Genomic DNA, 72,089 nt, shown 5'->3' on the forward strand with positions numbered 1-72,089 from the left:
AGCTCTACAGGTGTTGATGACGACCTTCTAGATAGCACTCTCTTTACAATGGACACGACACCGGAATGGTATGGTGAATTGTTGTATTTGTTGTCCACTGGCCTCTATCCAGAGAATGCCTTTTCTTTGCAAAAGTCTTGCTCCTACTACCCCAAAGAAAATGGACAGGAAGAGAGCAATAACAAAGTTCTCATTGCCCTCCTTCGGAGCTTGCCTGCCATCTACATCCGACTTCTTGGGCTCAAGAAATCCTTTGCATTGTCTGGGCATATCGTACTTCCCTCAAGGAAACCACAAACCACACTCCCTTTCAACTGGATTTTGGCTTAGAAGAAATTGCACCTTTTGAATTCAACTCTGCCTCCTCTAGGGTGAGCAGCATTCTTGTCACAGATGGGATTGCCTTTGCCAACATGTCTCGTCTCTCCCTGTTGGAAGAGAGCAACATATTAGCTTCCTACGCTCTCCAGGCGAAGCAACTTGGTTGCAAAGCATGGCATGATCGTCATCTTTGAAAGCCTAAAATAGTGCAAGGCTCGTTGGTGTTGCTCTATTAGGCACGCTACCAAAAAAAGCAAAGAAGCTGGACCCACCTGGCAAGGGCCATAAAAGGTGCACAAAATTTTTCCACAAGGAGCGGTACAATTAGCCACTCTAGATGGAGTTCCCTTGCCACTTGTAAATGGCTCCAGGTAAAGTGCTATTATCTCTCCTAATAATCCATGTGTAGCTATTCTCTTTCCAGGGTGCTTTGAAGCTGCAACATCCCCATTCCCTCCATTCAATCTAAGAGTTTTCTCTTTTCCAATCTATCAGCTTATCACGTGTCAAATGGTGTCCCAAGGGTTCTTCCCATGGCCTTCATCCCTTATCAACTGTCACCCTGGTTCTCCCTTATAAATGTGTCTCTTGTGCCCCACAAATTCTCCCCTTGACTTATCTCTGCACAACTATCACAAATCTTTCTCTCTTAACAAATTCTTATATTTGGTTATTTAAGTCATTGTATTCATTTAGTTTCCCTAATGTGTTAATAAGGTCACTTGGTTTCATCATTTTTCATGACCCTTTTCTCATGCAAAAATTTTCTCCCTCACTTCTACCTTGGTGTCCTTTCTTTTTAGTGTCTCCTATATCCATGTCCACAAATTACTTCTAGTCGTTCATCTCCACGTTGAACCCTCTCCACTCTTCACCCTCTCATTGGATTAATTTGTCAGATCTTACATCAATCCCACCCTAGTACCATAATACCAGTGTTAACTATAATGAGGCCCAATGCACTTTGACCGTTGGAATTGTGAACTCTTGGTTGGAGTTTGACCTTGCCTTTGGGAGCACTCCAAAATTTACATAAGTTTTGGGTACTTACTGACAAAAGCTTGAGCTTTTTATCACCAGGAGAATTTGAATCGCCACTTATTTTCTTTGGTAGGGAAATTGTATTTTTCTTGGCTCGTGTTTTGACCTCTCTCTTGCCTTTCTCCCACACAACCCTTGCAACTACCTAGCACCCCTCGCCCCTCTGACACCTTTCTTGTCCCTCTCCACCCAACCCCTTGCCCCTACCCACCCACCTCTCGTCCCTACCCTATGTATCTCGCCCCTACCCACCCCTCCCAAGCCCTCGCCCCTTCCCACCCCTAGCTCCTACTGAAAGCCCTCATCCCCACCCTCTCTCCTCTCTCTCGCCCCTGCCCACCCCCTTATAACCCTTGCCCCTACCCTCCCCTTACACCTATCGCCCCTCTTCACCACACCCCTCGCCCCTACCCACCCCCTTATAACCCGCACCCCTCTCTCCTCTCTCTTGCCCCTACCCACCCCTTTCAACCTCACCCTACCCACCCCCTTACAACCCTTGCCCCTACCCACCCCTCATATTTTCCCCCTCTCCTCCCAAAGCTCGCCCCTATCCAACGCCCTTGCCCCTTCAATCCTCACCCCTCCCTCTAACCCCTTGCCCATATCCTCACAATCTCTCGCCTCTCATGCTACCTTGCTCTTGCCTCTACTTTTGCTTTGTCATGAACACCACTCTCACCTTCGTACACACCCTCTGGCCCTACTCATTGGCTCCATACAATTAGCCAACCAGTTGATTCTCTCTGCCTCCCACTCTACTCACGAGTTCCAGTGGATTCCATGCTTGATTTGGCTTATTGACTCCATACAATTAGCCAACCAATTGATTCTCTCCGCCTCCCACTCTACTCACGAGTTCCAGTGGATTCCATGCTTGATTCGGCTTGGTAGTGTCACCACAGTCACATCTATATAGTACAAGGTCTGTACAGAGCACACAATGGAATTTCTACGGGTTCATGTATGCTATTGTGGATTTTTACCTCTATTGAATGTAACCATTTGGCTTGGTAGTGTCACCATAGTCACATCTATACAATACATGGTCTATATAGAGCACACAATAGAAGTTCTACGGGTTCATGTATGATATTGTGGATTTTTAACTCTGTTGAATGTAAGCTTATGTGGGTGCAGTGAGCACACAGAGTAAGTCAGCAGTTACAAAGAATCAAGTTTGACATAGTACATAAGTATCAGTATGGCTGGTAGTAGCGAGCAATAACAAAGAAAGGCATCTTCCAATGATGAACATTATAGAACATCTCTAGAGGACTCGGATTTAGACTCTGGATCTGAATCAGAACCTTCTAAAGATCAGGACAAACATCCTAAAGGAGAAAAGAATGGCGATAACGAGGTGCTCAATTACAAGATTAGTAATCTTGCAACATAAAAAAGTCAAGCCAAATTCACTTTTAACTTTCCCCTGCAGCCGCCCATCCATCACTTTGAGCATGATCATCTACAGATGCTAGGTCTTACAACATTGACAGATGTAAATTTATTTATTGACGTTCTTGTGGATGTGGTCCATGAGATTCTGAAGCTTTTCTCAAAGGTACGGGGTCACAAGCTTACTACTACACGCATTGGTCATGCCTTGAGAAACACAAGCTTTCCATCCTTGAAACCAGCTATGCAAACATACTCCCAGCTAAGAGCGGATCCCACACTCAAGAAGAAAAAAAAGAAGAGGCAAAAGCGGTGAAGGACACAATAGAGTCACTATTTCCATTGTGAGTATTAGAGAGTCAGCAGACTAGGGTGATGCACCTTGCATGGCACTCCCTGTCTACTTCTGCTCTGCTATGGTATTTTAGATCACAGTCTTCATGTCCCAGTTGCAGCTTCTCCATGGTGTGCTCCTCTCCCTACTTCTCCCATCTTCACTCCTACCACAATGGCTATCTCCCACACCCTGCTTGCAGTTATTTCTACCCCTATACATGCTACCAACTCACCAATTGTGCCACTTGCGAGCCCTATACCACTAGTCACCTCTGCAAGATCTTCAGTGGTGGCAAACCTTGCTCTTCTTGCTCTCTAAGGAGATACTGCAAGAGTCTAGGAACGCTATTGCTATCATTGTTATGCAATGCATGTGGGAGGTATGGTCATCAAGCCAAGCATTATATAGTGTTTAAATGTGCGATGGAAAATAGACCAACTTTGGTGTGGACGGACACACCTCGAGTGCATGCATTGATGCCTACCCCACCTCTTAAACAACCATCACAACACATGGTCTCTAGGGCCCAAAATGTTGTTCAAACAACACCATTACCACCTCCAGTGTTAGGATCGCAATCCCCATATCCAAGAGTCACTCCTGTGAACCAAGTGGGTTGCAAGTCATCTAGTGCTTGTGTGGATTGCAAGGACGATACAGACCCTAATATTGCATATGGGATGGATGCACTTGAAGAGTGTCCACAATACTACATGGAGGACTACTCGGGAAAAGTCAAACCTATTTATCAATTAGCTGCTCTTGCAGCAAGAGGCAAAAATATTAATCTCACTGTCAAGAGACCACCTCTTCAATGCTACGAGTGTGGGTGTCCACATCATGTAGCTAAGTGTCCTATTAGACTACAAAAGAATGCCACACTAGTGCAAACCAATCAAGGGAGCACATCCACAATGCTAATACTCAAGTGTAATCGATGTGGCATAGATCATTTGATTACCCAATGTCCTAATAATCCAATTTCACCAAAGATCATGTCATTGAACTTAATTGAGATTACTGAGGTGCCATCACAAAGTACACATGTGGTACTAGTGAATGTACTCACACGATTGATGCTCAAAAGCCAAAATTATATTCTTAAGAAAGACACGCGGCATCAATTCCCCAATGCAAGAAGAAGAAGAAAACATGAAGGAAGAGATTCCAAAAAGCAATAAAGTCAAACCCCAGCATAGGGGTTGGTGATGACTCCGTGTATATGAATGACGTTGAAGATGAGTCTGATTCAAATGAGACCATGGAGACTAAAATGGCCACTAGGAAAGAGAAAAACAAGGAGGATCATCATGAGCCACAATGACTAGAACTCAAGCAACCCAAGAAGAAGATCAAAACTTACCCAAACCCTATAGAAAGAGAATGAGTGAGTCAAGAAATTAAGGAGTTTGGTAGAAGAGACCCAAAAGAAGCTAGAACTAGCACCTAGGCAGATCCAAATTACAGACATAGTGTTTCCTACACAAAATCAACCTCACAAGGACCATAGACCACTAGCCATACCTAGTGTCATCCAGCAAGAAAGTGACTTTAAGTAATTGGAAAGTGGACATACTCCCTTCTTGTTGGAGAGAATGTTCAAGGAGGGATTTCCTGACCCTATTGAAGAAATGGAGATTCCATCTTCCCCACGTCAAGAGACTGAAGCCCAAAAAGTGTCGTTAAATATTGCCAAATTGATGGATTTCATGGCTTCAGAATCTAGAACCACTATCATGTCTAAACTATATGGAGACCCTAAGCTATTATTAGCTCTTCGAGCTTTCCTCAATGGAGAACTAAAATTCGGGTTACCACAATTTGCACAAATATATAGGGCTAACGAAGTGCCAATAGAGGAGGAACATTAAGAGCCACAACCCAAACTAGATGAGAACTCTATTGTTGAAATACTTATTAACAAGCTGGAACAGTACTTCAAAGGCAATGAATCCAATGCTACCCTATCATTCACTACCAAAGGATTAACTGTGAAGGGAATCCTTGATGGGGGCACTAGGGTCAGGATTGTAACTAAAAATTGTTGGGAATCTGGGACCGTCCTTAAACCTCTCGGGATGCTAGAAGATCTCAAGATCAAGGTCCTTGGACACAAGGTAAGGCACACCTTTCATGAGGAAAAAAAATTGGTGCATGACTGGTCTAAAAACCATGTCTACTTACAGTTCCAAGACTTTGTCATTCAAGTTGATCTTGCAACTGGTTGAGCCCATCGTCTAGGAAATATATTTAGAATTGAACGTGAGTCACTTCCCTGAGTATTGACATTATGTTAGTGCCAGATAACTATGCTACATATGTCCATCGCGGGGCAACCTGTTAACATCTGCGACAACAGTTGTTATAAATGTGACATGATGCTTTGTTTGGTTCGGGAGTTCGAAGCCAAAGAAAAAATCACAAAACCACAAAGAGATAAAGGAAAAGGCAAGCTGGACAGAGATGACAGTGAAATGGATTTGACAAAGGAGATCGGCATGGCACATGTGGTGACAACCACATCAACCACTGCAGTAGATTTCTAGTCAAGAGGTAGATTCCGCCACCAACTTCAGCCAAAGAGAGGCATGTGAGTGGCCGAGAGGGGGAAGAAGTGCTCCGTATAATTAATTTGGACCCTTGTGTTGGAGTTTGAGTTATCGATGTTGAACCCGTGCGTTGGAATTCAAGGCACATGCATCTGGTAGGGAACCAATCAGACGTATCTAAAACACTATGGATGAGTGCACCAATACATTGTTGTTGGTCAAATTATGGACAAGATGTGTTTCAAAGTTCATTGTCTGCAAAGTTGTGGATGTGATGTGTTCATAGTTTACTAATGGGGATTCTTGGACGTAGTGTGGTCTACACTTCAATTTTCTAAAAGAAAATTGATGCTCAAGATGTCATTCTTCTAAGGAACAAAGTTGAGTGTAGCAAATCCGAGGTGTATATCCAGTAGACGGATCCTATGCTAGGGTGTCCATGGTAGCTTCTTCATCGACTTGGTCTCATTATTTATGTCCACTATGATCTGCAGAGAGGGTGAGAGTTTTGGCATCTCAAGTGAACTGCCCAATGTGATCCCATTATTTAGTTTGGATTTTAGATAATTATTTTACTTATTTGTCAAAGTCTAGGTATGGCAATTTACTGAGGTTGGTATATAAGCAACCCTTAGCTCCCATTGTATTGTACATCAGTTATTCATTGCCAAGGTTGATTGGTTCAGGAGACTCTCTCTCGTTCTCTCTCTCTTTCTCATGCTTTCTCCCCTTGGTCTTTACGATTTTGCATCATCGACTTTGACATGTTAGAGTTTTGGCATCTCAAGTGAACTGCACAATGTGATCCCATTATTTAGTTTGGCTTTTAGGTATTTATTTTACTTATTTGTCAAAGTTTGGGTAGTGCAATTACTGAGAAGTTGGTATATAAACAACCCTCAGCCCCATTGTATTGTACATCAATTATCCATTGCCAAGGTTGATTGGTTCAGGAGACTCTCTCTCATGCTCTCTCTATTTCTCGTGCTTTCTCCCCTTGGTCTCTATGCTTCCGCATCGTCAAATTTGACATGTTCTAGTTTGGCATCTCAAGTGAATTGCTCAATGTGATCCCATTATTTAGTTTGGCTTTTAGTTATTTATTTTACTTATTTTTCAAAGTCTGGGTAGGGTAATTTTCTAAGGTTGGTGTATATACAACCCTCAGTTCCACTGTATTGTACATCATATTCATTGCCAAGGTTGGTTGGTTTAGGAGACTCTATCTCTTTCTCTCTCCCTCTCTCTTGTGCTTTCTCTCCTTGGTCTCTATGCTTCTGCCTCGTCAATTTGGACATGGTATCAGAGATGTGCACTCCATGACCGTGGTGGAGAAAAACATTTTGCCATGGAGAAGGTCTGTAAAGAGAACCATGGTCCTTCACCTTGCAATGACACCATCCCCCTCATTTCTCTCCTAGCGGTGTTGCAAAATGATGTTTCTTGGAGCCTATCGAAGGCCTTGCTTTGGTACTAGTGTTTTGAAATGATATAGGAACTATTGCCATCTACTGTGCATTTGCTACCTTGCCATAGGTGCGGCTCCTTGAGTCAATAGCATTCTAAAATGCTGTTGTCGTGAGCGTTGGACAGGGATTTCATTATCGCTTGATCACATTTTATTCTGGTAATAACACTTGTGAACATGTTAACAACTTCTCATGTTCACAAAATTGCCGGTTTGGGGTGACATGGGAATCAGCCAAAACCCCACCGGGTTTTAGATTAGCCCGACGGGCCTGTCGGGTACCTATAGTACTCAACAATGTCCGTCGGCGTTGTCAGTAAGCCCAGTGCGTTACTTTTTCTTATATATTACCGGCCCCTGCGGACCCTTAGGGATATATTTCGTGACCATCTTCTCACCCACAGGTACTCTAGGGGGTATACGTTTAATAAACTATTCATATAACGTGCGTTCAAAGGGTATTAAAAAAACCCCATTACTTACATGCTTAAGATAATAAAATGACCTCTTTTTCTTCAAAAGCTTATGGGGTTTTCTCTAAAATAAATTAAAAAACCCCTTTTGTTAATATAATCTTGTTAAAATTTAAACATTTTGGCAATTAAAAAACCCATTCATTTGAACTCACATGGTAACTTACATGTCTAAGAGGTGAACCCCTTGAGTTGCTACAAACGGAGGCGCGGTAGCCCTGGCACATCCACGAACTCGTAATCGAAGCTATACGCGAATAGCAAGAGACGGAGAGCGGAAGAGGGTGAGGGAGAGCATGTGCAAGCGCACCTCCTAGAGCGGAGTGCTACACGAGCATGACGAGAGAGAAGAGAGGAGAGAAGAGAGAAGAATACACAAACACTGGGTGCAATCTCCCCCGTGCAAGAGTGAGCATGTCCCTCTTGCACGTATTTAATTTATAGAAAAGTTCATGCTCAAAAATGAGTTACATCTAGTTCACACTTGGGCATAAAATGGTCCTGGCTCATAAATAGCTCAATGTAACAATTAATAGCTGTCTACATCTCAACTTATAACTAAACCATAAATACTAAGGCTTGCCACAGAAAATCCAATGGTGGCAGTTTTATTCCGAATAACTGCTATCGCCTTGTTGTTGAGCATGTGCCAATCACTGATCTGCTCACACAACACCCAACAAGTGATCATATTCCACAATTCAAATCAACATTGCAATACTTCATCAAAATATCAAATATTTCACAAATATCATCAAAATATCAATTCCATTACATACCCCGGGGTTGAAAAGCAATTGTCCTCAATTGTTACCAAAACCAAACTAGCGACAGTGGTGGCCAGCCACTGGTAGAATGGTCAAGTAATTTGGTGTTGCCTAGATCGGCGGATCTACACCAATGGTTGTGCTGCCTAAATCGGCGGATCTGCATTTTGAATTCGTGTTGCCTAAATCGGCGAGTCTACACTAGTGCTGCCTAAATCGGCGGATCTGCACTTTTAAAATTCGTGTTGCCTAAATCGGCGAATCTACACTAGAAGAGAGGCACTGTCTAAATCGACGAATCTATGTCTCTAGGTGTGTGGTATGCAAGTATCAAGTGATGGTAGTGCGGACTTAGCGATTGTTCAGAAATCCATTGACACTCTTCCAAAGAATGGTTTTTGTATTTTACCAAATATCTTCTGTACTGGTTTCCTCTACGGGTAGTGGTCATGTCATGATCTAAAATTATTTTGGGAGTCAGAATTTCTTCATCGTCCTCAATGAAGGGGGGGTCAGCTGTGGTATGGGTGTCGGGAATAGGTCCCTTGTGTGGTCTCAACAAACTGACATGGAAGGAGTTGTGTATTTTCTAATGTGAGGGAATGCCCAAGCGGAACGCATTGTCATTTATTTTATGAAGAATTTGAATGGGCCATAAAATCTAGGGGCCAATTTCACTTTAGGATGTTTTTCTACACTTTTTAAGCGTCGTTTTTCTATTCTAAGCCAGACAAGGTCATTTTCTTTAAAAGGTGCAGGTCTTCGTTTCTTATTGGCTTGTGTAGTGTATCGTTCTTGTGCTTGTTTAATGCAAGCTGTGGCTTCTTGTAAAATGTGTGTGTGATCTCTTGCTAAAGTGTCAGCCGCAGGGGCATCAGTGCTAATAGTGGATACAGGGACAGGGAGTTTCTTGCCATAGACAATTTCAAAGGGTGCACGGTTTGTGGAGGAATGAGGGGTATTATTGTAAGCAAATTGAAGCATAGGGAGGTGTTGGTCCCATTTTGCAGTATTTTCAGTGGTATAAGATCGAAGAAGGTCCATAATAGTACTGTTTGTGGCTTCTGTTTGACCATTACTTTCAGGGTGAAATGCAGATGTGAAATCCATTTTAGAGCCTAAGGTTTTGGCTAGGGCAACCCAAAAATGATTGCAAAAGCGTCCATCACGGTCAGAGAGAATGACTTTGGGGAAGCCATGGTAGGGAAAGATGGTTTTGAGGAAAAGGTTTGCAGCCTGTGGTGCAGACAATGTCTTTTTGCAGGGTACAAAGTATGCTTGTTTGCTAAAACGGTCAACTATGGTCCTTATCATATCATTGTGTGAGGATGTGGTGGGAAGTCCTGTGATAAAATCCATGGAGATTTGTTCCCAAGGGCCAGCAGGGATAGGGAGAGGCATTAAAAGACCATAAGACTTACCATGATGACGTTTAACTCGTTGACATATCAAACATTCTGAAACAAATTTTGTGATATCGTGCTTCATTCCAGGCCAAAAAAAATGATCTTGACATGCAGCGACTGTGGATTGAACTCCTCGGTGACCCATATATGGTGGTGCATGCATTTCAGTCATTGCTAGTTCCTTGAAGGGTGTTGTGATGCATAGCTTTTGCTGAAAATAAAGATAACCATTTGCCAATGTGTAGTGTTCATAGGGAAAACCATTATTGTGAGTTATTTCAAACCAAGCACGTGAAAAATGTGGATCGTGAGCATATGTGTTAGGCATAGAATGAAAAAATTTCACGTCACTCACAGAAATGTGATTCAAATAAACATGCTTGATTTTATCGAAGACACATGAACGAGTAACAGAGAGTACATTTACTTCAGGTTTTCTACTTAATGCGTCTGCTACTACATTCTCTTTTCTTGGTTGGTATTGTATCATAGGATGAAAATTTTGAATGAAACCGGCCCATTGGATATGACGGTCAGAAATGGTGGATTGAGTCAGAAGATGTTTAATGGCCTGTTGGTCAGTCTTGATTAGAACTTCGGAGCCCATAAGATAGTGTTTCCACGTGTCCAGAGCGTGGACCACGGCTAGGAATTCTTTATCGTATGTGTTGTATTTGGTTTCAGATGGTTTGAGTTTTCGACTTTCGTAGGCAAGTGGGTGATCATTTTGCATTAAGACTACGCCTATGCCTGAGCCACTCGCGTCTGTGACAACTACAAAGAAGGGTTGTGTGAAGTCGGGTAATTGTAGGATGGGGGTATGTGTAAGGAGATACTTGAGAGTGTCAAATGATTTTTGTTGTGTGGGGCCCCAATTGAATGGTACTTTTTGACGAAGTAGAGTGGTCATTGGTGATGCAATGTGTGAGAAGTTTTTGACAAATTTTCGATAAAAGCCTGCTAAACCTAAAAAGGATTTTATGTCATGCACGGATTTGGGGGTAGGCCATGTTTTGATAGTGTCAATCTTTTGAGGGTCAACAGATATACCTTTTTCTGAGACTATGTGGCCTAAATAGTCAATGTGTGTTTGAAAAAATATACTTTTGTGTGGGTTTGCAAACAACTGGTGGTCACGCAATAACTCAAAGACAATATGCAGGTGATTTTTGTGTTCGTGCTCATCACGACTAAAAATCAAAATGTCATCAAAGAACACAATAACAAAGTCTTGATAATCAAGAAAAATTTTGTTCATCATCCTAGCAAATGTGGCAGGTGCATTTGTGAGACCAAACGGTAAGACAATAAACTCATAATGACCAGACTGGGTACGAAATGCAGTTTTAAAAATATCGTTAGGGTGCATACGGATTTGATGGTATCTTGATTTGAAGTCAATTTTGCTAAACAGTTTCGTTCCGCGTAAGCGATCTAGGAGGTCGTCTATACGTGGGATGGGATAGTGGTTTTTGACAGTAACCTTGTTTAATGCACGGTAGTCTATGCACATGCGAAAAGTTTTGTTTTTCTTTTGGACTAGGAGAACTGGGGCACCAAAAGGGGATGCACTAGGACGGATGAGACCCTTATCTAGGAGTTCGGTGATTTGTTTTTGGATTTCTTGTTGGTGCAAGGGACTATGTCTATATGGTGCTCTGTGTGGAGGTTGTGAGCCTGGAAAAATTTCAATTTTATGATCTAAGTCACCACGAGAGGGTGGGAGGTGAGGGGGGTAATCATCCACAAAGCAATCATTATACTGTGAGAGGAAATCATTATGTGTGTGAGAGAGAGATGATTGTGTGTGCTCCACTTCAGTAACAAATATCATGTATGCTTTGTCATCCTTTCGTAGTGCACGTTTTGCTTGTGTGTGTGATATCAAGGGAAACATAGCAAGTGATGCATCAGCAGAAAGTGAAATAGATTTGCCATGGAAAGTGAAATTCATTGTGTGTGTGCGATAGTCAATGTGTGGATTATGTTGGTGTCGAAAAGGCATGCCCAAAATGATATCGGTGGATTGCAATGGTGCAATTAAAAAATCACGCTCTTCTGTGTAATCACCAATGGTAAGTGTGAGAGATTTAATTTCACGTGTGCCATTGTACCTAGTACCTTGAAAAGCACATTTAACTTTGTATGCAGATGGTGTGGTGGTTAAATTCAATTTTCGTACCAATTTTTCAGAAATAAAATCGTGTGAACTACCATCATCGTGTAAAATAGACACACTTGAATTTTGAATTTTGCCTTTCTGACGGAGCAAAGCATGAATTGAAATTGGCGTACCTGGGACGTGAGGTGGTGTTGCGGCTGTCCAATCAGCCATGGCGTCATCTAGGTGTTCTGATTCATCTTCAATGTTGTGTATGCGAGCTGTGGATTGGCGAGGTCCGGGTGGACGATTGTTCGTGTAGTTGGCTTTAACATGGCCGTATTGGCAGCATTTGAAGCACCGAACACCATTACGACGTGCAAGGGGGTTGGGACGTGTGTTTGAAATTTGAGGTGCAGTGTGTGTGGGTGGAGTGGCAGAATTGTGTTGTGGGCGATGATTATTTTGGTGACTACGGGGAAAGGGGGGTGGACGGTTTTGTGTGTAATTATTTGTGCGAGGGTTTGAATTATACCTGTTGAAATTATTACCGTTGCGATTGCGGTTGCGGTTGCGGTTGTTGTTACTCCACTGATTGCGAGGTTGAAAATTGGGACGGTTAGGGTTACGCGTGTTGCGCACTTCATGGACGATAGAGTTGATTTCTTTCTTAGCATCATAGGCCAAGGATATAGCTTCATAAAGAGACGCCGGTTTAAGAGAATTGAGTTTTGACTGAATCCCATTGGGAAGACCGTCTTCATATTTGCGTTGGAGAGACTCTGCAGGCACTTCTTCTACCATACGGAGAAGTAGAAGACGTTCCTAGAAGCGGTCAGTATAACGAGAGATGGTGTCTTCTTGCATCCAGGAGAATTTGGCCCAAGCACGATGAGCGTCAAGACCAAACTGAGGGGGTAGGAAGGAATCTTTGACCGGCTGTTGAAAACTGTCCCAAGTTGACGGTTGTTCTGCCGTTTTGCGAAGCACGCTGTCGAGAAATTTGCGGTCTTGCCAGGAAAGCACCGGGCTTATGGCTGTGAGAGTTTGTGAGAGAACTCAACAAAAACTATATGAAGGAGTTAAACCATAGATGCCATGAAGACTAGGGCTTGGAAAGAAGTGCAATCAAAGAAGACTCACTCTTTCTCTCTTGCATTCACAGACACAAAGAAAGAACGCAAAAGAGAATGTCAAAACAATACGAAGATGAAAACATCAAGGCTATGGTCATATCGTATCATGGGTAATATGAAAGGGTTAATGGATGAATTAATGGCATTCAATCTTGGCTGACCAAATAGGCTACGAATTGTTCTTTGGAATTGTAGTTTTGTGCTTACCATAATATATATATTTTGTCTAGTGATTGGAATTAATTGTGTGTACAAATCCTCTTGGTTCATAGCAAGATAACTACGCTTACATCAAAAGAAAAATTATAGTCTATGAGAGGTAGTATGATGGGATCCGGTGATAGAAGTATTTCATTGAGCCTTTCAGGGCCAAAGAGAAACACTATACGTTGTTGAAAGTGTATTTTACGGCTAATCCATACGTTAATTCTAATAGATCGTACAGAGTGAAAGCGATAGAAATGATCATCATGTGGGTTATTCATTTAGGATAGTATGTGAGAAATGTAGATATGAGAGAAGTGAAGAGATGAGAAGTTTCCCTCCCAAGCCCTATTCTTGCCCGTAGGCAATAAGGATACTGCGGGGAGAGATGTACCTGTAGCAAAGAGAACCTAGAATTTGCAGAGAGGATGAATTACTAAGAATGAGAGAGATAGGTTTGCTTTAGGAGATGAGATTAGATACATATATATATGTTGGATTAGAGATGAAAAACAAAACAACAACAAATCAAGAAAACATAAATGTAGAACACATCTTACTTGACAAACCCTTTGGCACCATTATTGATGGGAGAGAGAAGAAGAGTGGATAATTTCACTTTGATTGATACACCAAGTGCAAGACCTTCTTTGATTAGAGTTGATCTTCCAAGGTTAGCTTGTTGCAAGAATGGCTAGTCTCCCTCTAGGAGAAAGTGTAGGCTTGGGCTTATGTTAATGGCTAAGTACAATTAGGCATTACTACTCACTCCCTCAAGAATTCCTCTCATCAATGGCTTGAATGCTTGAGTTCCTTCCAAGGAAGAAGAGGTCCCCTTTTATAGGTGAAGGGAACCCACAAGGGTTTACACAAGAAGAGAGGAGCCAGTGTGAACAGGAATTGGAAAAGTTGGAAATGAGCTGTCCCTGCATGATGTGGGCAGACTGGGGTCCAGTATTTTAATCATATCTCCTCAACCGTAGCTCCAAATAAAAAAGTAAAAATATGGGCAGAAACTTCAGCTCATTGGCTACGATTTTCATTTTAAAATCATTCTCCAATTCGGATTGGAACCTTGTGTAAAAAATTCATCAAAATAGGGTCCATTTATGGCAGCAAAAGTCTTCATGTGGTCTCCTTAGCCTTGACTTTCATTCAATTCCCAAGGACACCTCATGCCATATGAAAGCATGACATTTCTCCTTGACAAAGTTTTGTAACCATGCTTGCAATAATGCATTAAAATGAGTGTATCTTTGAAATCATGCCACCTAGTGTCCCACTAGGATTTGATTCCATCCTAGTAGCTATTTAAAAAGAAATATAAGAAAAGTATAAAAAATACATAGAATATATATATATTGGAGTTTACCCTAGATATAGGATCTAGCTAGGGTGTGAGATGATAATGAAATAGTAGAAATAAAGAATCAATGCTTTTTGCCCCAAGTTAAAGAGGCGGAGCTATTGACACTTTTCCCATAGTATTTTTTGATGGTAAAGTAAGAATACATTACCCTTGAGATAAATAATAAGATGAGATAGAAAGCTTATTTTTATACTTACATATGCATATGTACATTATAGGAAAGATAATTATGTATCTAAAAAATTACAAGATAACTCTTGTAGCATGCGTTCCCACTATGTACGTGTCACATCACGACATCCACCCCCTCTAAACCTGCACATCCTCCGGCATGTGCCAACCTCATGGTAACTTGTGAAAGCAGTTGTATCCTCTGTCATCCCATGACCTCCTCCAGGATCATATGGGTAACTCAAAAACTTATATTGTACTAAGCATTGAGATTCTCCGCATCTTTTAATTGCTCTCGGATCAGAAGGAATTGTTATATACATCTGTCTCCAAAACATCTGTAACAAATCTCCATTATGCGCAAAATCTTCATGACGTAGAGACATAAGTTCCTCATCCTCCTCTTCAAAAAACACTTCCAGACTTCCTGTAATATACTTGAAAGATTTTTGAAACTGCACTTCAACCTTCTGACCAACCTGTAAATCCATATGTACCTTTTTCGCATAGAAGTCTGAATCTGCATCTTCATTCTCAAAAGAATCCTCTAGATAGCCTTTCTCAACATCGAGAGAAACCTCAGAAATGTGCATGGTAAACCTCTCATCAATTATCTCACCTTTTACCAAATACCTCTAGCTTTATAGCATAAAACTTTGCATACCTCTCAAATATGGTGTCTAGTTCCCTTTCCAAATCATCCTGGTAGGTATGCTCCCGGTCACTTGTAACCGACTGCTCAAAAACCTCCTTGGAGTTAGTCTCTGACACAATATCTTCACCCCTTCTTCCTTTTTGACTCATCGCTAAATTATCTTCAACTGAATCATGTCTCCACTCATCTAGGGAGAACCCTTCTTCATTACATGACTCTGGTGTCAGCATAGAGCTAGCATCCTCTTCTTGCTTCAAGGCATCACCATGTATACCCTTCCTATCCATAGCAGATAGACGCTCACAAACCTGCTTGCAATTTATACCCTGTGACACAAGACCTAAATCCCTTTTATACCTCAGATATTGTTTGCATACCTGCAGGCAACCCTGTATAGTAGGCACTTTATGGCAAGCATCTTTATTTGCATCTTCACACAGATAAGAAATATCACCCCAATCACAGACCATATCCCAAGAGGTTTCTTGCTCTTCTGCTCTATCCTCTGATGTCACTTCAACCTGTATAGAATTCCCAAACACTTCTCTATCTTTGATTTGTGAATCTTGAAGATTCATAGCTTCATTTGTAGAACCCCAATCCTCATGCAGAGAATGTGCATCTGTCATTCCTTTTGTTGGCTCTTTCTTCTTTCCTATTGTAGACTCCTCCATGAGTACTTCAGGTGGAGATGCTCCTTGTGTTGAGGGTGTTTGAGAAGGCATTGAGTCGCTTCTTCCCCCACTTCTAGAAGCTCTTTTTGATGGTCCTTCATCAGCATTCTCATGTCTGCGCTTCTCTTCTACAATTGCCTCATTTTGTTGGCATTTTGTAATGTAGGCATGCACTGACAATGAGTCCACTGGATCATTCCATCCTGTTTCTAGACGTACGCAATCACCTGCTTCATGTAGAATCTCTTTTGTAAGCTTTCCCTTTTTAGCTAATTGCATGACATTTGGCCGAATTTGACCATGATGGTCACTCACTTCTTCATCACAAAAATGTTCAATTTTGACTCCATAAGTAGCTGTCTCAACTGAAGAGGTGGCATGCTTGGTTGCCATATCTTCAACTAAGGTTTGCATTCCCCCCTTCCCAAAGTTAGTTCTCAAGGGTAGACCTGCCTCTCTTAAGTGGATTTTACCATCCTTAAAAAAGACAACATCTTTTGACAAAGCATCACTAAAATCATCACAATCCCTTCTTACATGGTTTGTACTATCACACCAAATACATCTATTAACAAACCCTTCTTTGGGCTGTTGTCTTTGCCTAGGAAGTGGCCCTGATGGTTGGCCTTTTTCTTCAAGCTTTGCAAACTTCACCTTCAAGTCACGCATCCCCTTCACAAGCTCATCTAGCATGGACTCATCAAACTTAGGAGCGATAAAAGTAGGCTTTACCATTTTGTCAGAAGTTGAGGTGGAAGGACTTGTAGTGTTTACTACCATCTTGTCCCTTCTTCTTTGTCGTTTGGCAAGCAGTGAGACAGCACCTTCAACCTCATTCCAGTCGGTCTTTAGTCCTTGCTCAGCATCTTTATCTTCAAGAAGAAGCTCCAAATTTTCTTGAAACTCTTTACCTGCAGCTTGTAAGAAAAGATCTGTCTTCTCTGCATCTAGTGTGGCCCTTTCTGTCCTAGTGAGTTGTGCATAGCGCCGCTCAAATTCCCTAAGTAGCTCTGTTATTGATAGTCCTTGCTTTGGCTTGACTACCCATTCTAAGAATGTCCTTTTGGTCACTCTCTCAGAGTCCTCCATGAAATATTCCTCCTTTAAAGCTACTTTGAGTTCTTCCCAATTTCTCCCATGCCCATCTTTAATTGCCCTAACATGCTCCCTAATTTCTGGAGCAACAACTAGCTCAAAGCTTTGAATCATCTCACCTTCTGACACGCGATGCAGCTCCATCTCCTTCACATACTCGCGTAAGTACTTGGTTACATCTTTTCCATTGAACTGATCCATTCTGTTGACGACCGCTTGTATGGCCTTCGTTGCTGAAATCTCCCTTCTTTCAGTAGCATGTTGTTGTTGCATGAACATTGCAAATGCTTGAAACATTTGCATTGTTGCTGGGTCAAAATGCATACCCTGTTGCTCAACATGATCACCCATGGTTACCCACAAACTCTCACCCTAGCAGATTCGCGTCGGGTTCACCAAAAATATGTCGAGAAATTTGCGGTCTTGCCAGGAAAGCACCGGGCTTATGGCTGTGAGAGTTTGTGAGAGAACTCAACAAAAACTATATGAAGGAGTTAAACCATAGATGCCATGAAGACTAGGGCTTGGAAAGAAGTGCAATCAAAGAAGACTCACTCTTTCTCTCTTGCATTCACAGACACAAAGAAAGAACGCAAAAGAGAATGTCAAAACAATACGAAGATGAAAACATCAAGGCTATGGTCATATCGTATCATGGGTAATATGAAAGGGTTAATGGATGAATTAATGGCATTCAATCTTGGCTGACCAAATAGGCTACGAATTGTTCTTTGGAATTGTAGTTTTGTGCTTACCATAATATATATATTTTGTCTAGTGATTGGAATTAATTGTGTGTACAAATCCTCTTGGTTCATAGCAAGATAACTACGCTTACATCAAAAGAAAAATTATAGTCTATGAGAGGTAGTATGATGGGATCCGGTGATAGAAGTATTTCATTGAGCCTTTCAGGGCCAAAGAGAAACACTATACGTTGTTGAAAGTGTATTTTACGGCTAATCCATACGTTAATTCTAATAGATCGTACAGAGTGAAAGCGATAGAAATGATCATCATGTGGGTTATTCATTTAGGATAGTATGTGAGAAATGTAGATATGAGAGAAGTGAAGAGATGAGAAGTTTCCCTCCCAAGCCCTATTCTTGCCCGTAGGCAATAAGGATACTGCGGGGAGAGATGTACCTGTAGCAAAGAGAACCTAGAATTTGCAGAGAGGATGAATTACTAAGAATGAGAGAGATAGGTTTGCTTTAGGAGATGAGATTAGATACATATATATATGTTGGATTAGAGATGAAAAACAAAACAACAACAAATCAAGAAAACATAAATGTAGAACACATCTTACTTGACAAACCCTTTGGCACCATTATTGATGGGAGAGAGAAGAAGAGTGGATAATTCCACTTTGATTGATACACCAAGTGCAAGACCTTCTTTGATTAGAGTTGATCTTCCAAGGTTAGCTTGTTGCAAGAATGGCTAGTCTCCCTCTAGGAGAAAGTGTAGGCTTGGGCTTATGTTAATGGCTAAGTACAATTAGGCATTACTACTCACTCCCTCAAGAATTCCTCTCATCAATGGCTTGAATGCTTGAGTTTCTTCCAAGGAAGAAGAGGTCCCCTTTTATAGGTGAAGGGAACCCACAAGGGTTTACACAAGAAGAGAGGAGCCAGTGTGAACAGGAATTGGAAAAGTTGGAAATGAGCTGTCCCTGCATGATGTGGGCAGACTGGGGTCCAGTATTTTAATCATATCTCCTCAACCGTAGCTCCAAATAAAAAAGTAAAAATATGGGCAGAAACTTCAGCTCATTGGCTACGATTTTCATTTTAAAATCATTCTCCAATTCGGATTGGAACCTTGTGTAAAAAATTCATCAAAATAGGGTCCATTTATGGCAGCAAAAGTCTTCATGTGGTCTCCTTAGCCTTGACTTTCATTCAATTCCCAAGGACACCTCATGCCATATGAAAGCATGACATTTCTCCTTGACAAAGTTTTGTAACCATGCTTGCAATAATGCATTAAAATGAGTGTATCTTTGAAATCATGCCACCTAGTGTCCCACTAGGATTTGATTCCATCCTAGTAGCTATTTAAAAAGAAATATAAGAAAAGTATAAAAAATACATAGAATATATATATATTGGAGTTTACCCTAGATATAGGATCTAGCTAGGGTGTGAGATGATAATGAAATAGTAGAAATAAAGAATCAATGCTTTTTGCCCCAAGTTAAAGAGGCGGAGCTATTGACACTTTTCCCATAGTATTTTTTGATGGTAAAGTAAGAATACATTACCCTTGAGATAAATAATAAGATGAGATAGAAAGCTTATTTTTATACTTACATATGCATATGTACATTATAGGAAAGATAATTATGTATCTAAAAAATTACAAGATAACTCTTGTAGCATGCGTTCCCACTATGTACGTGTCACATCACGACATCCACCCCCTCTAAACCTGCACATCCTCCGGCATGTGCCAACCTCATGGTAACTTGTGAAAGCAGTTGTATCCTCTGTCATCCCATGACCTCCTCCAGGATCATATGGGTAACTCAAAAACTTATATTGTACTAAGCATTGAGATTCTCCGCATCTTTTAATTGCTCTCGGATCAGAAGGAATTGTTATATACATCTGTCTCCAAAACATCTGTAACAAATCTCCATTATGCGCAAAATCTTCATGACGTAGAGACATAAGTTCCTCATCCTCCTCTTCAAAAAACACTTCCAGACTTCCTGTAATATACTTGAAAGATTTTTGAAACTGCACTTCAACCTTCTGACCAACCTGTAAATCCATATGTACCTTTTTCGCATAGAAGTCTGAATCTGCATCTTCATTCTCAAAAGAATCCTCTAGATAGCCTTTCTCAACATCGAGAGAAACCTCAGAAATGTGCATGGTAAACCTCTCATCAATTATCTCACCTTTTACCAAATACCTCTCTAGCTTTATAGCATAAAACTTTGCATACCTCTCAAATATGGTGTCTAGTTCCCTTTCCAAATCATCCTGGTAGGTATGCTCCCGGTCACTTGTAACCGACTGCTCAAAAACCTCCTTGGAGTTAGTCTCTGACACAATATCTTCACCCCTTCTTCCTTTTTGACTCATCGCTAAATTATCTTCAACTGAATCATGTCTCCACTCATCTAGGGAGAACCCTTCTTCATTACATGACTCTGGTGTCAGCATAGAGCTAGCATCCTCTTCTTGCTTCAAGGCATCACCATGTATACCCTTCCTATCCATAGCAGATAGACGCTCACAAACCTGCTTGCAATTTATACCCTGTGACACAAGACCTAAATCCCTTTTATACCTCAGATATTGTTTGCATACCTGCAGGCAACCCTGTATAGTAGGCACTTTATGGCAAGCATCTTTATTTGCATCTTCACACAGATAAGAAATATCACCCCAATCACATACCATATCCCAAGAGGTTTCTTGCTCTTCTGCTCTATCCTCTGATGTCACTTCAACCTGTATAGAATTCCCAAACACTTCTCTATCTTTGATTTGTGAATCTTGAAGATTCATAGCTTCATTTGTAGAACCCCAATCCTCATGCAGAGAATGTGCATCTGTCATTCCTTTTGTTGGCTCTTTCTTCTTTCCTATTGTAGACTCCTCCATGAGTACTTCAGGTGGAGATGCTCCTTGTGTTGAGGGTGTTTGAGAAGGCATTGAGTCGCTTCTTCCCCCACTTCTAGAAGCTCTTTTTGATGGTCCTTCATCAGCATTCTCATGTCTGCGCTTCTCTTCTACAATTGCCTCATTTTGTTGGCATTTTGTAATGTAGGCATGCACTGACAATGAGTCCACTGGATCATTCCATCCTGTTTCTAGACGTACGCAATCACCTGCTTCATGTAGAATCTCTTTTGTAAGCTTTCCCTTTTTAGCTAATTGCATGACATTTGGCCGAATTTGACCATGATGGTCACTCACTTCTTCATCACAAAAATGTTCAATTTTGACTCCATAAGTAGCTGTCTCAACTGAAGAGGTGGCATGCTTGGTTGCCATATCTTCAACTAAGGTTTGCATTCCCCCCTTCCCAAAGTTAGTTCTCAAGGGTAGACCTGCCTCTCTTAAGTGGATTTTACCATCCTTAAAAAAGACAACATCTTTTGACAAAGCATCACTAAAATCATCACAATCCCTTCTTACATGGTTTGTACTATCACACCAAATACATCTATTAACAAACCCTTCTTTGGGCTGTTGTCTTTGCCTAGGAAGTGGCCCTGATGGTTGGCCTTTTTCTTCAAGCTTTGCAAACTTCACCTTCAAGTCACGCATCCCCTTCACAAGCTCATCTAGCATGGACTCATCAAACTTAGGAGCGATAAAAGTAGGCTTTACCATTTTGTCAGAAGTTGAGGTGGAAGGACTTGTAGTGTTTACTACCATCTTGTCCCTTCTTCTTTGTCGTTTGGCAAGCAGTGAGACAGCACCTTCAACCTCATTCCAGTCGGTCTTTAGTCCTTGCTCAGCATCTTTATCTTCAAGAAGAAGCTCCAAATTTTCTTGAAACTCTTTACCTGCAGCTTGTAAGAAAAGATCTGTCTTCTCTGCATCTAGTGTGGCCCTTTCTGTCCTAGTGAGTTGTGCATAGCGCCGCTCAAATTCCCTAAGTAGCTCTGTTATTGATAGTCCTTGCTTTGGCTTGACTACCCATTCTAAGAATGTCCTTTTGGTCACTCTCTCAGAGTCCTCCATGAAATATTCCTCCTTTAAAGCTACTTTGAGTTCTTCCCAATTTCTCCCATGCCCATCTTTAATTGCCCTAACATGCTCCCTAATTTCTGGAGCAACAACTAGCTCAAAGCTTTGAATCATCTCACCTTCTGACACGCGATGCAGCTCCATCTCCTTCACATACTCGCGTAAGTACTTGGTTACATCTTTTCCATTGAACTGATCCATTCTGTTGACGACCGCTTGTATGGCCTTCGTTGCTGAAATCTCCCTTCTTTCAGTAGCATGTTGTTGTTGCATGAACATTGCAAATGCTTGAAACATTTGCATTGTTGCTGGGTCAAAATGCATACCCTGTTGCTCAACATGATCACCCATGGTTACCCACAAACTCTCACCCTAGCAGATTCGCGTCGGGTTCACCAAAAATATGTCGAGAAATTTGCGGTCTTGCCAGGAAAGCACCGGGCTTATGGCTGTGAGAGTTTGTGAGAGAACTCAACAAAAACTATATGAAGGAGTTAAACCATAGATGCCATGAAGACTAGGGCTTGGAAAGAAGTGCAATCAAAGAAGACTCACTCTTTCTCTCTTGCATTCACAGACACAAAGAAAGAACGCAAAAGAGAATGTCAAAACAATACGAAGATGAAAACATCAAGGCTATGGTCATATCGTATCATGGGTAATATGAAAGGGTTAATGGATGAATTAATGGCATTCAATCTTGGCTGACCAAATAGGCTACGAATTGTTCTTTGGAATTGTAGTTTTGTGCTTACCATAATATATATATTTTGTCTAGTGATTGGAATTAATTGTGTGTACAAATCCTCTTGGTTCATAGCAAGATAACTACGCTTACATCAAAAGAAAAATTATAGTCTATGAGAGGTAGTATGATGGGATCCGGTGATAGAAGTATTTCATTGAGCCTTTCAGGGCCAAAGAGAAACACTATACGTTGTTGAAAGTGTATTTTACGGCTAATCCATACGTTAATTCTAATAGATCGTACAGAGTGAAAGCGATAGAAATGATCATCATGTGGGTTATTCATTTAGGATAGTATGTGAGAAATGTAGATATGAGAGAAGTGAAGAGATGAGAAGTTTCCCTCCCAAGCCCTATTCTTGCCCGTAGGCAATAAGGATACTGCGGGGAGAGATGTACCTGTAGCAAAGAGAACCTAGAATTTGCAGAGAGGATGAATTACTAAGAATGAGAGAGATAGGTTTGCTTTAGGAGATGAGATTAGATACATATATATATGTTGGATTAGAGATGAAAAACAAAACAACAACAAATCAAGAAAACATAAATGTAGAACACATCTTACTTGACAAACCCTTTGGCACCATTATTGATGGGAGAGAGAAGAAGAGTGGATAATTCCACTTTGATTGATACACCAAGTGCAAGACCTTCTTTGATTAGAGTTGATCTTCCAAGGTTAGCTTGTTGCAAGAATGGCTAGTCTCCCTCTAGGAGAAAGTGTAGGCTTGGGCTTATGTTAATGGCTAAGTACAATTAGGCATTACTACTCACTCCCTCAAGAATTCCTCTCATCAATGGCTTGAATGCTTGAGTTTCTTCCAAGGAAGAAGAGGTCCCCTTTTATAGGTGAAGGGAACCCACAAGGGTTTACACAAGAAGAGAGGAGCCAGTGTGAACAGGAATTGGAAAAGTTGGAAATGAGCTGTCCCTGCATGATGTGGGCAGACTGGGGTCCAGTATTTTAATCATATCTCCTCAACCGTAGCTCCAAATAAAAAAGTAAAAATATGGGCAGAAACTTCAGCTCATTGGCTACGATTTTCATTTTAAAATCATTCTCCAATTCGGATTGGAACCTTGTGTAAAAAATTCATCAAAATAGGGTCCATTTATGGCAGCAAAAGTCTTCATGTGGTCTCCTTAGCCTTGACTTTCATTCAATTCCCAAGGACACCTCATGCCATATGAAAGCATGACATTTCTCCTTGACAAAGTTTTGTAACCATGCTTGCAATAATGCATTAAAATGAGTGTATCTTTGAAATCATGCCACCTAGTGTCCCACTAGGATTTGATTCCATCCTAGTAGCTATTTAAAAAGAAATATAAGAAAAGTATAAAAAATACATAGAATATATATATATTGGAGTTTACCCTAGATATAGGATCTAGCTAGGGTGTGAGATGATAATGAAATAGTAGAAATAAAGAATCAATGCTTTTTGCCCCAAGTTAAAGAGGCGGAGCTATTGACACTTTTCCCATAGTATTTTTTGATGGTAAAGTAAGAATACATTACCCTTGAGATAAATAATAAGATGAGATAGAAAGCTTATTTTTATACTTACATATGCATATGTACATTATAGGAAAGATAATTATGTATCTAAAAAATTACAAGATAACTCTTGTAGCATGCGTTCCCACTATGTACGTGTCACATCACGACATCCACCCCCTCTAAACCTGCACATCCTCCGGCATGTGCCAACCTCATGGTAACTTGTGAAAGCAGTTGTATCCTCTGTCATCCCATGACCTCCTCCAGGATCATATGGGTAACTCAAAAACTTATATTGTACTAAGCATTGAGATTCTCCGCATCTTTTAATTGCTCTCGGATCAGAAGGAATTGTTATATACATCTGTCTCCAAAACATCTGTAACAAATCTCCATTATGCGCAAAATCTTCATGACGTAGAGACATAAGTTCCTCATCCTCCTCTTCAAAAAACACTTCCAGACTTCCTGTAATATACTTGAAAGATTTTTGAAACTGCACTTCAACCTTCTGACCAACCTGTAAATCCATATGTACCTTTTTCGCATAGAAGTCTGAATCTGCATCTTCATTCTCAAAAGAATCCTCTAGATAGCCTTTCTCAACATCGAGAGAAACCTCAGAAATGTGCATGGTAAACCTCTCATCAATTATCTCACCTTTTACCAAATACCTCTCTAGCTTTATAGCATAAAACTTTGCATACCTCTCAAATATGGTGTCTAGTTCCCTTTCCAAATCATCCTGGTAGGTATGCTCCCGGTCACTTGTAACCGACTGCTCAAAAACCTCCTTGGAGTTAGTCTCTGACACAATATCTTCACCCCTTCTTCCTTTTTGACTCATCGCTAAATTATCTTCAACTGAATCATGTCTCCACTCATCTAGGGAGAACCCTTCTTCATTACATGACTCTGGTGTCAGCATAGAGCTAGCATCCTCTTCTTGCTTCAAGGCATCACCATGTATACCCTTCCTATCCATAGCAGATAGACGCTCACAAACCTGCTTGCAATTTATACCCTGTGACACAAGACCTAAATCCCTTTTATACCTCAGATATTGTTTGCATACCTGCAGGCAACCCTGTATAGTAGGCACTTTATGGCAAGCATCTTTATTTGCATCTTCACACAGATAAGAAATATCACCCCAATCACAGACCATATCCCAAGAGGTTTCTTGCTCTTCTGCTCTATCCTCTGATGTCACTTCAACCTGTATAGAATTCCCAAACACTTCTCTATCTTTGATTTGTGAATCTTGAAGATTCATAGCTTCATTTGTAGAACCCCAATCCTCATGCAGAGAATGTGCATCTGTCATTCCTTTTGTTGGCTCTTTCTTCTTTCCTATTGTAGACTCCTCCATGAGTACTTCAGGTGGAGATGCTCCTTGTGTTGAGGGTGTTTGAGAAGGCATTGAGTCGCTTCTTCCCCCACTTCTAGAAGCTCTTTTTGATGGTCCTTCATCAGCATTCTCATGTCTGCGCTTCTCTTCTACAATTGCCTCATTTTGTTGGCATTTTGTAATGTAGGCATGCACTGACAATGAGTCCACTGGATCATTCCATCCTGTTTCTAGACGTACGCAATCACCTGCTTCATGTAGAATCTCTTTTGTAAGCTTTCCCTTTTTAGCTAATTGCATGACATTTGGCCGAATTTGACCATGATGGTCACTCACTTCTTCATCACAAAAATGTTCAATTTTGACTCCATAAGTAGCTGTCTCAACTGAAGAGGTGGCATGCTTGGTTGCCATATCTTCAACTAAGGTTTGCATTCCCCCCTTCCCAAAGTTAGTTCTCAAGGGTAGACCTGCCTCTCTTAAGTGGATTTTACCATCCTTAAAAAAGACAACATCTTTTGACAAAGCATCACTAAAATCATCACAATCCCTTCTTACATGGTTTGTACTATCACACCAAATACATCTATTAACAAACCCTTCTTTGGGCTGTTGTCTTTGCCTAGGAAGTGGCCCTGATGGTTGGCCTTTTTCTTCAAGCTTTGCAAACTTCACCTTCAAGTCACGCATCCCCTTCACAAGCTCATCTAGCATGGACTCATCAAACTTAGGAGCGATAAAAGTAGGCTTTACCATTTTGTCAGAAGTTGAGGTGGAAGGACTTGTAGTGTTTACTACCATCTTGTCCCTTCTTCTTTGTCGTTTGGCAAGCAGTGAGACAGCACCTTCAACCTCATTCCAGTCGGTCTTTAGTCCTTGCTCAGCATCTTTATCTTCAAGAAGAAGCTCCAAATTTTCTTGAAACTCTTTACCTGCAGCTTGTAAGAAAAGATCTGTCTTCTCTGCATCTAGTGTGGCCCTTTCTGTCCTAGTGAGTTGTGCATAGCGCCGCTCAAATTCCCTAAGTAGCTCTGTTATTGATAGTCCTTGCTTTGGCTTGACTACCCATTCTAAGAATGTCCTTTTGGTCACTCTCTCAGAGTCCTCCATGAAATATTCCTCCTTTAAAGCTACTTTGAGTTCTTCCCAATTTCTCCCATGCCCATCTTTAATTGCCCTAACATGCTCCCTAATTTCTGGAGCAACAACTAGCTCAAAGCTTTGAATCATCTCACCTTCTGACACGCGATGCAGCTCCATCTCCTTCACATACTCGCGTAAGTACTTGGTTACATCTTTTCCATTGAACTGATCCATTCTGTTGACGACCGCTTGTATGGCCTTCGTTGCTGAAATCTCCCTTCTTTCAGTAGCATGTTGTTGTTGCATGAACATTGCAAATGCTTGAAACATTTGCATTGTTGCTGGGTCAAAATGCATACCCTGTTGCTCAACATGATCACCCATGGTTACCCACAAACTCTCACCCTAGCAGATTCGCGTCGGGTTCACCAAAAATATGTCGAGAAATTTGCGGTCTTGCCAGGAAAGCACCGGGCTTATGGCTGTGAGAGTTTGTGAGAGAACTCAACAAAAACTATATGAAGGAGTTAAACCATAGATGCCATGAAGACTAGGGCTTGGAAAGAAGTGCAATCAAAGAAGACTCACTCTTTCTCTCTTGCATTCACAGACACAAAGAAAGAACGCAAAAGAGAATGTCAAAACAATACGAAGATGAAAACATCAAGGCTATGGTCATATCGTATCATGGGTAATATGAAAGGGTTAATGGATGAATTAATGGCATTCAATCTTGGCTGACCAAATAGGCTACGAATTGTTCTTTGGAATTGTAGTTTTGTGCTTACCATAATATATATATTTTGTCTAGTGATTGGAATTAATTGTGTGTACAAATCCTCTTGGTTCATAGCAAGATAACTACGCTTACATCAAAAGAAAAATTATAGTCTATGAGAGGTAGTATGATGGGATCCGGTGATAGAAGTATTTCATTGAGCCTTTCAGGGCCAAAGAGAAACACTATACGTTGTTGAAAGTGTATTTTACGGCTAATCCATACGTTAATTCTAATAGATCGTACAGAGTGAAAGCGATAGAAATGATCATCATGTGGGTTATTCATTTAGGATAGTATGTGAGAAATGTAGATATGAGAGAAGTGAAGAGATGAGAAGTTTCCCTCCCAAGCCCTATTCTTGCCCGTAGGCAATAAGGATACTGCGGGGAGAGATGTACCTGTAGCAAAGAGAACCTAGAATTTGCAGAGAGGATGAATTACTAAGAATGAGAGAGATAGGTTTGCTTTAGGAGATGAGATTAGATACATATATATATGTTGGATTAGAGATGAAAAACAAAACAACAACAAATCAAGAAAACATAAATGTAGAACACATCTTACTTGACAAACCCTTTGGCACCATTATTGATGGGAGAGAGAAGAAGAGTGGATAATTCCACTTTGATTGATACACCAAGTGCAAGACCTTCTTTGATTAGAGTTGATCTTCCAAGGTTAGCTTGTTGCAAGAATGGCTAGTCTCCCTCTAGGAGAAAGTGTAGGCTTGGGCGTATGTTAATGGCTAAGTACAATTAGGCATTACTACTCACTCCCTCAAGAATTCCTCTCATCAATGGCTTGAATGCTTGAGTTTCTTCCAAGGAAGAAGAGGTCCCCTTTTATAGGTGAAGGGAACCCACAAGGGTTTACACAAGAAGAGAGGAGCCAGTGTGAACAGGAATTGGAAAAGTTGGAAATGAGCTGTCCCTGCATGATGTGGGCAGACTGGGGTCCAGTATTTTAATCATATCTCCTCAACCGTAGCTCCAAATAAAAAAGTAAAAATATGGGCAGAAACTTCAGCTCATTGGCTACGATCTTCATTTTAAAATCATTCTCCAATTCGGATTGGAACCTTGTGTAAAAAATTCATCAAAATAGGGTCCATTTATGGCAGCAAAAGTCTTCATGTGGTCTCCTTAGCCTTGACTTTCATTCAATTCCCAAGGACACCTCATGCCATATGAAAGCATGACATTTCTCCTTGACAAAGTTTTGTAACCATGCTTGCAATAATGCATTAAAATGAGTGTATCTTTGAAATCATGCCACCTAGTGTCCCACTAGGATTTGATTCCATCCTAGTAGCTATTTAAAAAGAAATATAAGAAAAGTATAAAAAATACATAGAATATATATATATTGGAGTTTACCCTAGATATAGGATCTAGCTAGGGTGTGAGATGATAATGAAATAGTAGAAATAAAGAATCAATGCTTTTTGCCCCAAGTTAAAGAGGCGGAGCTATTGACACTTTTCCCATAGTATTTTTTGATGGTAAAGTAAGAATACATTACCCTTGAGATAAATAATAAGATGAGATAGAAAGCTTATTTTTATACTTACATATGCATATGTACATTATAGGAAAGATAATTATGTATCTAAAAAATTACAAGATAACTCTTGTAGCATGCGTTCCCACTATGTACGTGTCACAGCACGACAACGCTCCACCAGAGTGAAGCTTGACCAGAAAGGTGATTAGTAGCACATTTAATTGTATCTTTTTCAGTGAAAGATTCGCCAGCAAAATAATCGTGAATTGAGTTAACCAAGATAGCACTGTTTTACCAATTTTGTGACCATCAAACTTGAAAAACGTGAAAGATTTTTGACTTATCTTTGCCTCTTTGCTGGATTGTTGAGCTTCGAACGCAGCCTTCAAAATTTTGATCATACGTTCATCTTCGTTGTCATCTTCGCGTGCTCGTTTCTGATCATTTGCTGCAAGGCGTTGATTCGCAATGTCTAATTCTTGTTGTAGCAAGAATACTTGTTGCTCCAAGGTCGGTGCCGGGAGAGGTGAATTGGTGGTCCAATCGGAAGGGTTACTGGCGCTGTTTGTCTCCATCACGAGGGAGAGAATTAAGACACAGAGTGATCAACTGAAAATCGCGATTCAGCGTTGAGGGTTATGTGAACGAAATTACTGTCGTCTTTGTGGAGTGTGTGATTGTGCAAGCTCTTGCTTAGAGATGGTGAAGAGAGAGATAAAAAATATCTCTGTGTTATGGTTTGCTAAGCTTCTCTTTCCAAAAAAATAAATAAAAATGAATGTGTGTGTGTGTTTTCTTCTTGCAGTTATCCTAAAAAAGAAAACATTGGGGGGGGGGGTTGAGAGATGATGTGATGGAGCGTACCGAATAATAGGGAAGGTGATGTGAAGGAGAGTAAAAGTAAAAGAAAAGTGACAGTAGCAAGGTAATAGCCTTAAGGGAAAAAAAAGAAAAAAAAGAGGTTGAACTCTGACGATCAATAAAAGGAAAACTATTTAGTGGTGGTAAAGTTTGGAGACTACTTGGTGGTTAAAAAACAGTTGAGGCTGTTGTTGTTGGAGGAAAAAAGGAACACTTATTAGTTGTTGGTTACTCGGAGCCGATAAGAAAAGTGGTGGTGAAAAGCATCATAAGGCTTGGTCCATGCAGGGGTCTCGGTTGGTGCGAGTCTTGACATGAGGGATATTACTGGCGATGGGTTTGTGCTCGACAGTAGTGCCAATTTGGAGGGTAGCCAGAAGTAGGTGCAGCCACAGTCGAAGGGTGGGTAGCGGCTGAGGCGGACGCAGATTCTCAAGTAGATGAAACTCGACTATCTCCCCGTGTGTGGGGCTAATAGCCCATTGGCTCAAATCCGTAAGCGATGAAGGATGAAGGTCGATTAGTATCTTGATAAGCCTGAGCGTTTTCTGCTGCTCCACCAAAGAAATACACTCGAAAGGAAAACATATAGATAGATAAAAGTTAAGCTTTGCTTTTCAAACTTAGACAGTGCTTTTATTCTCTTATACTCAGGTGTTTACCTTTCAAAACTTAAAACAATGCTCTTATTAGGGGTGTTTCCCTGCAGGTGGTAGGCTCGTGATGCCAAAAGAGAAGGGAAGCTCGCCTTACTCGTAATCGGTTCAAGTTACCATGCATTTACACAAGTCGACACTATTTGGCAAAAATAATTGAATTGATTAAAAAAAATAACTTAGCTTGAGTCATGCTAATCCCCTTTTCTCCATAAACCTATGCTGATCTCGTAGGATTTTGTGACTTTCGAGGATATCTTCCTTGGCTTTGATACCACTGCTACAAACGGAGGCGCGGTAGCCCTGGCACATCCACGAACTCGTAATTGAAGCTATACGCGAACATCAAGAGATGGAGAGCGGAAGAGGGTGAGGGAGAGCACGTGCAGGCGCACCTCCTAGAGCAGAGTGCTACGCAAGCATGACGAGAGAGAAGAGAGGAGAGAAGAATACACAAACACTGGGTGCAATCTCCCCCCGTGCAAGAGTGAGCATGTCCCTCTTACACGTATTTAATTTATAGAAAAGTTCATGCTAAAAAATGAGTTACATCCAGTTCACACTTGGGCATAAAATGGTCTTGGCTCATAAAGAGCTCAATGTAACAATTAATAGCTGTCTACATCTCAACTTATAACTAAACCATAAATACTAAGGCTTGCCACAGAAAATCCAATGGTGGCAGTTTTATTCCGAATAACTGCTATTGCCTTATTGTCCAGCATGTGCCAATCACTGATCTGCTCACACAACACCCAACAAGTGATCATATTCCACAATTCAAATCAACATTGCAATACTTCATCAAAATATCAAATATTTCACAAATATCATCAAAATATCAATTCCATTACATGAGTAGGTACTGAGATTTGTATGTGTGGGTGTGTGTGCTTGTGCGAGCAGCTACACACAGCTGTAGTGTGCGGCTAAATGTGTGCATCCCGCTACACGAAAGATGCATGTGTGTGTAAGTCTATCCTTTAGAATGGTGCTTATCATGGGGCACTTGGTCGGTAACGCGGCTGAGTAGTTTTGTATGATAAGTATGGCACATCGTAGTGATACTAGTTGATAACGCGACAATAATAGTATTTTTATGACGATGTCACCTTCCCTTCCCTTTATCAAATGCATGCATATGGTCAGTAACGTGGCTATGTTATTTCTGTATAGAATTCCTATTCCCTTAGATTCGAGCGGCACCTTGTTGGTAATGCAACAAAATGGTGTTGTTCGCTAGTGCATGTTGTATTTTTTTCATATTGCAGCATTTGGCCGGTAACGCAACCAAGAAATGCTGTAAATTTGTTTGGTTTGTTGCCAGTTACGTGGCTTGTATTGTTTTTTGTATGCATGATTCATGTGATACTTGGTCGGTAACACGGCCTGAGTATTTCTTGGATCATAGTTTACTTCATATTATCTTCCTCTTCAATTTGATGAACCTCTAAAATTTATGACATATCATCTAATCTCTCTCTATCTCTATCTTCAAAAAAATAAAGATTCACACCATGTAGTCTCTCTCTCTCTCTCTCTATATATATGTGTGTGTGTGTGTGTTATTAAGAATCTGTAAAACAATTGAAAATGTTACATATACTTCACTCTATTTCTCTTTATGACACTTTCAAAATATAAAATAAACCTCAAAAAATAATTCTCTATGTCTTCAACGTGAAGTAATTATAAAGATTGGTTCAAAATGTGTAACTCACTTTCTATCTCTATCTCTCTCTCTAAAACTATAAATCAAATTAAGAATCCCTAAAAAGCTACTCTTTGTTACTCTATTTTCAAAAGTTCAAAATTATATGTAGTGCAACTCTCTATATTTTCCTCCATGAAAATATAAAACAATTCCAAAATTTAGGAAACTTAAAAATTCAGGAAACTACTCTACGTGCTTTCTAATATCCTCTCTCTCTCTCTCTCTCTCTCTCTCTCTCTCTCTCATTTTAGTGTAAATGAATAGCAATGTGATATTTTTCTTAATGTACAATTAATTATCTGGTTACTACCATCTGACACTTTGTTTTTGTTTTTATTTCAAAACATATGGATGCATACTAAGTGTTGTGTTTTAATATTTCTTGAAGTATAATTAATGATCTAGTTACTATTGTTTGACTCTCATTTTAGTGTAAATGGATAGCAATGTGATGTTTTTCTTGATGTCCAATTAATTTTCTGGTTGCTATTGTCTGACACTTTGTTTTCAAAAGATATGGATGCGTATTAAGTGTTTTGTGTTGTAATAGTTGTAGCTCTTGCTACCTTTGCGACCACCATGCTTTCCATCGACGAGCAAAAAATAATCTTGCATACCCTACGCACAGAAGCAATCATTATAGTATCGCAAAATGCAAATGAGGACATAAGGAAAGTCAATGAGTTTGATATCCTCATGCGGGATCTTGTTGAGCAAATTTGGGAAAATACATTGCGTCGACTCTTAAGAGAAGGCAATGTATAATTGTGTGAAAGATAGAAGCTAGCCGACTTTGACTATCAACACAGAACTCACACCATTTTGGGAAGAATGCGAGTTGCATACAAGGATTTAAAAGATTTGGCACCAGTTTCCATTGATTTACATTGACTGTCAGCTATGGGACGCACTATGGAATGAGCAGAAGGTGAAGAGTAGGCGCATGAGGGCATTGGATGTAGAGTCACTTCCAAAAAGAGTGCGCATCACCCAAGACACAGACGTTGCATCATCCATGCAACTAGATGTTACACGGATAGGGGCAATTATGCACACTGTTTATAACTCCCTGTGCGCACATCTCATTGGCATCCCACATGAAGCATTAATCAAAGGACAAACAATTGGTTCAGTGGCCTTGGTGAAGTAAAAGAGTACAAAATACGACGGGTTTTGTAAGGTTTCCAGTTTTTGAAACCTTAAAGGTTGTATAAGCTTAATCAAATTGATATGATTATTGAAAAAGAATTGTAGAATTGTCCGACCATGGCAAATATTGGTATTTTTGGAATCTTAAGCACAACAAATCTTGGGCTAGAAATTTTCAGAATTGAATTCCGATAAAAGCTGGCGTAGTTATGACCCCTAGAAGTTTACACTGTGAATTGAGTAAAATAGAAAAATTGAAGGGTTACAATAATCATTTAAGCATAGACTTTATTAAAGGTCTCCCAGATATTTACAAGATATTTACCAATTAAGCAAAAATAGGTCAAATTATAGCAAAATTGACATTTTAAAAGCTGGCAGGTAATGGGAGGGTCATCACTTACCTGCCAGGGACTCATTTAGCAGCAAGGGTCGTTTTTTGACTTGCTAGGGGCTGCTTGAACTTCAAGCAACTACCTTTTTCAGTCGGTGAGAGCTTATGAGTGCCAGAAAACTATAAATAGGACCCCTAGCTTCACATTTTACACAGACTCGGAGCCTTGCTACTCTCTCTCATCTAGAGAGAACACTACGCAGAAATCATTAGAGTTTAATCTCTAATTGATTAACCCTAACGATAATTAACCTAATCCTTCTTAATTAGCAAGGTTAGATTAAGATAAATTGCTAATAAATCAAAGATTAGGCCTATGCATGCTCCTTAAACCTCTTTAAATTAATTAACCTCTGTTGATTATTATAATTAAGCTTAGTAATACTAAGCTGATTATTTATCCTATCATATTAAGGCAGAAATTAGCCAAATTAACCATGAATTAATGGTAAAAATATTAATTAGGATTAGATTAGGTTGAATTATTTAGCAGAGATGCATTAGATATTTATTAATCTAGGAAAATTATCCTATAATTTTTTGAGAAGTTTTCCTAATTAATTAGGCATAATTACTTTGTTTTTTGAACAATTTTAATAGGGGAAATTAGTAAATGAATTTCAAATGAGGTGATATAATTATCAGTGGTTAATTAGGTGTTTAAAAACCTGTGATAATTAGGAAAATCTCAGAAAGATAATCTAGCTAATTATTTTAGCAGAAATACCCTGTTTTCTGAGCAATTTAAATAGGGGAAATTAGTAAAATGATTTCAAATGTTGTGATATATTTATCAGTGGTTAATTAGGTGTTTAAAAACCCATGATAATTAGGAAAATCTCAGAAAGTTAATCTAGTTAATTATTTTAGCAGAAATACCCTATTTTTTGAGCAATTTAAATAGGGGAAATTAGTAAAATGATTTCAAATGTTGTGATATATTTATCAGTCGTTAAATAGGTGTTCAGAAACCCGTGATAATTAGGAGAATCTCAGAAAGTTAATTTAGCTAATTAATTTAGCAAGAATACCCTGGTTTTTGAACAATTTAAATAGGGGAAATTAGTAAAAAACATTCAAATGCTATGATATAATTATTAGTGGTTAAGTAAGTGCTTAAAAACCCGTAATAATTAGGATAAGCTCAAAAAATTAATTTAGCTAATTACTTTGATAGAATTACCCTGTTTTTTGAGTAATTTAAATAGGGGAAATTAGTAAAAGGATTTCAAATGCTATGATATAATTATCAGGGGTTAATTAGGTGTAAAAAACCTGTGATAATTAGGATAAGCTCAAAAAATTAATCTAGCTAATTACTTTGATAGAATTACCCTGTTGTTTGAGAAATTTAAATAGGGGAAATTTGTAAATGGATTTCGACTGCTATGATATAATTATCAGGGGTTAATTAGGTGTAAAGGAATCAGTGATAATTAGGAGAAGCTCAAAAAGTTAATCTAGCTAATTTCTTTAGCAGAAATACTCTTTTTTTTGAGATATTTAAAAAGGGGAAATTAGTAAATTAAATTAAATTACTGTGATATATTTATCAGTGGTTAATTAGGTGTTAAGAAACCCATGATAATTAGGAAAATCTTAGATAATTAATGTAGCTAATTAATTAGGCAGAATTACTCTGTTTTTTGAGAAATTTAAATAAGGGAAATTAGTGAATAGGTTCAAATTGAATTGAGTTAATTTTTAGAGGTCTATTAGATGTTAGATAACGTGTGGTAATTATGCTAATCTTAGATAATTAGTTTAACTAATTATCTTAGTGGAATTACACTATTTTTAGGGGTAAATTAAAGGGGGAAATTAGTAAATCATGCACTATAATTACATGCTATTTATCAGAGCTATATTATAGGGTAGAGAGGCCGTGATAATTATTCCAAGGCGAGAAAAGTAGTGTAGATATTTATCAAAGTCAAATTACACTATTGTCAGCTAAAAACTAAAGAGGGAAATTAGTAAATCATGCTATATGATTACATGCTATTTATCAGAGCTATATTATATGATTACATGCTATTTATCAGAGCTATTACATGATAGAGAGGCCGTAATAATGATGACAAGGTTAGAAAAGTAGTATAGATATTTATCTAAGTCAAATTACACTATTTTTAGCTAAAATCTAAAGAGGGAAATTAGTAAATCATGTTATATGATTATATGCTATTTATCAGAGCTATATTATAGGGTAAAGAGGCCGTGATAATTATGCCAAGGTTAGAAAAGTAGTATAGGTATTTATCTAACTCCAATTACACTATTTTTAGCTAAAAATTAAAGAGGGAAATTAGTAAATCATGCTATATGATTACATGCTATTTATCAAAGATATATTATAGGGTAAAGAGGCCGTGATAATTATGTCAAGGTTAGAAAAGTAGTATAGATATTTATCTAAGTCAAGTTACACTATTTTTAGCAAAAATTGAAGATGAAAATTATATAATTAAGTTAGAAAATAATAAGATAATTAACAGAGGTCAAAAATATCCTTATCTACTTGTGGTAATTATACCATAGTTAATTAGTGAGGTTAGTAAATCATAATTGACCAAAAGTCTTATTTTGAGCAAATGATTAATTAAAATAAATAGACTTGTGGTTAAAAGTTTTTAGAAAAATTATAGTAAGTGCAAACCTATGATATCAAGTTAAGGAAATGAAATCTTTAAGAGAAATTAAATACAATAAATATTAAGCCCAAAATAAGTAAATTATTAGCTTAAAAGTTGATAGGAAAATTAGGAAAAAGATATAGAAAATTATAAGAAAGTTAGGAGAGCTTAGAAAACCCTTAGGGAAACGGTGGAAGAAGTTATCATGCTTATATAGACAAATAAGAAATTACTAGGTCAAGAATTTATCAATTAAGACTATAAATTTAACCTTAGATGGGTTACGGTTAAGTACAAAGGTTAAGTTTAGATTTTAAACTATTTACCTAATAATTAGACGTCCTTTTTTATAAGGATAAGAAGTTATGATACCAAAAAGGACCCGAGCAAATCCTACATCTGATGATGAGGACGTAGCTCCAAAACGAACTAGAGCATCGCATGACGACGAAGCCGGGCCTAGTAGTAGGCCTACGGAGGAGAGTCTTCAGGCGCCAGCGCAACAACAGATGGCCAATCAATCCCAGGTGGGTTTCCCATTATTCAATTAAGTCTTTAATTAGTTTAAGTTCTTTTATAAGTTAGCATTGCATACGTAAGAAGGATAAATTGGCTGAAAACGGAAGGTGACTTCCAGCGTGCATTTGTTTAGAATGTAGGAAAGAATTGTTTGGGTTAAAACTGGTTGAATTAGGAAAGATATGTTTGATCATCCTTAAGACAGCTTGTCTCAAGACACCTCCGACTCCTTGATATAAATTGATGATAATGATTGGCTTTCTAGCCACGGTTAAGTCGGTTACCCCCATGAACGATGAGTTTCTACTCCGTGTCATGTCTTGATGTTTCTACATAAGTTAGGATACCGTTTTTTTATCCTAGGGGAGCCGCCCGGTTGTATGGGCAACTGGTTTGGTGTATGGGCACCCGGAACCTTGGGTGGGGGTTTATCCACTCCGGATTTGAATAAGGAATGGGTGCCGTTTTTCACCCTTAGGTGGTCTTGAGACAAGAAGGGTACTAGTCATGGTTATTATGGACAATGTTTTGATTGATAGTACCCTGTCTTAAGTTTAAAGATGTCTGTTTTCTAAAAGAATGCTTTCAATGTCGTCTTTAAGGAATTACTGTGATGGAATGTTAAAAAGAAACCATTATTTTAAATGTTAAAACAATGTGATAATAAGATAAACGAATCATGTGTGAGTGTGGGGTGGTAAGTGGGGATTGACTAAGGTTGTCAATCATGGACGGGTGGACCTGATTAGTCAGGTAACTATCCATCCCTGCGCACTGAAACGTTTTAGAAACTTCTTCACTTAGAGAGAAATCCACCAACGGCTGTGCCCTCACATATGTTAGGGGGAGAAAAGCGTTGGCTAAGGAAACCATAATCTGAAGATGAAGTTATAGGGCCGGAATAAGAATTTTTTTTTTAGGCCGTTTGAATTCATTGTCTCGTTTCCGCTGTGAGACAGGACTAGGTCTGCTTCTAAGGCTATAGACCCAAGCCATTGTCAATGGTAAAGGTCTATTCCTTGGATTTTTCTTGTTTAGAGACTCCGATTTTTATCAGACCTAGAGACCTATCAAGGATCCCATCCCGATCTCAGTATAGGCGGGTTGGGGACCTTACAGGTTTCTTTTCTTCCTAAGCACATAACATATTGTGGGGAGTTGTACAAGGGAAACATCAACTTCAAGTTTGAGAGATTTCAAACAGAGCAGGGCATGCAAGTATATCACCCAAAAATCGTCAGGTGCATTGCTTTCACGAATGAGTTGCCTTGGATTACAATATTTCCTTACTATAATGGCGGCTCGCTTAGCGACATGCTCTTGAAGGTGCCCTTCAATAACAATGAATTTTCCAGAGTGATGTATCGCTTGGATCAAGGGTGGAAAAATCCCGCAGATTGTCCAAATGGGCAACCCCAGTGATGCCTAATGGAGTTACATAAACAAACAGGTCACAAAGGATATGATCAAAGAGATATGGCTGTGCCCATAAGGTGAGATCAAGAAGGGAAGATGGAAGGTGTCAAGGTGCCAAAATAATGACATCAAACTTAACACTGAGCGAATATTCTTGGAGGTGTACGGCCATCTTCTCCATAATGCCGATGCACCGCTCTACTTCGCTAAAATGATTTATATGCATTTCATCATGGATAGACTAGTGGACTTCACGTCGGGAGATATTTTCACTGTTAGCACCCATGATATACATGAGGAGACAATGACATTCACAAGACAAGAGCTTGCTCTAATGGTGAAAGGGGGTGGAATGGATTTCAGCAAGGTCAAGGAAAGCATGGGGGCAAAGCTCGCAGAGAAAGAGCAAGAAGCATTGATACTATCACAAGCGCCGACCCCCCCCCCTCCCCGGACCACCGCAAGGGTTGAAGTGCAACTTAACAAGCTTAGTCAAGATGTGCAGGTCCTCTTTCAACGTTTAAATCCTATACGCCAAGGCAATCACATCTCCCATTTTTTAATGCATCTTGAGGTTGTGGGAGTCTCAAATGTGGCTAGCAGTTCCTCCACCAACCAATGTCCCCTATGCTACAAAGTCTTTGCAGATCCTATCTCAATGTTTAAATCCTATATGCCAAGGCAATCACAAGTCCCACTTTTTAACGCATCTTGAGGTTGTGGAAGTCTCAAATGTGGCTAGCAGTTCCTCCACCAACCAATGTCTCCTATGCTATAAAGTCTTTGATAGTTGGAGTGGCTATTATATGTTTCCATGTGGACACTATTACCATCTTATATGCTTGGTGAGACAAATTCAAAATATTTCCACAAGCGCATTGTGCGGTACAAAAATTAATGAAGGCCTATATACCATACTTGACATAACCAATGAATACAAACCATCGAGGTCGCAAGATGCAACTCCTGGTGTACTTTGAATTCTATTCCAAGACAAAAACTAATTGTAATCTTTTACTAATATGACACACTGTTTTGCAAATTCAATGAAACTATTGCTTAATCTTCATTGTCATCACTTTCCAAGATTCTGTCATCTATGTCTACTTTGTCACATGCTTGATTGAGCTCGTTTGAGTCAATATCAAAATTTTCCTCTAGCTCAAGGTTTGTGCACAGTTCCAACGTCAAAGTGTTCATCTTCTACAACGTCACAATCATACATCCATCTATGCATATCTTCTTCATATTCTTTTCTTTCAATGTGCCACATAAGTTTTTCATTGCAATACATGTAAACAAGTTTATTTGCGTGATCTACAAGAAGTCGATTGCGAGTAGTGCTGTGAATATATTTGTACATGCTCCAATTTCTTTCTGAGCTTGAATTCAAAGAACATTGGATTAAAAACTTCATTGCAAGGTTATGCAACAAACAATAGTGTTCTCCACCATCTTTCCTTTTTCAAAGAGAGAATAGAACACACTGTTAGCGTGCAAACGACAAGGAAAACGAGTGCCTCTATAGCCTTGCACGAGTCACACCATCGGAAGGAAGAACTATTACACTGTCAAAACCACCGGTGATAAGCACCTGTAAAGATTTATGAAGAATCCTTCTAGCATGAAGCACAGTTGAAATTAGGAGAAACCAAGGACATCATGACATAGCTCGTCTTGAGTAGATGTCCGTGGAGAGTATCCATAGACTAAAAACATAGGAAAAATGAGAGAAATATGGCCATCCAAAGTTGGGGTGTACTCTCCTTGCTAAAAAATGAGCTCTGTGGAAAGTTTGCAGGTGTTGTAGCTATAATAATGGGATCTTTTCTTATATTTTATCCCCAAAGATTTGTTCTCTCTCCTCAGTCGACAAGGCTTTCTTGCAAGGCTTCATTTTATTGGTCCTTTATTGGGCTCAATTTGGGTATAAAATGGGCAACCTGTGACTTTTTGACTAAGGGAAGGGTGGGGGCAAGTGTCCAGAGGACCAAAATGAGGGCCAGGCACCTGGACAGCTGAGTGGGAATCCAAAATGGCCTCCCTTCTCCCCCAAATGTTCATGTGCCCCCATCGCCAAGCTTTTAGAGAGCTCCTCTCACCTTTGATACACCCTTAATGGGCACCCCATCCTCCGCTTATACCCCCCATTTTCCCCTTTTCCTCTTCTCATGTGGGATAATCCCATTGCCACATAGCACATTCCTCCCACTCTTTCCATGGTCCCTTCTCTCTCCACATAAAATTTCTAGCTTGACCCCTTCTTAGAACCAACTTCCCCGGAGCATAGTGCACCGCTCTCGGCATCAAATGCGCACGACTCGGAGCCCATTACTTCGGTATCTCCAGAAATTTAAATTCTTAGCATTTCTAATTTAGATCATGAAGTTTTCCTAGTTGCCTTTGTCGCATGTATCTGCAACCACTTTCTACCACCCACTTCGGACACACATAACTCATGATGTACAAGTCCGATTCACAAGCTATGAATCTCGGCTGGAAATATATATTGAAAACCATGTTTTGGGGACTTGAAAAATCCAAAACATTAGCACCCAAGCCCGGAAAAACCAAACCTTTGTACATGGATTTTTACATGGTCACTTCCAAGAGTCTAAGCACTATGTACACATATATACATGAGGCTAGTTAGCAAGATTTTTGACATGATCTAATGACTTTATGCTCATCCAAAAAATGCTTAACATAGCTTGCCAACAACCACCCCTGGTCTGCTTGATCATACATGACAAGTAGAGGTTTCTAGGGTGAACAACTGCTGTACCTCATTCCTAGGAACCTCATTCACATTTCACATGTCTTTACATTGTCTTCCTCCATGGGTAGCATCTCATCTGTCAAAATTGCCATCAAACATGCTAGATATTTCTTCAGTCTATAGCCATTAACACGATCTTTATGATGTGCAACACCCAAATCCATCAACTGACATGTGCCATTGTCAAACCTGTTCACAATAGTAAAAGGACCTTCCCACTTGATTTGAAACTTTTTTTGGAAAGTATTGTCCAACTTACTATTGTATCGGAACACAAGATCACCTTTTTTAATTCCCTTATCTTTCACACATTCATTAGCCTTTATTTGAGCTTTCTTTGACACTTCCCCATAGTAGCCTAAAGCCAAAACTCTGTCCAATTGCAAACATTGTAAGTCCAACAACCTTCTCCTCCAAGTATCTCTTTGCTCTTCATCTCCCAATAACAACAATTTGAGTGCAGGAATCTCCAGTTCAATTGGCAATAATGCTTCCTTGACATAGACCAAGTGGTAAGGAGAAAATCCTGTGCTCGTTTTGATTATGCAGCCAAACTACTCGGACCCGCAACCATTGCAAAATGGGCTTGAGCGCCTTCTTTGAGATCTGCCAGGTGGTTTTTTTTTGGATTTGAAGGTCGGCTCCGACCAGATGGCAAAAAGCGAGGGCTCCAATTGGTGGGTTTCCTCTTCACTTGGCCTTTGGCCTGCTTAGGGGTGGATCCCACTTGGGTTTGTCTTATAGCCACACACACACACACACACACACATAGCTAACAATGAAATTGAGGGAGCTATTGTCCTATGTTTTTTGGGCTTGATGGCTCAAAATGAAGCTGAAAATAGAGAGCTTCACAGATATGTTCTAGTGTAATAGCATGGGGATTTTTGATTATGTGCAAAAGCACAAAATTCTAGTGTAATTGCTCATGTAAGGGTAGTGGTCCAAGGTTTACACCAAGAACATGCCCAAAAACAAGAGCAACTAGCAAATAGATTTATGCAATGCAAGGGTGGTATGATTAGCAATTGCAATGGCTTAGGAAGATAGAGCCAATGCAATCTAGCATAGAGAGAATGCTTAGGATCTAATAGATTAGGAAATGCTAATCTAGACCATGTTCTAATACCAATTGAAGGGTTAAGGTGGATAGGTTAGTGTGCCAGTCATGCTAATGTCATGCTTTGGAGAAGTTAGTATAGAGCTTGAGAGAGAGAATATTGCACAATACAATAGGGTATATTGAAAATAATAAAAGTTACGTATATTTAGTAGAATGTGCCTCTATATAGACTTATACAAATAGACAACCTTTTGACACATGAGCACAAGATGTGGCTGCCCATGCACAAATACAAGTAGTTTCTCTTTACACAAAGGTTGTAAGAGGTTCTTCATATGGCTTGACACATGAGGTGGAAGGGGTTGTTCACACAAGAGATGCAACAAAACCTCGCATCCCAACATTCAGGAGCAAGGATATGTTGGAAATACCCTGAATAGCCATTACAAACACTGTATCTTTCAAAGCCAGCCACTACATCCAAAAGTTGATCAATGAAAGGTAAGGGATAAGGATCTTTCTTGGTCACTGCATTTAATGGTTTATAATCAACGCAAACTCTCCAACGCCCATCTTTCTTTTGAGTGACCACTACATGGCTCACCCATTCAACATTATCAACTGGCACAATGAACCTTGCATCCAAAAGTTTATCCACTTCTTCCTTTAAAGCATTCATTTGCTCCTTACCCATCCTTCTTAATTTCTGTCTTATTGGCTTTGCCCCTTCAACTAGTTCGATCTTCACAGGATCTCTCCAACAAAACCCCTTATTTCTTGATATGAAGTGATGAAAAGATTTGGAAACCTGTCCAACATTGTTAAGTACTCCCTTCTTTCTCCTTGTGTCAAATCAACACTCATCATATTTTGAATCAACTCATTCTTCACTGGCAATTCCTGTTTAGGCTGCATCAACTCCTGAAGTTGCTCTAAACGGCCTAAAGCATTTATATCCCCTGACACTTGCAATACTTCACCACTTTCTCTCTTCTCCTCATCCAGCAAGAATGACACTTCACCCTCATCACTGGAACTAGAAGTAGTGCCACTTTCTAAATCTTCAGAACTGTCTTCACTAGTAATTTCGGATTCATCATTTTCACTCACATCTTCTAGTGCCAAAGGTTGCTTGGTAGTCATATCAAACACCCTCACTCTTTCGGCCATACACAGAGATCGTGCCCTTGCCCCAATCTTGCACAGCACCAACATCTCTCAACCAAGGTCGTCCCAAAATGAGAGGAAAAGCTCCTAGGCCAGCTGGCATCACATGAAAGTTTACCATAACCTTCACGTTAAAGACTTCAACTTCCAAATTCTTAATCATCCCCAAACACTTCACTTTGGCATGGTTTGCTAGTCAAATCCTAAATCGAAATGTTCTGCATGTAATGAGACCCAGTCTCTTGACACATGACTATGTGATCACACAAACTTGAGCACCTCCATCAATGTAGGTCTCTCCCATTCCCACACCTTTGTGCCAAGCGTTCACCACATGACAAATGTCAGGTAACTCTCCCATAGCCACCACTCTTACTTGTCCATGCTTCAGTTCTTTCTCTGAATTCACCCATTTATCCCATAAACGGGTGAACTGCATGACAAAATTATCAACACTTTGATTGACCTTCTGAGTGTATCCCAAAATTTCATGCCAAACTTCATCAGGTACTTTGATGCTCCTGTATTGTGCCAAAAAAGCCTGCTTCACACAATTGAAGTCCAAGACCACCCCTGGAGTTTGTGCTTGCACCACCTCTTCATGATTTTGTAACCAAACTTTTGCCTCATCTCGTAAAGTGTATTGCAACAACCGCAACAATATAGCTTGATCTAGTATATTTCACAGTAAGTAATTAACTTCCAATTTCTCAATAAAAGTCCGTGCATTCTCATTAGGCAATCCATGAAACTATGGAAACTCTTCCGACATGTTCGATTGCCACAAAAACACTTACATGTGACATCGAAAGTTCAAGGGATGTCGATGGATTGCTCTAGTACCTAATCCAACTCACTGGGTAACCCGGCCCCTAGTGCTTGGCTTCACAACACCTCACAACCCTCCAAAGGCTGCAATCCAATTACACGACCACCTACAATGCTGTCCACAATTTGCACATACATAGGCGGTTGTCTATAAGGATCCACATCCCCTTTACATTCTCTACATGTAGAATAGACATATTTTAAAAAAAATGGACCACACAAGCACTTGCTCCTCCATGGGGACACCAAAACAATGCTAGAATGCAAACGACAAGGAAAACGAGTGCCTCTATATCCTTGCACCAGTCACACCATCGGAAGGAAGAACTATTGCATTGCCGAAACCACCTATGATAAGCACCTGTAAAGATTTATGAAGAATCCTTCTAGCATGAAGCACACTTGAAATTAGGAAAAACCAAGGACACCATGACGTAGCTCATTTTGAGTAGATGTTCGTAGAGTATCCACTAAAAACAGAGGAAAAATGAGAGAGATATGGCCATTCGAAGTTGGGATGTACTCTCTCTTGCTAAAAAATGAGCTCTCTAGAAAGTTTGCAGGTGTTGTAGCTATAATAATGGGGACTTTTCTTATCTTTTATCCCCAAAAATTTCTTCTCTCTCAAGGATTTCTTGCAAGACTTCATTTTATTGGTCCTTTTTTGGGCACAATTTGGGTATAAAATGGGCAACCGGTGACTTTTTGACCAAGGGAAGGGGTGGGGCAAGTGTCCAGAGGACCAAAATGAGGGCCAGACACCTGGGCAGCTGAGTGGGAATACAAATGGCCATCCTTCTCCCCCAAATGTCCACGAGCCCCCATAGCCAAGCTTTGAGAGAGCTTCTCTCACCTTTGATACACCCTTAATAGGCACCCCATCCTCCACTTATACCCCCCATTTTCCCCTTTCCTCTTCTCATGTGGGATAATCCTATTTCCACATGGCACATTCCCCCCACTCTTCCCCAAGTCCCTTCTCTCCCCACCGAAAATTTCCAGCTTGACCCCTTCTGAGGACCAACTTCCTCTGTGCACGGTGCACCGCTCCGGGCATCAAATGCGACGCCGTAAAGCACGGCTCGGATCCCATTTCTTCAGCTATCTCCAAAAATTTAAATTCTCAACATTTCTCATTTTAGATCATGAAGTTGGCCTAGGCACCTTTGTCGCATGTATCTGTAGCCACTTTCTAAGTCGAGATCGCCCACTTTGGACGCACATAACTCATGATGTACAAGTCCGATTCACAAGCTACAAAGCACGGCTGGAAGTACTTAATGAAAACCATGTTTTGGTGACTCAAACAACCCAAAACATCAGCATCCAAGCCCAAAAAAACCAAACCTTTGTACATGATTTTTTACATGGTCACTTCCAAGACTCGAAGCACTATGTACACATACATACATGAGGCTAGTTAGCAAGGTTTTTGGCATGATCTAATGACTTTATGCTCATCCAAAAAATGGATGACAACGTCAATGCTTTTGCACCACCGACTGCTCTAGTTTTTTAGGACACTTTAAGCTCCTTTGGACAACCCACCATTGCATCTATACTTTTCTAAGATTGGGTGCCCTCTGGCCAAGATTGCGTAAGGCATACATAACTGGCATCATTACATGATACACATCCATCACACTACTCCACCAAGTTCTTTTGTAGGTGTTGCCCTTAAGACTTTGATTTTCTCTTTCAATTTTCTGTTCCGCTTGCTCTTCCATTCATGAAATGCCATACAAGTAAATGTAGTTATGTTTGCATCATTGTTTCGAAGAAGAGACTCAAAAGTGTAGAAGTGAGTGCAAAATCTAGTCTCTACAAGTAGTTTTAACATAATTGTCATGCGAGGTCAAAAAACATTTAATACTCTCTGTCTTTTGAGCATAAATATCACAAGTTGGCGAGCAGCATCAACAATAGAGGCAAACTACTTGGTAATGTCATTTTTATACCAATCTTTTAATACAACATTCAAACCATGTGTATTGCACCCAAAAGGAAACATGTAGGTACACTCGCTTCAAGATTTTGTTGGCATTTTTGCAATTCTTTGCATTGTCCATCACAATTTTGACTACATGTTTAGCACCCTCTTCCTCTATCAGAGAGGCAATTACATCAGCAATATAAACCACAGACTTAATTGAACCATGTGAATCCACAGCATGAACGAATGTTTCACCTCTAGGTGAAACAATCATTAAATTAGTTAGTGGTTTTCTTTGTACATTGGATTAGCCATCGATTACTATGGTACATCCAAAAAGATCTATATTTCTAAGAATTGCCCTTTACACACGTTATTTTACTTGAACATAGCATTTCTCCAATAGATAATTTTGCATAGCATGGTATGTGGGTGGTGAAACCCTGATCCAAACTCACCAATTTTCTTCCATGCTCTCTTCCAATGCTCATCGTTCACCATCATCATAGCACTTCCTGAAAATTAAATTGCTTCAGCAAGAGCAAGTTGTGCATCATCGAGTAGACCGTTAGGTAAGCTTTCTTGCAATGAAGTTTGACGCATAGACACCTTTTCCAAGTCAAAATGATGCTTCGATGAAGATGCACTAGGTAGATTGCTTTTTGGCTGCACATTGGGATTTGGAGTGCAAGCCAATAATACTTTTGGAGTTTGTTAGTTGGAACCAATATGTTTTGGCATCCCTGAGACATTAGTAGTAGATGTGTAACGTTTATTTGATTCTTTTTTTTTTGAATTTCTTCTCTCAAGCATTTGACCATTGCAGTTGCACTGGGGTGAGTACATGTGCGACCCCGTTTCTTGGGTCCACATATAAAATGTTCCCTTAGTTGAGGTGCCCCACCAAATTTTTTTGTATGGCATAGCTTACACTCCCAATCTATGAATCAATCACCGATGTTAATTTCATATTGCCACTCTATCCCAGGTTCCTTTTTTTTCTTGCTAGTTTGAACTTGGGTTCTATCACTAGGTCCAAGATTTTCTTCCATCTCAAATAACCTATTCAAGAAAGCATGGAACAATGAATACATAACTAAATTAACAACAAACATACTCGCGTAATACAAAAACGCAAACATACATTGATTTTGATGATAAAATGTAGCCACACAACAATTTAAAACTATTTAAAAAATTCAAGCATTGTGTTTATTATTCAATTATTTTTAAAACTTACTTTGCATGCATAGTCAAATATATAAACCTACTTAATTGATACTTTTGATGTTCTCTAAAATATCCACAGATATTAATCTTTGTAGATGTACATATATTAATTTTTATTAAACCTCAAGCATCATAGCATGATAAATGCAAGTAATTGCTGAGCAATATAAATGTGTGTGTTCAAATTAAAATACATGAAATTGATATCATACATACAATGCACATTGCACAACAAATGAAGGATGTCTTTTGTACCCAATTAAGGATAATTTACACCAATCAAACCAAGGATCTATGTTTGCCCAATACTCTAGTATAAGATAATAGACCCTTGCTTAACGTGGAACATATCAAATATCAAGAACCAATAGTAGCCCCTAAGCAGGACTTTTGGCTCCATCAAATTGTTTATAAAACAGCATGAGGAAGTAAGAAACATATAAATTACATGTGTTGCTCACATATAAACAAGCTCAAGTGACTCCAACTTTGTCCCTAAAACTCTGTAGGTATTAGCTACAAACCACACTCTGCCTACAATTCAAAGAACTGAAGACTAGTGGCTCAGTAGCCTTTGGCGAGTCTATATGAAAAGAAGATCCTAAAATAAGGACCTTCTTCCCAAAAGGACCCTCCTAGCCAACCGAGAGTTCTAAACACTCCAAATCTTTCCCAAAAAGCTAAAAATGTGCCTAATCGTTCGCTCTATATAGTAATGACATAGCCCGCCAAGATTTAGATATTCCCGACTGGCATGCTGGGTAAACTTAATACCCGACGGGCCCCACCGAGTAACTTTCTAAAGCCCGATGGGTTTACAGGCAGATCAGGTTTAAGCTAGTCATCGCAAACGTTGTGTGGATATAGATGTGATCACAACATAAATTATGTTATTAAAACATGTCATTAACGTGTTCACACATTTGTGAATACATTAATGGAATCCTTGGCATCCAATAGCAACCTTATGAAGGAAAAGCACTATGATGCCCCCAGCCAAGCGTTGGTGCAAGCAAAGTTGTTTTGAGCCAGGAAGTGTGCTACATAAGGCTACAAATGCTAACAAGTGCATGGCAGAGGGCTAAAGCCAGTGTGAGAGACCTGGGTAGATAGGTGGAAACTAAAATGTATGTATAATGTGGTTTTTAAGGCTAGGAGGGCTCCAAAATGGGCTAGATAAACTAGCAAGTGAAGGAAGTTCAAAGAGATTTTTTTTGGCGAACTCAAGATTCTATAGAAGCCCATCCAAACAGCTCATCAAACTGAGCCACAAGATGCAAGACAATTTGAAGTTGGGAGTGTTTGCAAATCCCCGACAAATAAGGTAGATAGGGACAAATGTCCAGGGCTAGTTTTAGCAGGCTAATGTGAAGTACTCAAGTTGTGGGCCATGCTGGTTTTGTCAAATTGAGAATCAGGTCCTCATGAGCAAGTTATGGACAATTGCAGGTTTGATGGGTGTCATAAAATCTAATATCTAACCAACCTAAATGATTTTTATTTAATGTGGGAGAATAAAGAGGAACGAGGGTAAGGATATAGACATGTGCTTATAGATCTTTCTCAACACGGGGCCAATGGTAAAGGGACCCAAAAGAGAGATGGTATGTCAAAGAGCAAGGCTAACCAATTGAGCTTAAAGACCTTAGGGCTAGCTTCATTGAAGACCTCCAAAGGTTAGTGTTAAAAATTCCTTTGACCTTAGGTAAGCTAGGGCTGAGCTTGAGGTGGGAGTCCGGCCAAAGCTTAAGGTGCTTGTTGTGCTTGCTAACTAAGGTGATTGAGGTGCTTGACGTGCTTGCTGAATAAGGTGCTTGAGGTGCTTGTTGTGCTTGCTGACTAGGGAGCTTGAGGTGCTTGTGGGAACACCACCCAAGCTTGAGGTGCTTTGTCATGATTGCTGACTAAGGTGCTTGAGGTAAGGTGTGAAAAAGTCAACACTCAATCCCTACAAGGAGGGGACAAGCCCTACAAGAGGGGGGATGAGAGAGAACACACACACACACACACACACACACACACACACACTCACACAAGGCAAGCTTTGTATAAAGAAAGCAAAAGGGACACTTGTCAAGTTCCTCCTCATGCTGCCCTCATGGTGTGCCTAAAGCCTATTGGTTGGCCACCCAAGGGGTCCAATGATAAATTAGTAGATTTAATTAATTGTTTTTGCATCTATCAAGTCCTCTCTCTCAAAGGGGAAAGGGGGGCACTTGTCCCAAGACTAGTATGCTTGCTTGATATGACTCTTGCTTGTGATTGGCTAGGCTTGAGGGGTCCAATGAGCTTCAAGCACATGAACTACAAGGGGGGGTCGACCAAAGCAAGTAGGGGGCATGCTTGAGGGGTATACTCTCTCTCTCTCTCTCTCTCTCTATCTCACACACGCACACACACACACACACACACACACACACACACTCTCTCTCTCTCTCTCTCTCTCTCTCATTGTGTATTGTGCAAAGTGCAAGTAGAGAGGTTGAGAGCCCACACCAACACTCTTGCTATGGAATGAAAATTCAACCAAGAGGCATAGCTTGCCATCTTCTCCATCTTCAATAATATGCTATTATGTATGCTAGCAAGAAGAGTGATGATAAGTGAGGAACTAATTATTTCTCCTATGAAATGTTTCTTCTTCCTCTTTCCTACCCTCATTCCCTACTAGCTCTCTCCACCTTCGAAGATGTTTGAGGTCTTGGGATTGAGGCTTGGGATAGTTAATGCTTTGCACAAAGTTTATGTTATGCTCGTGATGCATGAAGCTTTCCATCTTCATTGCATCACCTACGTCACAAGGAACACAAATATTGTATTGTAACAAGTCTCTCTTGATGGGAGAAACTATAATACAAATGCCTATTGGAGGGGGGATTGGCTCCACATAAATCTGGTCCTCAACTGTTTTCATGTTCTCTAGAATCTCTCTCTTGCAAAAGTATTGTTCATGCCAAGTTAATTAAATGCTATGCTTATGTTTCTACCATCAATTATGTTCACCCGCTATGCTCACAAAGTAATTTCACAAAAGTACTTTCTTTAATTTCCGCTACTCTCAAAGTTAATAGGCCAATTCCATTACATTGGTATCAGAGCATTTGGTTTCTCTTTTCTTGCTTAAGAAGAGAGGTCTTTAAGTAGCCTATAAATGGTTGATTTTGTTAATTATATTAGGGTAAGTGGGACTAGGATCTATTAGCGGTTTTGTTGAGCCCACTATGTGGGATATGGTGCACACCGGAGCTTTGCACTTAATAATGGGGTCTTTTTAGACTTGCCTACTGCTTTACCATTATTGAGCCATAAGGAGTCCGAAAGGAGCTAGCCCTTGACAACTCTGCAATATTAGACCAAAGCATACTTAAGTGTAGATACTTAAGTGCCAATTTTCAAAGGCTAAGAGGAGTAGCAACTAAGGTTTTGAATTGCCAAAGCATACAATAAGTAAGTGCACAAATTCTGTTAACATGGTAGACAATAACCAAGAGAGTAGAATGAACATTGATAACTTTGATTTTGCACATGAAAGTGCTAATGATGATGCCCCCATGTTTGTCAATTATCCAATTACTAGGTTGCAGCAAGCTATGGGCAACCCTGCTTTGCAAGCCGAAGTTACTCAATGACTTCGCGCTTATGGGATTTCCCTTCCTCTCCAAGAGAAGAGAGAGCTTAGGAGGCCTCTTGAAGAGACCCCCAAAAGAAGACTCTCTCCCATACGAGAAGAGGAATCCAAAGAGCAAGAAAGCAATGAAAATTTAAGTTCCTCTGAAGATGTGGCTCCACATAGACGGCGGTCTAGACGATCGCCAACTCCTCCCAAGAGGAAGAGTTCAACACACAGTCCTTCTCCTTGTCACTCCGAAAGGAAAGAGAGGAAACAAAGGAAGGAAAGGGCAAGAAAGAGGTCACCCTCTTCTCCTTCTTCTTCACCTTCAGCCTCTTTTGATGAAAGCTATGGCTATTGTCCTAGAGAATACAAGAGGGGAGGACATCACAAATCATACCCTGCATGGCGAAGGTCACAAAAGCTCAAGAAGTTCCAAGAGGGAGGAAAGAGTATCTCTTTTCTTACCTATGATGGCACCTTTGGTGCCACCGAAAAAGTATTGGCCTTCATCCAACAATTTGATGCGGCCTTTTGAGACAAGGGTTTCATGGAGTCCTCCAATCTACACCATGTAGCTATGCACTTCCAGAAATCGGCTCGTCAATGGTGGTCTAGCCTTCGTGGAAATGGAGAAGCCCCAAAGACACAGAAGACTCTACGAGTTTCCATCATGAAGTAATTCCTTGCAATTTATGCAAAGGAAAAAGTGCTCACCAAATGGCACAGCTTGAAGCTTCCTTCCCTGTATCAAGGAATCTCATGAGACCCATTGAAGGCATGTGAATCCCTTTGTTCTGCCTCTCCAACAAATAACCCTATGGATGACATCATAAAGTCTTTTTTGTTGCTCCTCTATGCTAGTAGCACCCGATGTGGATTGTAAGACATCTAACCAACCCACCTGATAGGTGTGACCTGTGTATAGGTCGGTTAAAGTCTCCATTTGTAGTTCATACTCCCAATTTTCATCTAGAAACGCTCCATCTTGGATTGAGGTGCTAGGGGTGTCCTTTGAACTAGATGCAATGTAGCTCTCTATGGGTTGACCCTTAGTGGTTGCTAATTCAAGAGCACTTGATTGCTCGACTAGCATGGATGTTGACATAGGGGCCTTCACCTTTAGCTCTCTCCGTTGCTCTGTCTTGCATGGGCTCTTGTTTTACTTTTCCCTAGCTGCAAGGATATATCCCTCAACCTCTTGCACTTCAGTAAGGATTCTACCATAAAGTAATATAACCTAGGAGGGGAATAGCATTGAAGAGTCAGAAGTGCAGTGAATGGAGTATTCACATGCACACTCTCCAGGAGCATAGGGTCTACATTGGTCATGAATGGTGAATTTACTTCCCCACCACCTTCATTTACATTTCTAGCTCCATGTTCGGAGCGAGTGGCTCTACTAAAGGTCTCCTTCAAGCGGCTAAGCACGCTCAGCTTAGACCGTGGGTCATTAGATGGAATATGTGGTCCTGAGTGGTACTACCTTGGTTTCCCGCTGAGGGCCTAGAGCCTAATGTGGAGGAATAATGGGTGCCTGCGTAAATGGAGAAACTCTCTATGTGACCATCCTCTAGCACACGACCAGAGCGTATGTGTATGTGATCTCAATACTCTGGAAGTGTTGGCGAGTGCTTGTGAAGGCCGCTCACCTAGTTTTTTGGGTGTTTTGCAACCCAAATTTACTCTTTTTTTTTAATAAAAAAATCCTTTTTTCTAACCAAGCCACGGAATATTGCATGTGATAGCTCAAAATGAGCGTCTTGGTTGGAAGGACGTGCCATGCTTTTTAGCCCCCAATTTGGTTACTTAAAGCTCTCAGAATCCTAGAAATAGTCTTTTCCTAGTCAGGAAGAAGGCTAAAATTAATAACTTCAAGGGGTAAGTGTAAAGGGAAGGGTGGAGAACTTGAAGGAATTATCCCACATGCCCTCCCCTCAGTTGAGGTGGTAGTCTTTATATATATAGAGGTGTCTATACTATATCATAAGACTGAGGACCGATGCCTGGGCTTGGGCTCGGGCTCTGGCTCGGGCTCGGGGAATGATCCCGACCCTTCCTTTTGAAATAAGATTTTTTTAATTTTCTTTTTGGTCTTAAATTTTTTGAGCGTTTTATATATATATATATATATATATATGTATATGTATATATATATATATATATATATATATATATATATATATATATATATATATATATATATATATTTATTTGTAACACATAAAAAACTTTTTTCAAGAAAAACTTTTCTATGGATAATATTCAACTACGTGGGCATCGAGCTCATGAATAGATCTTGTCTCACGCGTGGCCACAGCTACACTTGGTAGCTCTGTCTAAGCTACCTATAGCTAACAATACTAATTAACACTAATTAGCACTGCACACACTTCCTAACACAACAATCTGCTCACTGTCTACTGCTCACTGTCTATTGCACATTACAGAACAACAACACTAACTAATAGACCTACTAACACCTACACATTACAGAACTTAGCAGATCTAACAAAAATGTGCACATTGCAACACTAATAGATTCTAACAAAACCTTCTAAACCTGCACATTACAGTCACTAACAGATATAATACAAACTCATACAAAAGCTGAAAAAGACAAAAAGAATGGCTTCAAGAGGTAGCACTAAGATTGAGGAGCACTGAGTGCTCCTCAAGCTTAGTGCAAGGCAGTCCCCGGTAGCGGCGCCAAAACGTGCGCTTTACCGCACTGTGTGCAAGCCACAGATGACTGCAAGCACACAACTAGACTGTCCTAGCAAACACAAAGGGGCAATGGTGTATCACTCATCCTCAATGCTTTCCGCGTGAAGGATCATGTGCCACGAAGAAGAAGGAGCTGCCGCCGTCGTTGCTGCCGTTGATGCCACCACAATGCTCGATCACACACACACACACACACACACACACACACACACACACACACACACACTCACACCCATGAGAATACGAAGGAGAAGAAGATAGAGGTAGAGCAAGAGCACTTCTTTAGCATGCACCTCAAAGAATGAGGATTTTAGGTCAAAAGGGACCTTTTATAAGAATTTGACCCATTCCCACATGGGCGGCCATAGTGATCGGTCATGGCAAAAATACTGTAAAAATAAGGTAAGTGGTGCGCCTCTCATCGGCAATCAGTATGCACCTATAGGACCGACAAGCCCGGTCCATGACTCAAATAAGTGATAAGGCATTTTTCAAACGTGATAGGGTGTCTGTAAGTGGTTAGCATGCGGCAACATGGAGGAGGCTCGTATAGTATTTGATAGACTGCCTAACAAAGATCATGTGTCATGGAGTTCCTTGATTATCGGTTATGCACATAAACTCATTCACACAGCTTTAGCCAACATCATCATGTTTGTTTACAACAATCAATAAATGAACATCGAGACAAAAGGGTACATAAATACCATGAATTTTATACTCATTACTACTGGTGCAACAAAATGAACTCTCTCTCATAGGTGAGAAGCTACACATGCCGGAGTCAAGAGCCTTTGCAGACAATTTATTCTGTGAAAAAAAGGGGAGGGCCAAGAGCCCTTCCATCATCTACACACGTGGATGATGGGGGGCTCTTGGTCCCCCTCTTTGTGTGTGTGTGTGTGTGTGTGTGTTGGGATTAAAGCCCAAGTAGCCTCTTATACGGATATGGCCGCCCGCCCGCCTAACTCACTTACCTCTAACTCTTTGTATATAATCACTTATACTTTTGTGGATAATAAGGTTTGGGAGATAACCCTTCAAAACGATTCTCTGCGTACTGTGTGAGCTCTCTGTGTATCTGTGTGTGTGTGTGTGTGTGTGTGTGAGTTGATCCATGCTCCACCCCGCGACTTCAATTGGTATCAGAGCTTGGTTCAGTGCGGCTTTGCGTAATCGCGCGCGCGCACTTTTCAGGCAGATTCTGGATCCGGAGCTTGGAAATTCACACTCGGCGTTCTGGGAGCATTTCCAGCAGGTGGCCTGCTGTTTTACCTCCCTTTCGAAGCCGTTTATGCCCTCAGAATTTCTTTCTGAGCACTACATCAGAAGATAGGTTTCAACCGCAAAGAAACCCGTCTGGTGTAGATTGGCAAGCAGGAGGTGGTCGGCATCAACATACATCACTCATTCGTCTTCAAAGCATCATCTATAGACCAGGTACACATATATATCATCAGATATATATATTGCAGTTTGCATTGCTACTTCTTGTGCTTGCCAGGTTCCAAGGGAGGTGTGGCCATACGACGGCTTGACACCACTGGCATGTATTGCAGATTGATGTACTGTGATTGTGGGTCTACTAGTTGTGCGTCACGCTAGCAGACAGATCGCCGCAGCGGTCATAGGACAGTGATTGGTCTATTGTAGGATGTATGCTAGTTCTGGGCAGTTTGCTGAGCCATCTGTGAGGGTCGTGTGTGAGGTTTTTTGAAGCCAAGCACTGGGGGCTGGGTTACCCAGTGTGAGGTGGATTAGGTTGCTGGAGTTCCCCTCTACACGCATCCTCTTCGGCGACTTTTATCCCATAGGATGTATGACTTTGTGTAGACACTGGATTGCATCTTATGCGTCAGGACGTTGAGGCATTGTTTAGGGTTCAGTCTTGAGACGAATACAGGTTCTATCATTGCCCAGACAGGAGACAGTGCATGCTTACAAGATAGCATATTACAGAGATTTTCAGATTTGTCACTGGTCAGCTATTTATGATTGTTTTTTGAGCTATCTTTTGGTTCCTAGAGCTCAGCTTACAGGGGAGACTCTGTCAAAAATTTTCAAAATACTGACAGTTCCTGAAGAGAGGTGTTCAGCTTGTTGTTTACAGCTTGTTTATTGTGTACAGAGGCCAGTTTACAGGGAAAACTCTGCCGGATTTTTCCCAGAAGTAAACAATTCGGCAGATATGGCATCTTCTCAAAGTGAAACTCTTTACAACATAAAGAAGCTGGATGGCACAAACTTTCCATTCTGGAAGAAGCAGATTTGACAGGTTTTGGTGCATAAAAAACAAGTGAAGCCACTGTAGCTCAAAGGGGAGAGACCAGAAGGTATGGTTGAAGATGAGTGGGAAGAGCTTGACGAGTTAGCTTGTTCCACAATCATGCTGACACTGGCAGAAAATGTTTACTTCAACGTAGAAAAAGAGACTACAGTGTATGGCGTATGGCAAAAGCTATGTGGTATGTATGAGAAACAAAGTGCTACTTCTCAGATTTACTGGCTCAAGAAATTGGTGGATTTGAAGATGAAGGAAGGGACAGCCATGTCAAATCATCTCAATGAATTTCACACAATTTTTAGCGAGTTAACAGCACAGGAGATAGTCTTTCCAGATTCAGTGAAGGCTATGTTTCTCTTAATCACTTTGCCAGACAGTTGGGATACTTTTCGTACAGCGTTAAGTAATTCTGTCGTGCCAGAAGGTCTTACAAGTGCCAATGTAGAAGGCAGCTTGCTCATAGAGGAAGTGAACAGGAAGAACATTGACAAAGGCAAAGGCAATAGTGCTTTGGTCGTTCGAGGGAGACAACAGTCTAAAGAGAAGAAGGGTAAGAAGGCACAAAACCAAAGTAAGTCTCATGACTCGAAATCAAAGGATGACATAGAATGCTACCATTGTGGCAAGAAGGGTCACATGAAGAGAGACTGTACGAAGTGGAAACAAGAAAAAGGCAAAACAAAGAGTTCTGAGCAAGATGAAAAGAAGAGTTCAGTGAAGATTGAAGAGGTGAATGTCAGAGGATCTGGTTCAGACAGTGATTCTGGTATAGCTGGTGACATCTTCCTCACAAGCAATCTTCATTCTGTTTTCTTGACTGCAGAGGATGGACATGCTATGAGTGATTGGATTATCGACTCAGGGGCATCTTTACATCTTTCTCCACACAAAGAGTGGTTTACATCATATGTGACTACTAAAGATTATGTCAGACTTGGCAATGAGCAGGTTTGTGACATACTTGGAGTAGGAGATGTGCAGTTGAATTTTCAGAATGGCTCTTCTTTATGGCTCAAGAATGTCAGACATGTTCCAGCAATCCGAAAGAGCTTGATCAGTACAGGGAAGTTGGATGATGCGGGTTATGTGATAGTTTTTGGGAACAACGCTTGGAAGATCTCCAAAGGTTCGATGACTGTAGCACATGGCAGCAAGTCAGGAACTCTGTACACTTTACATGTTTCAGAGGTTAAAAACCATGTAATTAATGTGATTGAGCAGCCAAGTGTGTCACTGTGGCATCGTAGGCTGGGACATATGTCAAAAAGAGGAATGTAAATACTTTCTCATTATGGTTATTTTCCTGGTTTTTCATTTCAAGATTTCGAGTTTTGTGAGCATTGTGTTTATGGTAAGCAAACACAGGAACTGCACAGATCAAAGAGGAATCGTAGGGACGAACGGTTAGCTCTTGTGCACAGTGATCTATGCGGACCAATGCCTAGTTTGTCACTAGGGGGAGCAGTGTACTTTTGTACATTCATAGATGACTATTCTCGCAAAGTATGGGTTTACTTCTTGAAGCACAAGGATGAGGTGCTCAAGGTCTTTAAGACATTCTTGCAGCTTGTGGAGAATCAGAGTGGTCACAAGCTGAAGTGCTTGAGAACTAACAATGGTGGAGAGTATGTTTCCAAGGCTTTCCAAGACTTTTGTGAAGCAAAAGGGATAAAGCGGGAACTTACTGCCCCATACAATCCTTCACAAAATGGAGTTGCAGAACGTATGAATAGGACCATACAAGAAAAGGTCAGAAGCTTGTTGTCAAATGCTGAGTTGCCTGATGGATTTTGGGCGAAAGCAGTGGCTACAGCAGATAAGAGTGCAGTGGTCGAGATGCTATGGACAGGCAAGGAACCTTCGTATAAGCATCTCAGAGTCTTTGGTTGTGAAGCTTACAGCCATATTCCTAAGGAGTTCAGGAATAAGTTAGAACCAAAGAGCAAGAAGTGTATATTTCTTGGCTACGAAGAATCGGGCGAGATGGGTTACCGGCTTTGGGATCCTGAGTCCAGAAAATTTATTCGTAGCAATGATGTGCATTTCAATGAAGCCAAGTTTCACGCTAAGCCAGAGAAGACAGAGGAGATCAGAAGAGTTGTCTTCAGGGAAGATGGACCTAGTGCTAGCACATCAAGACAGCATGGCTCAGGAACAGCCTATAGTGGCTAGAGACGTTCTGAGCGTATCTCCAAACCACCTGATCGCTATGTGCCATCTCTAAATTATGTCATGCTCACAGGTTGCGGAGAACCATCTTGTTACAAGGAAGCATTACAAGTGGTTGACTCGAAAAAATGGCAGTTGGCCATGCTGTCACATAGATGACAGCTCTGCATAAAAACCAGACATGGAAGCTAGTTAAATTACCACATGGAAAAAAGGCTCTACCTTGTAAATGGGTTTATAGGTATAAGATCACCGCTCATGATAGTCAGCCAAAGTACAAAGCAAGGCTTGTTGCCAAGGGCTTTAAGCAAGAACAAGGCATTGACTTTGATGAAGTCTTCTCTCCAGTGGTTAAGATGACTACATTGAGATGCTTTCTTGCATTGGTTGCTATATTGGATTTGGTGTTGAACCAAATGGATGTCAAGATAGCGTACCACATGAAAAAAGGCTCTACCTTGTAAATGGTTTTATAGGTATAAGATCACCGCTCATGATAGTCAGCCAAAGTACAAAAGCAAGGCTTGTTGCCAAGGGCTTTAAGCAAGAACAAGGCATTGACTTTGATGAAGTCTTCTCTCCAGTGGTTAAGATGACTACATTGAGATGCTTTCTTGCATTGGTTGCTATATTGGATTTGGTGTTGAACCAAATGGATGTCAAGATAGCGTTCTTGCATGGTGATTTAGATGTGGAAACTTACATGCAGTAGCCAGAAGGCTTTGTTGAGAAAGGCAAGGAAGATTTGGTATGCCAGTTGTTAAAGAGTATTTATGGATTAAAACAATCACCGAGGGCATGGTACCATAAGTTCCACGAGTTTATTCTTTCTCAAGGCTACAAATGTAGTGAGTTCCATCACTGTCTATATACAAAGAAGGCCAAGGATGGCAGTTGGCTGATCCTTATTTTGTATGTGGATGGCATGTTGATTGCTGGCAAACACTTGGAAGAAATTTCAGCTTTGAAGTCAAAGATGGCAAAATCATTTGACATGAAAGACATGGGTGAGGCAAGTCATATACTAGGTATGCGCATTGAGAGAGAGAGAGATCAAAGAAGTTGATTTGGTTATCTCAAACAGAGTATATTGACAAGGTTTTGCAAAATTTCAATATGGAGAAGGGAAAGGCATTGAGTGTTCCATTGCCACCATATGTGAAACTTAGCAAAACAAGATTGTCCTGTGTCTGAGGAAAAAAGGATGAAATGGATAGATTCCATATGCGTCTGCAGTGGGTAGTTTGATGTATGCAATGATTGCTACACGTCCTTTTGCATTTGCAGTGGGAGTGGTTAGCATAATATGCCAAATCCCGGCAAGAAACATTGGGAGGCAGTGAAAGGTATCATGAGATACTTAAAACATACAAAGAGTATGCGCATATGCTATGGTAGTCAAGATTTGAGTGTCAAAGATACACTAACTCGTTATGCAGGAGACTTGGATAAGAGGAGATCTACATCAGGCTATGTTTTACATTGGCTGGAGGTGCCATATCATGGCGATCTTGATTACAAGATTGTGTTACGTAAGACTACAGAAGCTGAGTATGTTGCAGAAAATGAGGCATGCAAGAAGCTATTTGGCTTGTAGATGTGGTAAGCAGAAGGGAATCAAAGTGGATTATGACTAGTATTTTATAGTGATAAGTGCTATACAATTGGCAAAGAATCCAGTGCTCCATTCGAACTAGCATATTGATGTGAAATATCACTTGAAGACAAGCATATTACAAATGCTGAAGATCCACACCAAGGACAATCCTGATGATCTACTCACAAAGGGACTTCCAGAGAGGGCTTGTGCATTGTCTGAGTTATTGGGCATTGGATAGATGGCAGCCATCTAAATCTTTGTACATTTATGTTCATAGATTTTCGGTACTTAAAGTGCAACTGTGACTTTAAGTGGGAGGTTGTTGGATTAAAGCCCAAGTGGCCTCTTATACGGATATGGCCGGCCGCACGCCTCAATCACTTACCTCTAACTCTTTATTATACTCACTTATACTTTTTGTGATAATAAGGTTTGGGAGATAACCCTTCAAACGATTCTCTGCATACTGTGTAAGCTCTCTGTGTATCTCTGTGTGGTGGTGTGTGTGTGTGTGTGTGTGTGTGTGTGTGTGAGGTGATCCCACGCTCCACTCCACGACTTCAGTGTGTGTGTGTGTGTGTGTGTGTGGTGAGAGAAGAAGAGAAGAGAGAAGAGAGAGATGAGAGATGCAGTACTTGAATGATGAGAAATTTTGATGGAGAATATAGAAGCCAAAAAATATGTCTGGTTGTGGGAATGCAAACTATGGCGGTTCTTCTTGTTCATTTGGCTGCAAATGCGGCAAGAGGACTTGTAATATAATGGAAATTTCTATTGAGCACAACATGCTAAGGACAAAAAGATTAACTATGGCATGCACTTTGATCACTAAAGCCACATACAAGCATTACGATGTCCATGTGATTTGATTATGTGATTGAAGGTTTTCTATGTGGTATGAGATGCATATCATATTGCTACTTGGAATTTAGTTTGGTTTTGAGGTTTTTTGAGTTGATTTTCTAAGTTATATTGAGAATATGGTAGATATGTTGTTTGGTATTCTTCAGAATATGATGTTCAATCAAAATGATGAAAAATCATGCTTTTTTTAAGTTACATTTCATGCTAATAAGAGATGTGCATGAGCATCCATTCCCACAAGCAAAGACATGCATGCATGCTACATTAGATTGTTCCGTGATTGAAGGATTTCACAATCTATTGTAGACTTTTCTTATGTCACGATAATATTTGAAGATATTGTTAGTGTAGTACGAGGGTTAAAAAGCTCAAAAGTAATGTTTCAATTTCAAAAGCTCACAAATAAAATCCCCAAGGAAACTCCCCCTTATCCTCATTAAAAAACTTTGGGCCTTTGAGGCCGCGAGCATCGCCCCTAACCGGAGTGCCATGATATCACCTGCCTACATGCCAATCGGCCGCTAGCACCGTTAAGAACTGCCGCCACACTGTAAGGTCCTCCTCTTAGCCCTTACTCTTGCTGAAACATCTAAGCCGTCGACTTTCCGAATACGATCGAGTAAAGCACCCTAGCTACCCACGAGACGCTTTCGGTTTTAACCATGGGAACATGGATATAATCAATGCAAAGCTATCCATGAGACACTTTCGGTTTTCACCGTGGGAACATGGATATAACCAATGCATGGGATATTAGTTTTATCTCAAGAAAATATAAATGTGCATAAGAAAACAAAGAAAGAATAGGGTAATGTGAAAAAGTAACTTGTTGAAAAAAAAATCCACTAGTTGAAAGTAGCTTGTTGAAGAAGCCACTTGTAGGAAAAGTAGCTTCATGCATAAGCCACTTGTAGGAATAGCTCTTGCATAAGTAGCTTGTTGGACAAGCTTTGAGAAGGAAGAAAGCATATCAAAATATGTAAAGTAACTTATCACGATAAGTTAAAGGCCTTATCAAATTAAGCTTAAAAGGAGGCCTTCCCTACTCATTAAACACTTCTTCTCTTCACTTCTCTACGCTTCACTTCACTTCATTTCTCTACACATTTTGATAGTGCAAGCTTGATAGTGAACCATGAAAAGCCAATGCTAATCCTCCTTCACACACACACCTACACATCCCTCTCTCCTCAAGAGAAGCCATAACCATAATCCAAATTACCATTACTCTCTTCACCTTCTCTCTCTTAACCTACAAGCTTTTCATAACTTGAATTTTCTTAATCTCTTCTATTCCCATAGCCAAATTGGTGGTTTTCAAGCAAAGGGAAGCGGAAAAGATCTGGCCACGTCAATACACTTGCCGTTACTCTTCCAAAGCAAGGAGAAGACCCTACTATCTACACATTAAGGTTCCGAAACCTTAAGCCTCTTTAATCCACTTGATTAATCCTCTCCACGGTATTAAAGGTACGCTTAAATCCCTTTCTAAAGAAAAATTTGTTAATCATTCATACACTATTACATGCATATTTTATGATACACTAGCAAATCCACTATTAGGAACTTTGCCATTTTACACTACCATGCATAGAAGGGTTTTACTCTTGCATAAGCACTCAAAGGAAGTTTTGATTAGCTGCCCAAGGTTGTAAGTTGGTGCATTTTGAATGTTTTGTGTGTACCACACATAGATCACACCAAAGCAAAAAACTCATTATAGAATGCATATGCATTGTTCATTTCAAGTTTGTCTGCTTTCAAGTTTGTTTTGCAAATCCGAAGGGGGGAGTAAGGGGATAGCTTCATGGATGTCATGACCGTGTTGCTTGAACATAAAACTCCCATCGCTTCCATGGAGATGCCCCATGGATTGCAAATGATGAAAAGGGACCAAAATGGGATTCATCGAAGTTGGGGATAACTTGAAACTTACGTAGAGACAAAACCTTAAACTTCCATGAGATTCATTGTTTTCTTAAGGTCATGTTTGAATAGAAAATTAAAAGGAATTAGGAATTAAGGGTTTAAAACTCAAGGAGCTTAATCTAAAAATTTAAACTAGGATAAAAACTTTACCAGAAGAATGACGTGTATACCCTAGCATAACATAGCGATTTCAATGTGAACTTGTCTTCATTGTTTGAAAAAGGCCGTCGCAGTTTTTACCTGTGGGATACAAACGGGGATGGTCCTTTCGGCTAGGACTGATAACCGTAGGTCTATGTTTGAGCTCAGGGTTCATTCATTCCCTAAAATGGGATTGAATGTGGGTCCCGGTCGGGTGGATGTGACCATGGATGTGTCTAGAATCGGCCTATCCGGGTAGGCCTGATGCAGACGGAAAAGGAGGAAGGAAAAAATCCATGGAGGGATCATGATAAAGGAGAGGATGTGATTTAATGAAGGAATCTCTTCAAATTGTTGGGAAAAAGGAACCTTGGAAAGGCTAGGAACCTAAATGGGCTATTCCGCAATTGTCCTCATCAGCCGGACCTTTGCTCTTCTTCTCGGGATTATTGATTTAAAAGGAACCTAAAGTAGATTACTTTTGAAGCCTTTCCCACACAAGATAAAGAAAAATAAGAATTGGAATATGTGTAAAGGCGCCGCCTTCTCACGTGGCGGAGGAGACAGGATACTCGAGTCCTGGGGCGAGGATCGGGATATGCCTGGAGAAGTATATGTGATTGCTTGAAACATAACTAGATAATTTTATTAATATTAAAGGAAAAGGAAGTAAAAATATTCTATAAAGGAAAAAGGAGGGAACGACATGATAAATGCACATTTTCAAGGGTATGCAACACTTTGCATGCTGCTTTCAAATGCTTGAAATGTATTCTTGGTTCGACATGATTGGAATATTGTTTTCTAGTATCATAGTATTACCTTGTGAAGGTGCATTTATCAAACGGTTCGGTGGGTGGGCGGATTTTGGAGGGTTAATTGTTCGCCGAAAAGTTGAACCCAATTTTATGTTGTCTTAACAATTGAGTCCAGAGCGGGGAAAAGGCATTCTGATCAGCGGGGAACAACTTGGGATCGAGGGATTCGTGTAGATTATAATACATTCACCTTAGGGGAACGCATTGACGGCTATGCTCGGTCCTAACCAGGAAAAAAGCGTCAATGACCTTGAACCAAGGTTAATCTAGAGATCTCCCACTAGTTGACCCTGGAAGGTTGAGTTCCAAGTTAGTCTGATGACTTCGATTGGTAAGTTTGATCGGTAAGCAAAGGTTCTTTGGGGCTAAGGGATCCATATGAGAGAAATTGAATGTTATCACCCCCTTGAGTTGTCATCGAAGAGAAGGAGGAGTCCTGTCTTGGTGTCGGTCTCAAGCGAGAGGGATGTCGGAGATCACGGTGTATCCATGTGGGAGATGGTACAGCCGGTGTTCCCCGGGCATGGCCCTCACAAGTGGTATCAGAGCGCAGTTTCTGTCCTTGGATAGATAAAGGTTTTAACTGACCATTGTAGAAAAGGGGTGAGGTAATGGAAAATAACTTCTCAAATTATAGATGATGTGGACCTCTCAAGAAGAGGAAGTACTCGAAATTGTCCAAAAGCAAATGGAAGAACTTGATGTATAGAAATTACTAAAGAAGTGCAAGCCTATATCAGTAAGTATTTCCCCAAGATTTAAAAAGTTTTTGGCATAATAGAAAAGGAAAAAAAAAAGTTTTAAAGGAGAGAAAAATAACAAAGAGTTTACCTTTTTGAAAGGTCTATCTTTAAAAGAATTTAACTAGTCTTGTATATCCTAAAGATGGGCCGATTTGAAGGAATCCTAGGATGAATTGGCTGAGCAAAGATAAAGCCAACATCCATTGCAACAAAGGAAGAATCTATTTTTCAAACTCAAAGGGCGAACAAGTCTTAGTGCAAGGTAGAACAGGGAAAGCTCCCCTGAAGGTGGTCAAAGCTAGTCATTTGGTTAAGGGATTAAAGAAAGGACTGTCAATTTTTGTTATAAGGCTCAATAAACCAGAGACCAAATCAGAAGAATCAGAGCCTGAATGGCTAAATGAATATCAAGATATTTTTCCAGAGGAGTTGACAATAATTCCACCACCTAGGAAATTAGTACATGAGATCGAGCTTATTCCTGGTGCCCAACCAATAGCAAGGACTCCCTACAAGATGTCACCTTCTGAATCCATAGAGCTGAAGAATCAGTTGACTCAGCTTTTGGAACAAGGTTTCATCAAACCGAGTGTCTCTCCCTGGGGTGCTCCTGTACTCTTCCCAAAGAAGAAAGATGGAACATTCAGACTTTGCATAGATTTTTGAGGCCTAAATCAGTGCACTGTCAAGAACAAGTATCCCTTGCCTCGCATAGATGAGCTGCTTGATCGACTCGGTGGTTCCAAATTTTTCACCAAGATTGATCTCAGGTTAGGCTATTACCAAGTTGGGATAAAAAGGGAGGATATTCCGAAAAGAGCTTTTAACACAAGGTTTGGGCATTATGAGTTCACTGTCATGCCTTTTTCCCTAACTAATTCCCCTGCCACATTTAATCGTCTCATGACCGACCTCTTCAGAACAGAGTTAGATGATTTTGTTCTAGTCTTCTTTGATGACATCCTTATATATTCAAAGACTAGAGAAGATCATGAACGGCATGTACGCCATGTCTGGGAGATTCTCAGAAAAGCCCAACTTTACGCCAAGCATAGCAAATGCTCTTTCTTTGTAGAGAAGGTTGCCTATTTGGGATACATAGTTTCAAAGGATGGTCTTTCTACCGACCCAGCTAAGGTGGAAGCTGTAGTTTAGTGGCCCATTCCCAAGACTGTTTCAAAAGTACGGGGATTTCTTGGCCTCACAAGATGGTGTAGAGTATTTATTAAAAACTATGCACTCATCACAGGCCCTCTCACTGAACTCACTAAGAAGGAGAAACCCTTTATCTGGTCAGACAAGAGGGATAAAGCCTTCAACAAATTAAAGGAGATTTTGGCCAGCGATAGTGGATGCTTGCATATAAGATATAGGTGGAATCCTATAGCAAGAAGGCCATCCCATAGCTTATGAATCACGATAGCTCAGGGTTCATGAGAAGAATTATCCCACCCATGACCTCGAACTACTAGCTGTGGTTCATGCCCTCAAAAAGTGGAGACACTATCTTCTAGGTCAGATGTTTGAGCTTGTTACTGACCACAAAAGTCTCAAGTGGATTTTCACCTAGCCAGATCTGAATATGCGACAAAGGCGATGGGTTGAATTCCTACAAGAGTTCACTTTTGAGATCAAATTTAGACCAAGCAAGGAAAACCAAGTTGCCGATGCTCTAAGCCGACGAGTAGTGGACCTTGCCATTACGCTAGTCCAATCAACTCTACCCGAAGAAGTTCAAAATCCCCTCCCCAACTGATGAGCAATTTGGTCCGTTGATCCAAGAAATCCAAGCTCAAGTTTAGAAAGATATCTGGAAGGCTACTCTATTCAAGATGGACTCTTATTCTTCATGAATCGATTGTGCATACCTACATGCTTAAGGATTCAAATTCTAAAAGAAGCTCATGAAACTCCCATTGCAGCTCCAAGTTATTACAAAATGTTTGCTTCTCTCAAACAAAATTTCTACTGGCAGAAGATGAAAAAGGACACCTTAGAGTATGTTAAGAAGTGTTTGGTATGCCAAAAGGTGAAGGCTGAAAGAGTTAAGATTCTTGGGAAGCTACAACCATTGGATATACCTACAATGAAGTGGGAGTGCATCAGTATGGATTTTGTAACAGGGTTACCCAAGACTGTTGGAAATTTTGATTCAATTTTTATGGTGGTGGATAAACTCACCAAAGTAGCTCACCTTGTCCCAGCCAAAACCACTGCCTCTGCAGCAGATATTGCTCAAATTTTTGTAAAAGAAATTATCAGATTACATGGAATACCTGCTAGGATAATCAGTGATCGTGATGCCAAGTTTACCTCTAAGTTTTGGAAGGCCATGTTCCAATCCTTAGGCACTCAATTAGACCTAAGTTCAGCCTATCATCCAGAGACATATGGACAACCTGAAAGAGTTAATCAAGTCATAGAAGATATGTTGAGAGTATACTGCAGTCAACAACCTCATCCTTGGATCAAGTTTTTTTCCCTTAATGGAATTTTCTTATAATTCTTCCTACCATAGAAGCCTAGGAATGTCACCATTCAAAGCTCTTTATGGTCAAGACTGTATCATTCCGCTTAGAATGGCCGACCCAAGTCTCCCAGTACTTGCAACAAAGAATACACTTGAAGAAATGGATCGTCAAATCAAAATAATAAGGGAGAACCTTAAGAGAGCAAGTGACCGGCAAAAGACTTATGCTGATTTACATAGATCCCCCCGGATTTTTAAGGCAGGAGATAGAGTTTTCCTTAGGATCAAGCCAAAGAGAAGTTCACTCAAATTGGGAAAATACAGGAAGTTAGCATATAAATATTGTGGACCCTTTGAGATTTTGAGAAGGATAGGGGACCAATCTTACGAACTCTCTTTACCCCCTCACTTGCATGTGCACAATGTTTTTCATGTTAGCTTGCTAAAAAGATATGTTGCAGATCCCCTTCACATCCTAAATGACAAAGATACTATTCTTATCACACAAGAAGAATTCTAGATGGAGCCAAAACAATTTTAGACATGAAGGAGCGGAAGCTACAACATCAAACAATTCGGGAGACTTTAGTCCAGTGGAAGGGCTATCCCATTGAAGATGCCTCTTGGGAAGATTGGGAACACCTTACTTCTTAGTTTTCTCATCTTTTTAATCAGGATTCTCCTCTTTTTTTGTACTCAAACTAAACCATGTTAGCCCATGTAACTACAAAAATCCAAGTTCTATCTTACTGAACTTTTGTAACCTGACCTTTTGCTAAATAATAACGAGATTAGCGTTTTCCTTTACATCTTGTGACTTGGATCTGTGTATGGAATTACAAAATCAATAAATAGATTTAGCTAAGTTTGAAATTCTCTTAGGGACTTCTATCAAATACAAGATGTAAGGTCTCTGACCCGACCAATGGCCCCCTTTTACCATGAAATGAACATAATGAAAAAAAGTTACTATTTTTAGCAGTTTTCCAAATTATGTCACAGTGCCATGATGTTTAGAATGCCTTAAAGCTTTGAAATGTGAATTAAAATAATTTTTGTAAAAAAATTCCAAAAATAGTAAGTTTTTGGTCACCCGACCCGTCCAGTTTTGACCGTCTCGAAAAACTGCACCTGTACCGCGAATTTGAAAAAATGCATTTTCGGACCCCGAGGGCTGCTAAATATGGCATGTACTCGGACCAGTACGCCTTATTTAGGGCTTGGTATAGAAATTTTCGGCATCAAATTCCGACTCGTATGACCCGTTTTAGCCTAAAACCAAATTTTCCAAAAATTGAGTGGGGAGGCACCGGAGCCCGAGGCTGTGTGGGAACAGGCTCCAGGCCACTCCGGGTCATCTTTAGCAACTAGGGGACGCCTTTTGTCCTTGTTGGAGTCTTGGGAGAGTTTCAAGCTTGCAACTAAGTGTGAGAGCCAGTTAACCAAGCCAACTGGACACTTGGTGGGTAGGAGACTGGACTTGCCATGCTTAAGCAAGCAGGGTCGATTTTCAGCTTGAGGAGGCCTATTTAAAGGTGTGCTCACACACACACACACACACACACACACACACACACACACATGCTCACACACACACCCAGTACACACACACACACACACACACACACACACACACACACACACACACACACACACACACACACACACACACACACACACACACACACACACACACACACACCTACACACACCTTGGGGAGGTGCTGTCGGAACACACACAGTTTTTGAAGGAGAAGCAAGGAGGGAGGTGCTGTCAAAATTCTCATCTTGAGGATTCATTTTGGATCAGAAAATCAAGAGGATTCTCAGCCCCTAATCACGGTAATCATGGTTTAATTCCTGCTCTTCTTAATTCTCTTCATTATTCTCCAAATTCCTCGTCTACTATGCTTAATTCTAGCTATAATTCCCAACAGCTTCTCTCTAATTTTACATAGCTATACTCCATTACATAATCATCATCCAATTAGCTAATTTATGCAGCCATTCATCACTCTTAATCAATGATTAATATATGATTAGAAGAGGTCTCTCTCTCTAGGCAGCATAGTAATTAATTGTCAGCCGCCGATAATAATGTAGATTGATGAAATTCATTCTTTTACCACTTGATAGTGTTGTAATTAAGATAGATTCAATTTTCTCACACATTAAGATGTGATTAAGGAAAAATTAATCCATCATTAGGCCACTAAGAAGTGAAATTCCTAACATCTATGCATGCGGTAACCCTGCATCTTTCTAAATTACACTAGGAAAGTGATTGAGCTTGCTTAATTCATCTCTCTTGTAATTTAATCAGTAAAATTCTGAATTTCTTAACCATCTAAGCCAAGTGATGAACTTTAGAGCCGGTTCCCATAGGATAAGTAAAGTATTACCCATAAAATTACTAGGTCGCGAAGGAAAAATCTAACCCTCTTGCATAAGGAGGATTGTTCAATGATTCTAATCTTCCATTTGGATTGTTATGATGCTTCCGGACCTTAGCTCTTTTTCTTCAAGTTTATCATTTAAAGTAGTGAGTATAAAATGGCACCGGTTAAGAGAACTCGCTTCGGTGGTGCCCACGACTGCGAGGCGGGAACGAGCCATGTGAATGGAAAAGGAAAAGCTCCCATGGACGAACAAGCACAGGCCATCTCACGGGCCATTGACGAAGAAATGGAAGAGGTAGGTCACAATTTTATTCAAGTTGTTTAATTTAACATTGCACACGTTTAGCTAGGAAAGAACATATCCCCAAACATGTTGGAGAAATTCGACGGAAACCTCGGCATTGAATTCATTTGTACATTAAAGTCTAAAGTAGGAAAGAACTGATTGATGGGTATGCTGTTTGCAATAGGAAAGAATGTATGCTAGGAAAAATTTAGCTCGACATAATCATTCTATTTCCAATGTTGAATCAGTCCTGAATCCCCTCCTGATCACAGGGGGCAGAGTTCCTGGTTAAGGGCTCTTGAATCCACGACTGTTGGTTAAGCGGTGGATACCCACGTTTGCTGGTTAAGCGGTGGGAACCCACGTCTGTGCTGGTTAAGCGGTGGGAATGTCCATGTCATGCTTTTTATGCGGTGGACATACCTAGTTGTATGGGCAGCTAGGCGACAACAGGAGGAGTAAACTCTTGCTGGAGGGGGGATGTTGTACCTCCAGAACATTGGAATTTTAATGAATAAGTTTGAGTAGAATTTTTACTAGAAATCTGTCTTGGTGCCGCTGGTTGAAGGGCTGTTTGAACAAACATTGTGATTTGAAATCTAATCAAGGAATTTTTTTTAATGTTGAACAACAATTGTGGTAGTAATTAGGACACACAAGGAAGTGTGAGTGTGGAGGTGGAAAGTGGGGGGCTTGGCTCAGGTTGCCAATGCCTATGAGAAGGGTGGTCCCGATTGGTCGAGAACTCTCTGTCCCCATAGTGTTTAATTCGACACTAGTAATACTCATTGTCCCTAGAGCGGCGAAGTCTCAAGTGTACGTGCCTCTGAAACATGGGGAAAAAGGCACTCAGGATTTCTCTCCTCTTGGAAGGTGGGTCTTAGGATCGCTAGATAGATTAAGTACGCTTCCCCTGCGAGGTGGAGCTAGATCTCATTGCTAGTAGGCTCGAACTCGACTCACTTTGTGATGAGAGATCGTCCGCTAGTTGAACCCTGAACCACTTTGTTTGCTTCCGCTATAGATCTAGTGGCCACCAGGTTCACCAATCAGATCCACCGTTGAATACTGTGGGGTGGGGACCTCACACAAGATATAAGAACTTAGAACCAATTTCATTATATCCATCGAGAAAAATCAGAGAAAGAAGGACTTAAGATAAACACCAAGATGTTAGAACATGATGAACTTGTTAAGGGATATAACAAAGATACATTTTCTAGAGGTCAATAAGCCCATCCATTACATGATCACAAAAGCAACTATCACAAGCAGGGCACATATTAGGCCTCTCATCAATAGGAAAGATTCGTTGTGAAATTATTGCACTGATCTCTCTAGTACGAGGTGTGAAGTTAAAGCCCCCCCTAAGTGGTAAACCAAATTAAGGGTAAAGATATATCTTTTGATGAGGAAGGAATTGAGAAAGCAAAAAAACTTGTTCTAAAAACCTCGATGCATTGACCTCATCACACAGTAATACCGAGGACCAAGCCCATAGCTTCAGTAACCATAGCCAAACGGACATTATTACGAAAGTGATCCCAACCCCAAAGGGTCATCCTTGTTATACTTTGAAATGTCCGCCATTTGGTTTGAGCTACTGAAGTTCCCAAATGAGGAAATAGCAGGTGCCCATATCGCTCCACAAAATCTCTCCTCACGGATTCACTTGTTTGTTGTAGATGAGGAATGGCTATAGATAAAACTAGCTCTTGCCACCGATCCATAACATAAGATAATGAGTAAAGAGACAAACCTAAGGAATTTTGACAAGGGATGGAAAGAAAAGTGAAAGATAAAGGGAATAATACTGGACGAAATGAAAATATGGTGCAGCTTATATAGGCTAGCTAGCCAAGGAAGGGTAAATTAGCATTACCCAAAAGTTGAAAGTGTAACGTGCGAATGAAGATTTCTCAGCTTCCTTATTTATTTCGAGCTGAGGAAAACTCTTTCTTTTTGTTCGGGAGTTTGTAAGGTCCTCCTCTTAGCCCTTACTCTTGCTGAAATATCTAAGCTGTCGACTTTCCGAATACGATCGAGTAAAGCACCCTAGCTACCCAGGAGACACTTTCGGTTTTAACCATGGGAACATGGATATAATCAATGCAAAGCTATCCATGAGACACTTTTAGTTTTCACCATGGGAACGTGGATATAACCAATGCATGTGTCAGGACAAGGGTAGGACCAGTCCGGGCCAAGGGCCAGGACGGACATGCAGTCAAGGGGGTCCCTATATTTAGAAGGCCAAGGGCCTATATAGGGCATGGTTGGGTGGAGATTAGCATGTCAGTTCCCATGTCCTTTTACTGGTATCAGAGCCACTCTTTTTTGGGACATAGGCGTGGAGAGCCAGCCGTTTTTAGCTTTGCATGTGCATGAGGGGGGGAGCCGTGGAAAAGAGCCCTACTCACGCGGGAGAGAACTCTCAGGGCGAGCACTGTGTGCAGGGCCCCTTGAGGCGAGGAGGGAAGGACGGTCGACTTCCACCATAGGCCACATAGACGGGCTCGGCAGATGCGCGCTGGGATTTGCAGCATAAGCCGTCACTGGGGTGACCCCCGCCGAGCACCGCACGCGCTGCTACCTCCTTGCCAAGCTCTCGCAGCCCTGGCGGGCGCCATCGCTGACTGCAAATGCTGCTTTGGTCTTTCTTTTTCACACCAAAAACGCCCAAACGCCTTTGGTCTTGGCCATTCCCCTCAAATTTTTTGAGCAAGGGTGCATGCCCACCTCGGCATACACCTATACATGCTACACGAGATACGGCATCCAAGCCAAACAAGTTTTGGCATCATACAAAGACACGCACGGCCCTCGATTATCGGCATACAATTCAGCGATCC

This window comes from Adiantum capillus-veneris, chromosome 23 (assembly GCF_014529385.1).
Source record: "Adiantum capillus-veneris isolate H3 chromosome 23, ASM1452938v2, whole genome shotgun sequence".
NCBI classification, from domain to species: Eukaryota; Viridiplantae; Streptophyta; class Polypodiopsida; order Polypodiales; family Pteridaceae; genus Adiantum; species Adiantum capillus-veneris.